At 46.8% G+C, this 72,089-nt stretch overlaps 1 protein-coding gene across 1 annotated transcript; it reads left to right on the plus strand.

The window, feature by feature from the left end:
• Window positions 1-13,883: 13,883 nt before the first annotated feature.
• LOC119461366 (POU domain, class 3, transcription factor 4) lies at window positions 13,884-25,217 on the plus strand. Its single transcript, XM_049672532.1, has one exon. The coding sequence runs from the start codon at window positions 14,382-14,384 to the stop codon at window positions 15,621-15,623; it is 1,242 nt and encodes a 413-aa protein (XP_049528489.1). The 5' UTR covers window positions 13,884-14,381; the 3' UTR covers window positions 15,624-25,217.
• Window positions 25,218-72,089: the final 46,872 nt, after the last annotated feature.

Raw genomic sequence — 72,089 nt, forward strand, 5'->3', positions numbered from 1 at the left:
GTGTTTGTTTTTCTTTTCGGAAAAAGGTGTGTGGGAAAAGTGAAATCTTCAAATAAAATCAGAAGTGATCTTTCATTCTTCTTTCGAGTCATTTATACCGACAAAAAATGAAGATAAAGAGATAACATTGTGAACAATTAAGGTCTATGCCTTTCAATGCAAATAGTTATTACTTTAATGCAGGAAGGAAGGAAGCAAGAGAAATGCAAGTACTCATTACATTAATGAGTTCGCAAGCAAACTCATCATACTGGACATACTGTAGAAGGGGCGAACTGTAAGCGTTCATCTTTGTATAAGCGATCGTGACAATGGCGAAAACACGAAAAAGAAGGGTTTCTCGGCAGCAGATGCCCGTAAAACAGTTCGACTGGCTGAATGCATCCTGAAATTCACCACTGGCAATGTCATCGTGCCATCGAGGAATTGGTAATTATATTTAATTACCAGTTCCACGCCCTATGTTATGCCGTCCAAAGAGGCAAAGGGGTGACATGAAGATGGAGATTTGAATTCCATCTAATGGGCCACGGGGGAATTCCGGGTGACTATGTTTTCAAATAAAATGATAATTGTAGTAATAAGAAAAGCCTAAGGGGCCACGGCAGGGAACTATAGGTGGTCTGATGAAATTAGGAAATATGCAGGCATAACATGGGGTCAGATGGCCCAAGACAGGGTTAATTGGAGATCGCTGGGAGGTGTCTTTGTCCTGCAGTGTACTTAAAGACACGATGATGATGACGATGGAGCGGGCGCCAATATTCTGCAAGAGAAACCTAAACCAGGAGCCGGTGTTTCGACAATGGGGGCTTGTCCTCGTCATTGCCTCAACGAATGCAAGTCCCCCTGAGAAAATGGTGTCTCTGGGCGGAGGTCTCTCTTGATCGCCAACTGTAGATCCTCAACATGTCGGTGCTGACAAGGTGAGCTCCGTCATGAGTATCACTCGCGGTCGCACATCTCAAGATACACACGAACAACACGTCGTTCTTAGTCTGGTCACTTCGGGTTTTAGTGACAACAAATGAAGCGCCTAATACGTTCGCCTAGCAACAAAACAGTGCAGAGTTCACTGACAGGATACAAGAGAGATACGCAGGCGCATGTGCATACACACGCACAGCTGTTTATTATTCCGCCGTATAGGTTGGCCCTGTGTCTTCCCTTGGTCCTGTGTTTTAGTGCCAAGGTGCCCTGAGGTTGAAGGAGCACAACCCGACCATCTCTTCTTGCTCAGCACGTTCTATCCGATGTGCAGCAACCACACCTCTTGCGTGCGGTAAATAGCTTTTCAGACTATCGATTGGGTACGCTTCTGGCTTAAGGATGTACTAAAAGCAGCCACTTCAAGCGACTGGTACGGAGTCACTATAGACACGCATGGTTGGTTTCTCCGCCAAGCATATTCTTCACAATTCGAAGTATAGTAGACATATTCGACTTCAGAGGACCGAATATTCTGAGTAGGAAAGCACAAAATGTTCGAATATAATTGTTCGATTCTAAGCGGATCTGTTCAAAAACAAGCCAAATATGCGATCTGCGAGCGATTAGAGGTACACGCGGTGTTGTGCAAGCTTCGCGGTCTTGCTATATTGATGTGACTTAATCTTACGATACATAGAATCGTCTTATGCAGGCACATCAAGAATGCCCATCACGTCACTTTGGAAAAACGATGTTCACTGTCTCACAACAAGTTGTAACAATATTTATAGGCCCGGTATATTGTAACCGCAACTTTCGGCGGCGCAGGCATCACGCGGTGACGCGGAAGTGATACCAATGTTCACTTTTCACGTATACAAGAAGACACGATACGTGTCCCTCGTCGCAACACCAAAGCGTTTAGCTATAATGCTGGAATTCGACAATCCACGTATATCTAACGCGTATATCGCATTCTGGCTGCAACTTGCAAAATGCTTGTATCGTGAACGTTTCCTCGTAAAAAAAATGAACAAAAAAGAAAGCTCTATACTAGTTTCCGTAAACGTAGAAGGCTGAGATGTCGCATCGAATTTTCGTTCAAAGGGAAACAGAAGCAACGCTTCTTTGAGAAAGAACATAGATTGAAAGAAGTGTAAAGTTCACGTATAGGAACAGGAAACCCTCGATGACGTCACCGAATGTCAAGGTCACGCGGGCAACTACGTGTTTCCGGTTGGTACTACAGGGAAGAGGAGAAACCTCTCGTCTATGAGCAGCTCTCGAGTTCGGTGGGTTGCTTTTGGCGTGGTATGTATAGTGCCAGTACGTGGGGTTGTCCCGTATACGCACTATTCGCACATACACAGGGCACGCACGCGCTTGTAGGCAACTGTAGAACACGGCAAGAAGGGCAAGTGGAACGCCAGCAACCGGTGAATATCTGATGAGCTCGCGTCGCGGCTGTATTACGAGCCGATGCCATGCAGCTCCTCTCGCGGTCTAGCTCGCCGGCTATCGAGTATAAGCGAGTGGTACGGCCCGCGAATACTGATGAGCGCCGGAGTTCATTCAGACCGTTCTTATATAGAGCGCATACATGCCTTCTGTCCCACACTCACACACACCCCAAGACCATCGTGATCTATATACGCTGAGCATCCGTATAGAAAGAGAACGAGATGTGACGGACATTTCGAAACATATACAAAACGCGTACTTGTGAACTTCTGACGTACGCGTATACGCGTGATCAGTTACAAAAGCTTTTATTTGCCCCTCAATAAGCACAGTCGCTATGTATTTCAATGGACAGACGCCTCGTGCGAGGCCTTTCAAATGCATAGCACAAATGTCCGTTCGCGAACCCTTGCATACGTGAATGCGTGGACCCAAGAGGCTGCCTATGTATGCTATATACGTCATATTGTTACGTGTGGCAGTGGTCCTTTGTGACAGCGTTTTTGCAGCTACGTACGAGGCTCACCGATATTGTTTTTGCTAACTCGTCGCAGCCTCCTGCCATAGTAAATGTGTTGACGTCAGGGTGACATTGGCGTTGTAAATAGAGGCTCAGCCATGCCCTCGCGCGGCTAAGGGAAGGCCCCAGACTCATTGGTCGAACAGCCTTTGTGACAGATGCAAAACAGGCACTTTCTCAATAGAAACACTGTGTGTACAGTTCTACAAGCATTCGAACCCTGCCCCGTCCTATTGTTTAGTTTCGGATTGTTGTTTTCAGAGGACAAATGCAACCATGCATATTGTTTCCGGAAATGGCGCCTTCAATATATATATACAGGGTGTTTCAGCGAACACTTTCAAAATTTATTTAAGTTGCCTGTGGCAGATAGTCTAGTTAATGAGCTGGTCTACTCGAAGAGGCGGACATTACTTTCAGAAAAAATTGAAATGCATAATCGACTAATTAACACAAATTCACTAATTAAGTTTTTAACTAATTACATGATGGCCCATATTGCAATTTACAAATTGTAGCCGTGGAGTTTGCAAGGCGGATCCACTTGGAAAGAATCCTCGGGATGACACCAGTTTCGAGATATTAATTCCCGAACTTTGCCGAGAAATGCATTGGCGTTCCAGTTAATTTTGTGCTTCAATGCATAAAGCGACGTTTTGTTAAAAACCTAACTGGAATGCCAATGCATTTCTCCGCAAGCCATAAATACTGAAGCTGGTCTCGTAGTCAAAAGATTAAAGTTAACTTCTCGGGCTTTACGCGCCAAAAGTGAGCTCTGATTATGAGGCACGCCACAGTATAGGTGACTGCGCATTAATTTTGACCGCCTAGGATTCTTTAGCATGCGCCTAAATGTATAAACTATATAAGCACGCGAGCTTAATTGCACTTCGCCCTCATCGAAATGTGGCCGCCGTGGCACAATCGAACCGACGACTTCGAGCTGAGTAGCGATGGCCGCAAAGCTATACCGCGGCGGGTGGTCGAAAGAGTCTGAGACCTCATTCTGTATGCTTGTTCAAGCTCGTCAAGAAATCCTCGCGAAGCGATGCTATATTTATGACACGGTGCAACGATTCCCTTCGTTTTCGCAGCAGCTGCGCAGCGGAGAGCAGGTTGATAGCAGAAAGCTTACTCTAAGAAACAGAAGCAACAAAGAAATAAAGTAAGCAAGAAGAAAAGCAACACGCATAGCTCGTGTTGAAGACCATGCAAATGCGCTTTGTATTGCTGTTACAGGTCACCCTAGGTTTCTTCTTTTTATTCCATTCCTGACTCAGACTTGGCACAATCGACATTTCTTTATGACGATAGAGGCATCACCTTATAATGGTGCTGACATAATGCCAAGCGATCGTTTTCTCTGTATCAGAACAAAGTGCTCTATGGCGACGCTCCTTATAACGTGATTGTTAAAAAATGCTTTCTTTTTCTGGCAGCGTAAATGGGAATGTACGCGTCATATATACCACGGGTAAATGCCAAGCATTTTTCTGCGTTCCTCACCTCAAAATGTGGACAGTAAGCGTCAACGGGCTTCCTGACATCTTCCTCCGTGTATTGCATACAATTTTATGCTTTTATTTGCAAGCGCGTTCATCGATAAGTGAACCTATCTTGCTCACTTCCTCAAGCAAGGCATCCGGTATATCTGCAAAGTGTATATGCCAGCCTCCTTCGGACACGTCTACGTCTACTTGTTGTAACGCTTGCACCTTACTGGTGAACTGCAGATCGTTATCTCGCGGTTGTCTGCCCCATTGAAACTGGAAGCAGCTTAGAACGAACGATGTGTCACGTGTGGAATTTCCTACCACAGGTGCATATACCTTTGATGAAAACCTTCGCAAGATACGCGTTCTGACCTTCGCGTAAATTCTCAAGGTCATATATGGGGGCATACTTTTGAACCTCTTTTGTTCGATCGGAGTGGGAAACGCAGGATGTTGATCAAGCTCGCTACTTTAGCAGGGTGACAATTTTGTACCAGCAGATAGGGTGGACCGAAGATATTACGAACGTAACGTCTAGGTTGTTCGACGGTCTAGGATTTGCACAGGCCGCTTATATACTGATCCTACGTGTTCAGATAGTTTCCTGTATTGCGGCGGAGCTTATCCACATGTACGGGAACGGAGAAATGCAGAGGTTTACATAGAGAAGCCCACGTTCGAGCCTTCCTGCAAAACAAGCAGTCGAGTGATAAGACGTCTATGAGGATCTTCTTTCCTGGGCGACCCGGAGGCATGCGATGGTGTCGCACGGTGTGTTTTTGTTACTAGCTGAGCGTGCACGAGGTGTTCGATTGCTGCTTGCATTTCCTCTTATGCTGTAAGGCGCTATCATTCGCAATGTACGAGATGAGCTCGTCTCGCGTGTAGGGCGTCGCTGCTTCCTTAGCAATAACACGTTGCGATATGGAAGAAAATTTACAGTTGCGCTTAAGTTGCTTCTGGCTGAGACTTAAAAAAAAAAAGGAGATAAGTATGCACAGCTATACACATTATATGGACGAAGCAGTTAATTATGCGCAATTAGATTACGTACGCGTCACAAATGTCTCAGTTTATTGCTTAAAAGTTCCCACGAATCGATCATGACTGTGAGGTCTAACCTACATTTGCACTTACTAACCTATTGCAGTTTTAGTTCTTCCGCTATTTCCGAATGGGGTAATCTTCCTAGAAACACAGCCGAAGTAACTGACCATTATACATTCAAAAATGCACTTCATGAAAAGTTCAGAAATTAAGAAATCGAATACATTCATAATAGTGCACGTTTATTTTGTTACAACGCCTCAAAGTTATTGCAACCTTTATCTAATCTTTTGTGAACGTTCCTGTTGTAAATGAATGTCTCTAAAATTCAGTTCACTGTTGGCGTATATTTTGTTCAGTTTTATCATAAAGAATTGCAAATATAATGTGATTGTTAGGCTCATACATACATTTCTGTGTATCAATTATAGTCTCTCCCCGCCTATGTAGTGAACAAATGGACTTTTATGGTAAATGAATGAATGAAAAGTGATTGCGATATAATTCATTAGTGACGCACACTAACGTGAATGCTTCGGTGTATTTACGTGGTTTCAGTGTTGTGACCAGTCCGTCTCGGAAATCATGTTTCTGTCAGGGTTTCTGCATCGTGGTATTTGTGATATATGCTTAATTGAAATGATTCATGGGCTTTAACGTTCCAGTGCAACACTGGGGCTATAAAGGACGCCGTAGTCTGCGCAATAACGTTGCACACCTGGGGTTCTTTAGCGCTTGCCTAAATCTAAGTATGAGAGCGTTTTTTTGCATTTCACCTAAATCGAAATGTGGCTGGGCATCGAACCAGCGACCTAGTGCTCTGCAGCAGAATGCCATAACACCGAGCAAAAGCAGCGAGAGAGAGAGAGAAAGAGCAATGAAAGGCAAGGTCAACCCGACGGGCGTCCTGTTTGCTACCCTACACTGGAGTTAAGGGAAAGGGCAGCTTTTTGAAATGTACTATAAGGTTCATATGCGTGTGTTTGTTCATTTGATTGAGTGTGTGCGTATTCCCGGGGGGGGGGGGGGGCGGAAGAGTTACTAGCCCCCCTACCAACTCGAGGCAGCGAAATCTCAGTTCAAATTATGCTATTAAAAGTGGGTTCAGTGCAGTTTTAGCATCGAAAACGGTGCTTCAGAAATCCGCCGGAGCAGTTTAATCGGAGGAACTGCATTGTAATATGTGTGAGTTCATGCTGGCGCAAAATATATATATATGTATAAACAATAATTTAACAGAAAGTTATGTTCAGTATTCCATATACGGACATTTCTTTCAATTGTTTCATGGTCACTTTGATGCGGACGACCGTTCATACATAAAGGAAGTTTCGCCTTTTGTGAACTAGAGCACTCATTTTTGTACTTGCGTTGTCAAAATAAAGAAAAAACGTGACATAGGAAACAGCCAGCAGGAAAACGGTATGAAACGCACGTATCAGGGCATTACAAATCCATGAAATGTGCATCCTCGAGCAGACTCTAGAGATCATGTCAGCTTGCTCCCTCCTTATTTCCTTCGTGTCCTTGTGTGTATATGTGTGCAAACCAAATAATAATAATAATAATAATAATAATAATAATAATAATAATAATAATAATAATAATAATAATAATAATAATAATAATAATAATAATAATAATAAATATCCTCGAAGTGACCGCTGTGATGCAGCGCATATGCTCGTATGCCGCGAAGCGTGGTGACTATATATTCGCGGGAGTTTTCATCTCTGTAAACCGCTGTATACAATTCGTGCGGGTCGATTCTTTTAATGAATTGCGACTGTTTATTTAATGATATAACTGTTGCTGTAATATAATGATTCATAAACTTTAAAGGATGCTTATTATTCTACGAGGCCGGCAGGTTCAAAAGGTATGCATCGATAGAACACTATTTCAGGTCAGACGCCCATCTCGCGCACTGTGTTGGCGATCCTGCTTGCTCCTCCATGAGCTGTCCTCCTCTCCTTCATTATCTTCATTATAATTGCCCCCGCGGAAAAAGCAGGAGCCAACCTGGCTACCTAAGAGGTGGACTCAAGGGGTCTGAAGTTTGAGGTGGTCTATATGAACGATACCGCGTCCATGGCGGCCCAGATCGGCAGGCGGCGTAAGGGTCTCGATGACGTCATTAACAGTGGACGTGCGCTCCACTACACAGTATCGATCCGTCATAGTTTGGGAGCAGTTTGGAAGACGGACCAGGAACTTTGGCGGTACTGTTTCTGGCGCTACAGCTGGTATGTAGCCGAGGTGAAACGCCATGGCTATAGATAGCCGACGACATTCCTCGGCATATCGGGTGGCTACCGAAATGGGCGCGTACTCAGAGACATCGGCTTGGCATGGCAGTAAGGTACGCGTTGATGGTATGAGACGCTTGGTGACCGGATTCAGTGGGACAGTCTGTATGCAACCCTGTGTATTCTGAAGTTTCAGAGCGACTCGCGTAGAACTCTCTCCAAACGTCGATTCCAGCATGAGACATCCGTTGTTCTGCCGCTGTTGATACGTCAATAGTACTGTGAACCACTGTCTTTTTCTTGCATTTACACATGTATACAGGTCTCACAAGAAGCGTATAAGATCTCACTGAGGTTGCCTTTCTTTGCAAGGTCATCGACGTCGTGTCATTATCGTCACCAGAGTTATGTTCATAAGGGAACAAAGGAGTCCCTTATAGCGTGTTTCAAGCATGCTGCTGCAGCCGTGCGAAAAATACTCCTGCAAGTTTTCTAAATACCTTGTCAGCGTTGTAAAGGTTGCAGCCCAACGTCCAGTCAAACATTTTGCAGACGGTAAAAGAAGAATTTCTTCATGTGGTTTTTTGCACTCATTCTTTTACCTTCGCCGATGTCCGTATTTTTCTGATAATAACTTACGACTTTGTACCTACCAACGTTAAATCATATAGCACGCATCCGTAAACAAGACGCGAAGCTTCTCAGCTCCCAGTAAAGGTGGAGTTGTTTTGCCAACCACGTTCGTGAGAGCTGCGCCCGCATGGGAAGAGCTTCCATCTAGTCCCCGAAAAACCTCCGCACATAGACACGGTAAACCAAAACCGCTTCGTGCTTAAGCTAAACCGAAATCAACAATGGGCGTGGCTCTCGCTTCACGCCATCTCACATACCACGCACGCAGACATAACCATCGCGTTGACTGTTCATTGTGCGCATATGAACGCTAATGTGCGCCGACAATTCTTCTCCCACAGCCTGCTCAAAGCATACGTGTATAGTAGGCCGTATACCACAAGTTGCAGTAAACTATTGTGCAGACCGAACGTTTCCCATCGACATTGATGTTGTTGAGCGTATCCAAATACGACAGCTACGAGTGTATGGAGCCCCTAGCCCCCACTTTCTTTCCCTATTCGCAGCGCAAGCTTTCGGGCCTCAAGTCACGAAAGCGAAAGGTTTCGAACGCGCTATCAATAAAGCGTGGTTGTGTGCTCACTCTGTGCCGTGTGTTTTGCGAACTGCCGGCCGCAGTGTTTCGTTTTCGTTTTCGGCGACTGCGGTGCATGAGTCTATATAGGAAATGTTCGCCGTATACAACGCGTGTGGTTGAGTGTCGTGCACGACACATGACGCGTCGGCGTCCTCCGCACGTGTTTGATTGCGGCTTATTGAATATTATATGGCCCGAGGGTCTCTGAGACAGAGTGTGTGTATAGTATGTATATAGGAGCAGCTCGTTGTTGCTGGAAGTATACCGCGGAGGCCTCGCGTGATTGAAATCGCGAACCACGTAAGCGAGAGCGATGGCATCGAAGCAGCCGGCGTGCTGTATGACGTGCGCGGAGAGGCGATAGATATGAGAAAACAAATAAGTTGAGAAGAGCGTGAAAAGGAAAAGAAAAAAAAAGAAACAATCTATTGGCGCTGTTTGCGCATTTGGAAACCCGTGCGTGATTGGAGCTGGCACGCAGCGCATACTCCGCGATTGATCGGCTCCTGGGGTCCGTATGCACGCGCTCGTATATGGATGTGCGGACATGCGAAGGAGAGCTATAGGCGCCATGAGTGTGCAAGCAGCGTCGCGTTCCTGTCGCATTGGCGGTTCGGAGTTTCAGTGGACGGGCGAATTTCTTCCGCAAGGACTTTACGATTGTCGGCATTAAATAAGTTGATTTATAGCAAACGAGCTATTCGATATGGCACAGAATTCGTACTTATCCACGGCGCTACAGCTTTGAAAGCGAGCGTTGTCTTCATCCGGCGATTACAGCGAGTATTATGCGAAGCTAAATGCGCGTAGGAAGGAAACATGCAATCGGTTCGTTAGAGTAGAAGCATGCCTTGCGAATTCGATATCTTGTCCGTCCGCGTACGATACCGTGCATTAATGGCACTGCAACAGGGAGAACCAGTATATGCGAGAACTGTACGAGAGGATATAGTTCCAGAGTATTCATTGAAATGAGCAGTAAAGATGGCGTAAGGCTAGCTGGCCATATATATAACATTCCTTTTTGCAATTCTTACTTTTCTCTAGGAAGTGGTTCCCTTTATCACTTCGCCGGAAGAGCCGTAACATTTCGTATAGATCTACAGTAGCCAGAGGGCACATCCAATATTATTCAATGTAGCAACCTCAGCAGGCTGAAAAACCTGACTATAACGCCGTAGTGCATGTTTTTACTAAATTGATGAAATGCAACCTGCAAAGAGCTATTTGCCACTGAAGTTCAAATTCTCACCGTTTTTTCCTTTATTTCTGCAGTGCGATTGAACAGTTGGCTTACAGAATTTTATCGAGCACGAAAGCCACAGAATATTTTGATCGCCATAAGCATCTGACCAAAATTTCAATGGAACTCGTCAGTTTAAAGACTTTCTATTCTATCGATGGGGGCCCTTTTGCTTTGAAAATTCCTGCGGGCATCTGTGGCCGTCGTTTAGTAAACTGAAGGGCGTAAGAAACCAAGGTAACCATATTAAGCTCGCTAAGTCGGTACAGCTGAAAGCATAAAGAAAAATAATTCTCACCGTTCTATCACTTCTCAAACCTCCTCGAGGGCAATCCGGGTTATACGACAACTTGGAAGAAATGAGAAAACTAGAGAGTGGTCTATCATACACGACCAAGTCGGGTACACGGACGACCGTGTACACGTGCGTCCGTGTCACGGCCTACAGGGCACATCGGCGACTCGTGCCACAAGCATAATCCACGGCCTGCGGAGGACACCAGGCACGAAGCTGAAGCGGCCGTTCTTGCAGGGCGCCGCCAACTCTATATCGTCTCACCGCGAAACGATCCGGAAACCTTGTCAAGCGTCGAAGGTTTCACCCCGCACACAACGCTATAATGTGTCGTGCCCGCTCCTTAATAAACTGCGGCCTTCACAAAGATCACCGAGCACCACCAAAGTACAGACCTCGTTCAACGAGTCGTCTCCGCGGCATTCTCGTGTCCGCAGCAGCGTGGCAACACGCACAAACGAGCATCGGTAAAGCGTCGAACCTTGGGTCGGCCGCTGCCATGCAGTGACTGCGCCAAACACGGGAGCGTGCAAAGGAATGTCCTCCGGGGCATGTCTCCCCTGAACGTGTGCCGTGTGCCGCAGGACAGTTTGGGGACAGGAGCCAGAAAGGAAGGGGGGGGGGGGGGGGGTGCATTCGCCGGAGTCGCCACCGCGAGTGGGTGCTCCCTTGGCTTAACGTGGTGACTCCTATTTGCACTGATCGGAATCCAAAAACGCGCTGCCCAGTTGGGCGGCTGCGCAGCGCATAGCAGTCCTGCAACGGCGGCGTCGGAAGCCGGAGGAGACGCGAACATTAATAAAACATTTCCAACGGGCCTAAACAGCGGAGGATAATGCGTGCAGCTGATCTGCTCTTCACTATAATGCCGCCGCCACCGCTGCAGTTGCACGCTGTATGAGTGTGTGTGTGTGTGTGTATGTGTGTTCGTGTTGGCGGCTTGTGCCACGCGTCCACGATATACCTTTTTCGTGCTGTTTTGATACCGAGGACCACAAAAAATGCCTCTAGTACACGCGAAGTCTCGCCTTACAACGAGTGCGCGCAAGTGTTTACGTGAGCTGGGCTAACATCACAGCCTTCGGTTTCATTTGGCTACCTGCTTATGTGGTCAGAAGGTCGGCCGGTGTTCTATATACTGGTGTCTGTAGCACATCACAAGGTTCGCTTTCGATGTCAAAGAGTTCGAAGCTGTGATCGCTTCGCTTACCTTGAATTTCGGAACTGAACGAACTCTCGGAATAGGTCAAGAAAGGTGCACGGTAGATTCACACGTGCTATATTTATTGTTTGGAATATATCCTGTCGAGGATACCTCATCCAGCTTTTGTGGCGTCTGTACGCTGTATTGTTCGTGTTTTCCATAATGTATGGCCAGCCAAAATAGCCAGAAAAGAACTGCATTTGTCCCCATGGCAGAGTACGACCCGGAGTCTGAGACCTGCAAGCCATCGTGCCACTGTTGTGCTGTCGTCGTTCCGACGTCATGCCAACGCTTGTCGTTCTTCCCCGTCGCCGTTATCGGCGCCCGTGTCACCGTCGACCGGTCACATTCAGTGGCTTTCAGTGGCAGTTTTCCTTGGGCAGACCTCAGCATTCTCAATGCAGAAAGCTGGGATGGCTGGGGCGACAGCTGAGACACAGGGAAAACGAAAAACCCTTATTAGAACACAGAAAGGACAGCAGGACAGGAAATACCCTGATGTTGAACTGTTTTTGCTGCATTAATGCATGCACCCGGACAAGTCAAGCGGTAACACAATGAAAGGCCCAAAACATGGCCAATGCGTCAGATCACTTGTCACACTCCTGTAGCATACAACCGTTGTGTTCGATAATCGCACTTTTTTTTTTTTTTTGGAACAGTGTGATAGAGGCATGCAGGGATCAGACAACTGTCATACTCCTTCTTTATGCAACGAGCTTCGTGTATGTATCAGTCTGCATTTATCTTGTATCTTTATCATTTAACTTTATCTTGCATTTAGCTTCCTAAAACACGCGTGCTGTTAAAAATAAAGCTGTGCATTGGAATCACTTATACAGTGGTCTGCCAAATAACCGGACTGCGCTAATGCCCGTGCCTGCGCACAATACCCTCTCTCTCGTTTATGCATCCTGTGGCTCGTGCTACATTGACGATGCCCGAACGATAGACTGAGAGATCATCGTGCTCAGGTATACAGACATGGTCCGGGCGCCTGGCAGATCACCTTGAGTGATGCCAACGCACACTTTTAACATCACACGTGATTTATGAAACCGCAAGAGAATTGCAGACTGGTACATATATAGCGCATTGCATAAAAAAGGGAGTCTGAAGTTTGTGTGAGCACTGCCTGGAATCGTACAGCGTTAAAAAAAGAAAGCGATTTTCTATGCCATAAAGGTTGTATGCTATACTTGAGTGTGACAAAGGATCTGACGCAGGTGCATCATAATGAGCATTTCGTTACGATGCCGCCTGACATTTCAGGAGGTATTTTTTTCATGCAGTAGGAACAGCCACTTGCTTAGCCCATTTAGCGGCATGCATCAAATACAAAATTCTGTGAACACGTCGATGACATCGCCAGTAACTTGGGAAAGTCTCTATAATAGAGTATAATGCTAACATGGACGATCTCTGGTGGTTCTACCGTAGCAAATACGTCATTACAGTAATGCACTTAGTATGTAGTGAATTTTTCTCTAATATATGCGGTTATGAAATGTTTCTTGCTCAATTAACCCTGGAACTAAAGGAGCTTGAAAAGGATTACTTTATTCGTTGCAAATATATTACAGTAGGCAATTTGAATCTCGTCTGCTACTATAGCTTTGTTACTATAGCTTACTCTGCTACTATAGCTTACTAAAGCAAACGGATATTTCTTGTTTGCCTCCGCCTTTGCGACACCATCACAGAAAGAATCAGTGCGCGATGTCTCGCACTACTTGATAAAACCTCACTTATATCCAGGGCTCGAATCTTGTTTAACTGTGTCAGGCACACATTACGCCAACTGGTGCAAGCATCGTGGTAGTGATACGTCAGTGCAGGGTAGCAATCTATGTGCAGTGGCATACTTCTCCGCCTTTCCTTTGTTCACTCTCTATGCAGCATACGTTTTGGCGTTAAACATACAATGTGTATCTCAATATAGAGTTTAGCTAGAAAGGAACTCAAACAGATCACCATCGTATTGTTTATTTTTTCATGCACGCAGGGCTTCACATCTGTCTTGATACCAACATTTGCCTCCGGGATACAATAACAGCTGCGCCACAATAGAGAATAGCATGGCATACGAACGCGTGACATTAGTTAAACAACGCAGCCTGTAAGGACTTCCAGAGAAAAGATCGCGAAGAGATGCATCAGATATGTGACGCACGAGGAACTTGACAATAAGGACATGAGCCTCAAAAGGGTGTAAAAAAAGCTTTATTAGCTGCTATTCTCATGAGGGAAATAAACAGACAAGACCGGCTTTGAAAAACAGGTTTATTTGACGGATTCGGCGCAAGCTGCAAGTCGAACACGGCCCAGCGCCGTAACGCCAGCCTTGCGACCCAAAATCGAAGAGCGTCGGTAGTCGAGTGCCACCGCTGCTGGTCGGCCGGCGTTCCGTCGAGACCGCGGGGAGCTGCTCGCCCTCGCGACGCCGCCTCGTCGTCGTTGTTGTGCGGGACGTCCGCGCGTCGGCGCCACCGCCGCGTCGCTGGCGCGCTGCTCTCGGGCTCTTGCGTCCCGCCCGCGTGCCCGGTGCGCGCGTGCGCAGTCCGGCCCCCTCGGAAGGCGGCCCCACGAGAGGTGCCCTCCCGCAGGCCCCTCCCCTCCCGGCGAGCAGTGGGGGCGCCCCCGCGGCGGCGGCGTCGGCCCCTCGGGCCGCATAGCGAAGCCAGTGCTCGGCCGAGTCAGATGTGCGCGGCGCCCGTGCGGAGGGCGGCATGGCAGCAGCGTCGAACCCGTACATCGGCACGTCGGCAGTGTCCAGCCTGACGTCGGTGCACCTGCCGCCGAGCCAGGCCATGCAGGTGGCGGCATCGCAGCCGACGGCGGGCTACGGCCGCGAGCCGCCCGAGATGAAGTACATGCCGCCGCAGCCGCACCACCAGGGAGGACCCAACGGCTTATCGAGCCACCACCACCACCAGTGGGTGTCGCTGCAGACGGACGCCTCCATGTGGTCCATGGGGCCCGGCGGCATGGCCGACATCAAGCCCGCTCAGGCGGCCGAGCTGGGCCACCACCACCCGTTGAGCGGGGGCCACCACGCGCGCACGGCCACCGCGCAGCACATGGGCTCGTGGCACCCCGCGGTGTCGCCGCACATGGGAGCCATGGGCGGCATGCACCCGCAGCACCACCAACACCACCACCACCCGTACGGCGGCATGAACGGCATGCTGGGCGGCGCGGCCCATCCGGCCATGCGAGAAGTCCCTCACGCCGACCAGGTGCCCCCCCACCCGCACATGCACGGGCAGCACGACCCGCGCGCGCTGGACCACCACCACCACCGGCACCCCAGCGAAAGCGGAGAGGAGGAGGCGCCTAGTTCGGACGATCTGGAACAGTTCGCCAAGCAGTTCAAGCAGCGTCGCATCAAGCTCGGCTTCACGCAAGCCGACGTCGGGCTCGCGCTCGGCACGCTGTACGGGAACGTCTTCAGCCAGACTACCATCTGCCGGTTCGAGGCGCTGCAGCTGAGCTTCAAGAACATGTGCAAGCTCAAGCCGTTGCTAGCCAAGTGGCTCGAGGAGGCCGATTCCACCACAGGTTCGCCTACGTCCATCGACAAGATCGCCGCCCAGGGACGCAAGCGCAAGAAGCGCACCAGCATCGAGGTGTCGGTGAAAGGCGCCCTCGAGTCGCACTTCCACAAGCAGCCCAAGCCGTCCGCCCAGGAGATCGCCTCCCTGGCCGACAGCCTGCAGTTGGAGAAGGAAGTGGTCCGCGTCTGGTTCTGCAACCGGCGGCAGAAGGAGAAGCGGATGACGCCGCCCATCAACCAGCCGCAGGCTGGGGCACCCGGCGGACCCCCGACGCCGGACATGATGATGTGCCACGGTGGATCGCCAGGAGACATGCACCACCACTCGCCGCCGGCCATGATGCAGTCGCCGCCGCCGCCGCCCCCGCCTCCCCACTCGGCGCTTCACCCGGGTCAGTCGCTGGCGGCCCACTGACCCACGCTGTACCCCTGCCTATTCAGCTGCGACGACGCCTAGCCGTCGCCGGTCTGCAGGACAGGGGTGCGCGAGTGCGCCACACCCGCCGCGTACAAAAAAAAGTGCAATCCCTCCCCCCCCCCTCCCTCCTCATCACGTGCTCCGCGGCTGCTGCTGCTGCTGCTGTGGTGATGGTGGTGGTGGGTGCCGCCGCCGTGTTGTGTGGCCGGACGGGGTCGCCCCGCTGTTTTGTACATACAAGACACGCCGTGTGTGCGGACGATTCTGCCGGGAGCCTTCTCCCGCCACCGGACCCGATGCCTCCAGAGTAGTGCTGCTGGTGGTGGGTGCGCAGTGTACGATGATGCGTGCGCGGTCCCGTTTCTCGCCACCGTGTGAGCGAACCATTGATCCTTCTCCGCGGGGGGTGCGACAACACACAAGCAGCAAAGAAAACAAGGTGCCAACCAACGACTCTGCCGCGACGTCCTGCAGAAGCGGAGCTCCGCTTCGTTTCGCAGCAAAAAGTGACGCGACAGCCTGTATACACACAACACCGCGCGCACTTGGACGACACCACAACACTCACGACACGCCACTTCGACTCGCGTTTTCACACGTTACACTGTATACGCGTTTCTCCCCCCTCGACACCCACACTGAGACGGAGACAGGCATGCCCAACTAGTCCAGGTAGGCAGACATCACTTCTCTCGCTCACTTCGCCGGGTCCTTATTATTTCTGTTTGAATCTTTTTTTTTTCTTTTTTTTTTTTATAGCCGAGTGCGTTTTCCTGTACGAGCCTGGCATTCTTCTTTTTTTTTGATCTGGTCACTCTGCCGACGGAATTTTTTTTCTTTAGATACACGTTCCTCTTTGGCGTGCCCATTACTATATTAATTTTTTTTTTCCGCTAAGCTCTGTTGTGATTCTGTTGTCATTTATGTTTTCTGTCGATTTTCTTGCGGACTGTTCTGTCCAATGGATGCGTCTCTTCGCAGTTGCTCGACAGTTTGCTCGTGTAAACACAAGGGACTGAGTTCTATATGTGCATGCAAAGACACCATGTCGAAGAAAAAATTGTGCTCATATGTTCTCATAAATCCTATTCCTTTCTCATAACGAGAGAGAGAGAGAAAAAAAAAGAGGGGGGGGGGTGTAGACTGGGGTTTAAGTAACGGAAGTATCAATCTGAATAAGACCTCGAGACTTCATAGCAATAGCATAGCCAATCCGCCTAAGTTCGCACCCATTTAATAGCATATTGACGGACCGCTGCTGCCAGCGCAGCAGACCGGTATCGCATCAAACTTATTCGTGCCTTTTAAGACGAGCCAACGCGTTTGATTAAACCCATGTCATCAAGTGGCGTTCGCAACTGCTTAGAGGACGCTCCAGAAGGACTGGCTTGAGAACAGCCCGCTTCATTTTTTCATTGCCTGTGCCTCGCGGGCGACGCCCGAGCGAACAGTCCACATCGGTCGCCCCACACGTGCGAGGAACGATCGTATACTGTCTTTCACAAGCGAGACGTAATATACCTCAAAAAACCACTTCGCCTGCTGCTCCAGTCTATGTAAAACTTTTTTTTTTGTTTAAATTTTGTTCGTTTGGTCATTTTGTTCCGATTGTGTATGTGTGCGTCTGCGTATAGATTGCCGTTTCCTTATACATTGTGTTTCACGTGTTCGCTCTGTCTCTCTCTTATTCTTTTTCGCTTTACTTTTTTTCGGTGATTCGTTCTCAAATTGTATACCTAACGAATGGAGCATTGTGTGTCGGTCTATATCTATATATATAAAGTTCTTAGCGGCTTTGTGCCGATCTCCTAGAAGGCAAGCGGAGACAGCCGACATGTGAATTCCGACGCGAAAGAGTGTTCTCTTTTCTGAAGTAAGCACGTGGCTGCGTTTGGCGCCGTGCAAGAAAAAGAACAAGAACCTTTCGGTCAGGACGGCGGGAGCATCGTTGAACACGCTTATACGGCTAACGAAAATGAAGGCGTTATACGAGGACAGTATCTGATCCGCCTCGGGGGCCTACGACGACAGCAATAAACGCGCTATACTACGGGGGTGGTGTTCGTGCTTAATGAGGGACGTATTTCTCTGTCTTTAGAAACGCCCGCGGAGAAAACAGTGCGGGTCGCGCGTGTCAAAGAGAATTCCCGGTCGCGCTTTTTTCTCACACCTGCTTCTTCGAAGCCGAGCGAGTAATTGTACCGCGGCGATCGCTAAACGCTGGTGGCCTTTGCGAATATGGCACGCGTGTCGTCAGCTATGTGCTATTTTGTAGACGCGATAGATGGAGTACTGCAGCAGTTGCGATGCGAAGCGACAATGGCTTCGGGAGCCTCGAAAAGACGGCTGACCTTATGTCGGCGTCGCTTAGCGTTGAAGCTTTGATCCGCAGGTTTAAAGAAGAGCTAAAAAGAAAAAAAAAAAGTGGATCAAAATAAATGCGCGAGTCGTGCTTGCTCGCGCGCCAGCTCGTCTTTCGCTTTCTGACGCTTCGCTTCAGATGTGCTCGAAGATTTGTCCGCCTTCCGTGTGCACACTTTCGCTTTTCGCTGAACGTTAGCTAAAAGCTTTCGCGTCGAAGACGCGTCGTTAAGCCGATCCGCCGTGGTTGCGTATAGTAGCTTTGGCGTTGCGCTTCTGAATCCGAGGGGGCGGGATCGAATCCCGACCGCGGCGCGGCCGCATTTCGATATGGGGAAACACAAGAACACCCGTGTACCTCGCAACGGGTGCACTTTAACTTAACCCGGGTGGTCAAAATTAATACCGAGTCCCCCCACAACGGCGTGTCTCATAATCATACCGTGGTTGTGGCATGCAAAAACCCCAGAATTTTATTTAATTTAACGTCGTTAAGCTGTCGGTTGTTCGAAACATCGAGGACGGAAGGAGCTCCGGTAATACATTCGCAGCAGCGTGCTGTGTGCAGTATTGTGACGATAATTCGAGTTGGAGGAAAGAAAAGAAAATACAATATGCAGCAACGAAACATTAGATGACTATTTATAAGGCCGCGTTAAAATGTCACCGATCCAGTAGAGGCAGATAGAGGCAAGCACTCACCAGTATTGTATATACCAGTTTTTTTTTTCTTGTGATTTGCGCATTCCTCCCATGCGCAGAAACAGAACGGTGAAATGAGCGTGATTTATCACCAACCAGGGCGCTTTTGTATGCGTGTCCTTTGCTGAAAAACGACAGACACACAACTGAAAAAAAAAAAAAAGTTTTACAAAAGGTGTTTGGAAATCCGCGGATTCCTCCACTTCGGCAATGACGAACGTGCGCGATCACGTCGTGTAGCAACCGTATGCGACAGTGATGACGACCGAACAAGCGAAGCGGCAGCCTATAGGGGCTATAGAGGAGCCCCAGCCGATGTCGAAATTGCGGAACGCCGACGACGACTTTCCGTTTCGTCTGTTCTATTTAGGCGAAGTCCTCCCGGCTTTTCGCCTGAACTTTTTTCTTTTTTCTTCGCGTTCACCTCGGGCCCACTCTCTTGCGCGCCCTGTGAAACATTCTGCACCGATGTGCTGCTCCTGTTCTTTGTCCCCGTCGTTATAGCGGCAAGCAGCGCCGCGCAAGCATCAATCGTTTCGCAATCGACTCGAGTCTGCGGCACATCTGCACTGCCTAAGCAAGCTTGGCTGTCGTCAGGAGGGCCGCGTTGAAATGCTCGCTTGCAGGCACGGAGAGGCGAAAAAGACAAACAAAGCACAAAGAGAACTCGGCGACATGCTTGTGAACATGAGGGCGCTTCCAGGAAATCTTGAGAAGGCGCGGCTGTGACGTTAGGGCGCATTGTAGCAATACCAGAGCAAAAGGTCGCCCGGCCAATGCTTCCAGAAAGCCTCGGATGTGAATATACATAAACGATACGGAAAGCGGCAGATTATGTGCTAGGCAGCGGAGGCGCGATACATTAAACATGAAGTCAGAAGGAAAAGAACAACATACCGAGACCCGATTAATCATACATTGTTGCCGCGAAAAAAAAACTACCGGTGCTCGCTCGTTACTGACGCTCTAAATTACATAACGCTTCAGGCTCAGCCGAGGCACACCTCTGCCACTCTATCTAGCATTTCTTAATTTCCTTTTTGAAAATTGTACTTGTGTGCTTAAGAGAACGCGTTAGAACTTGCGCCGAAACTGAACATCCGCCGGCGCCCACCTTGCAGCCCCCCTCCATTCAAACTTTTCTTGCATATTCACTCGTGAGTCACCTCGAGATAGTATTTCTGGATGGCAGAGCATTGGATGACGTCATGAGATTACGAAATATGCAGTCATATAGTGAAGCGCTTGGCTCACGTAGGATGCGGACAGACGTTAGCTCGAGCCTTGCACGTTAGATCTACATCCACGAAGCGTCAGAAAGGAAAAGCATAAAAAAAGGCATCGGACACACTGTACGACCGTGTGAAGCCATATCGCACCGAACTTGAACCGAGCGTCGTACTAGGAAGCTTAAAAAGCGATCGCCGATGATCGAGCCGTTATATTTCATCAGCATCAGCAGACCGTTAATTGCTGTCTTGATCTTAAATGTCTAGGGCCGTAAAAGAAAAGAAAAATTTGCAGTGATCACCTTGCGCTTTTCTACTTTCTTTCTTTCATTTTTCTTTTTTTATAAGCTTTCCCTTCCCATTTATTTCGATCGCGAAGCGAACGTGATATCCAGTTTCGGCGATAAACTGGAGAACGTGCGGAGGCGATACCTGCGCGTACAGCATAAAAGCAATGCGCCGCTCCCTGTGTGACTATACTTGCGCAAGTTGTGATTTAAGTGGCCGCGAATTTGAAGGAAAAAGAACTCTCGATGACAAAGCGGCGTTGTCCGCGCACGACAGATGGCTCAACCCATTCAGCAGCGCTTCCGACGGCTTAATTAAAGCAGCGACTGGTCGTTATATATGTGTAGGCGGCGGGAGAGATGCTGCGACGCCGGCCTATTCGCAAATCATTTACGCCACCTCATTGTGAAGGCGCTTGTAGAATGGCCTAAATTATGGAAAACGATCATCCTTTTGTGGTTGTTGTCCCCAGAGTGTTTACGTCGCTTCCATTGACCTTAACGAGAGACGGAGTAAAAAAAAAAAAAAATGAAGTAAACTGATGCTTAAAAAGGAAGAAATAATGCGTGTTTCAAACATTGCGAAAGCTGAAATTTCGCTGAGAGATGCATAAATGAAAAGACAAGGAGATTCTAGCGTATATAGTGATGACGCTGTATAACGCGTTGCATCGTTTGTAGACATTTTTTTTTTTCTGTCTCCGCTATGCAGTTCTGCTTTTGGGCACGAGGTCGCGGGTACGATTCCCATCCGCCAAATCTGTATTCCATTGGGTGACTGAATTCGAAAAAAAAAAAAATTCTTGCGTGCCATGCTTTGAGCGCAAGTTAATAATGCAACTTGGTCGAAATTAAACCGGTGCCCCGCACGAAGCCTTCTTTATTAGCTCGTTAGTAACTTTTTTGGACATTCAAACTTACAATTTAGTTTAATTTTTTTTTCGCTCTATCTTCCCTGGCCGTTACGAAACGATTGGTCTGAGTCACCGTCCGCACCAATTCGTTGAGACATGTTTAGTACCGAAACCAGAGTCGGCTATCTCTATACGTCAGCTTAATATAGTCAGGCTTGGAGGAGTGTTACATGAACGTACCTGCGTTCGATGTGAAATTAAATGAAAGCAGTACTAACAGGAGATACTAGCGAACTGAGACGTGCACGACGATTGTTCCCGTCGCACCGGTCTTAAGAAATTTAATTGAGAATCGTAATAACTATTTGTTGCCTTCACCCTTTCTCTTGATTGCTGTTTGCTTTGCAGAGTTCGTAAAAGTACAGCTATACGAACTTTCGTAGGCAGTCGGACGCATCCTATCCTGGAAGTCCTTTTTCGGCAGTAAACATTTGCAGGATTTAGCCAAGCAGCAACGACTTTTCAAATTCGTATAATTCGCTGAAGAAGCGTCGCATAGATATAAGGCTGAAAATAGTTAAGGTGTAAGCTATTACTGCTACAGAATTTTAAAGACCTTTGTAGGCCTCATGGGACTGCAGTTCGCATAGCCAGAAGTATAGGTAGTTTCGTGGAAATCGCGCTTGTCGTAAAGCATCGTTCGCTGCCAATTCAGTTCGGCTGTGCTCCCCCATGTTCGGCGATATGGGCTAGCTTTTATACATTTTTGCAGGATCAGCATGGCTGCAATATTTTTTTTTCTTAGAGGATACTGTCACTTCTCGCCTCTGAAACTTCACAAGACACACAAAACAGAGTGAACATTCTCTTTGCCTCTCTTGTACAGGTGCGATTATGATATATGTGTGTGTGTGTACAGACTCACTTTGCATTCAGGGAATTATGCTCGCACAGAAATGGCAAGCCTGTTACTCCGTCGTGCTCGGACACGATTAACGACGCACTGGAACCGTCGCGATTAGGAAAGAAGCAGAAAAAGGAGTGAAAAAGTAGACGCGGTTTTCTCGCAACAAGTTGTTGTCGACGGCCGTTTTTTCCTGGTAGTCTTCGCATTAGGTGATGCATGTGCTCGCATTCTGTTTAAACATTCGCTTTCATTTATGTTGACCTGTCCAACACGTACTCCGTTTGATACGTGCTCGCAAAGCTTCAGTCGTCCACACTTTGTTGATGGAAGCTGTGTGCTTCACGTGTCTATAGTTCTCCAGAAGTGAGCTTCTGAAAGCGGTAACCACATGAAGCGTATTTCACGCGCCACTGCGTCTGTCTCCCGCCGCGCGAAAATCAAGTTGTATTCAGGGCTGATTTGTGTATTCGTAAGTTGATTCCAAGTTAAAGTGCCAGCAGCCACACGGGATGCGTTTCTGTCGTAATCGCAGCCTGGGCATAAGGGGCGGCGTGAAAGATGCGCGGGGAGGCAGCGCCTAAAATACGCGCGAAATACGCATCACGTGGTTCGCTGCTATCGGGCCGCGAGGTGTCGCAAAGTCGCTGCATGTAGCGCCGTCTAGTGGTTGTCGCTTTTATCACTCAAGGGATGTTCTCTTGCACATCTTAGGAAACTTCTGCGTTCGAGGTCATCAGATGCTGCAGCGAAAGAGATCTTTCTAAAAACTTCTTCTTTCGGCCTCTTTTCTTTTTTTTTTTAACTGCAATTGGCAAATGTAAGGAAGGTTAGGCAAAGGAAAGACTAACGCATTCCCTTTGGCATCTAGCGATGTGTTAAAGCTATAAGAATCTATTCTGGGATTAAGAGATGGCAACTTCGTATTTGCCTAACACTACGACGCTTATCTAACAGGTGCTCCGGCAGCCCCTTGTTGTATGTGCGTGCCTAAAGTGGCATTGTGACACGTCGCAAAGCGTAGCCGTCTTTGTTGTTCTGCGGGGCTTATTCTTCGTGTTCCGTTTAGAGAGACATAACAAAAAATTGTTGTGCTTCAGCCATCTGGTACCTCTTTTCTTTCTTTTTTCCTGAAAGAGGGGGCGCAGCCATATGTGCGGAGGTCTGAAAAATAATATAAACGTGTGAAGGTCAAATAATGACACTTTACGTGTAACACAGAAACATCATCCCTGCAGTAGCAATAGTACACATTTTTTTTACATTTTTTTTGCATCATCGACACTATAATATGTCTCGTGCAGTGCGCGCGCCTACTTGCCTACCTCACCATGTCCTAAATTTTCAGCAAGTATGCCATCACCGCATGCAGCTACCTAGCGAAAGAGCGTCAGTTGCGAGGCATGGCTTGTTCAGAGATATCGTGATGGATTGAACGCTTTTTCCGACAGTTGCACCTGGTAGCACATTTAGCAGGCCTTGGCGAGATTTAGGCGTTAAAAGAAACTACGCCGAATTAGCGGCGACTCGAAAACGGATAGAATTTACTCCACTCTCGGTTTCTTAGACGGCATCCGCGTGCATTACAAGGCATGCGGGATTTATTTGGGTCTAACGCTCTTTGGAGTTCATTATAGCCTAAATTTCTGACGGAATCGCATGTGTCGATGAATGTGCCTAAGCGTTTCGCCGTTATTTTCTTCGATTAAGCAGCTGGCAGAATACCCGGGCAGCGTCGTGCAGTGAGAAAATATCTTTCGTACGCGATGTACGAAAACTCTTTAGTGTTAAATTGACCCGCGCTGGTTAAACTGAGTTTTAGTAAAAGCAACTAGCAGTTACAGCACTGGGTGTACAAAAGACTTGTGTGTGCATTAAGACCGCAAGATTGCGTTGCGCACGTGAAAAAAACGTTGTTCGTATGCGAATTGGCGGGCCTTATTGCTACCGCGAGCCTTTTCTGCCTGTGCTATATATATTCTTCTTTATTGTGTGAGGTCTGCGTTAGTGACTGTCTTATTTGTGTCGCGCCGAACCTATTCCGGTTGTGGGACTGTCGTCACGATTCTTGCGAGCTACGGTACATGATTCTCGCCCCCTCTTTCTTTATAGAGCTGGTGTTTTTTGCTCCGGTGACTTTCCTTGAATGCGCAAATGACCACTCGTGTGCTGTTTTTCCAACTCAGCTTGCTTTATTTTTTTGTGTGTGCCTGCTTTTCGTATTTCTCATCCTAATTGATGCCTTATTTTTTTTAACATACCAAGTGAACGAGCCACTGGTGTGATCACGCTCGAATCATTGTATACGTTGTTGTCTCGTATAGTGTGTGATCGCGTTTGGTTTCTTGCTCCATGCTTATCACTACATTCCAGGAGAAGTGAACGTATGTTTGTAATATGATAGAGCGAGAAGTGGAAAAAATAACAGAGAAAAGAAACTATTTCCCCACTCGAGCACGGTGTTGTGTTCCGTGCCTCGATCGAGTCATTGAAATTTTCTTTTTTTTTTCGCTTGTGTACATAGAACCGCCTGAACGTGAGAGCGTGCGTGTGTGTAAGTGCGACGGGCGATTACATGTGTGTATGTGTGTGAAAAAGACAAGAAGACGAAGTGATGAGCTATAGTGCATATGTGTATGCGTGACGCGTGGTGCGCCTGGAACTATAGTGAAACGACGGTGGCGCCGTGTTTTTTTTTTTTTTTCCTCGACATACACACACTGACGATGGTGTACATAGAAACACAAGAGACTGCGAGAGAGAAAGACTGGTCTATATATGTATACTATATATATATAGTTGTCTATGACCATCCCTTTTCTTTTGCATTTTCGCCGCTGTGGATGGCCAATGATCGCGTTTGCTGTGTGACTGAGTGTGTACATCGCTTGCTCTTTCCGTCTGTGACGAATTCACTCCGCCTCTCTACCTCCCAGCCCCATTTCCCTCCGAACGTTCTTCTTTGGTATGTGTCCTATGTCGCAGCGCCATCTATTGGCGCGCGGCTGATGTGCGTGTCTGCACACCTCGACATGCACGTGACCGCCAGGCAAGTGTCGGCCTCCACAAACCACTTGTTTCTCTCCTTCTTCCTGTCTTACTTCTTTAGGTTTTCTTCCTATTTTTTTTCTTTCATTTCCAAATGAGCGAACGATGTAAGAAATGTGAACAGAAGAGTGGTGATTATATGCGGACATTTTTATGATGGACACAGTTCGTATACATAAATATATTTGTGCCTGTAAAAAGCAAAACACCTGACTCCCTTGTCTCATTTCTTTGGCGCTCTCCGTGAGCGCAGCAAACCTTGTGCTTCTATATGAAATTGCATTCCTGGACGCAGCGGTCTTCTCTATAGGTGGAGTTCAAGCAGCACAACATCTCGGCGATTAGAGTGCGACAAAATGTATACCTTTGCTTCTGTGTACTCAGAGCGAAGCTTACATGTGCTAAACACTACGTCGTTGGTGCGGGAGCCTTGAGCTCTTCGAATGGGCGTTATATGGCGTTTTAATTTGAAAGCCTTTCAGTGACGATACACTGCGTGGTGGAAGCAAGTAAAAGAAAAAGAAAGAAAGAAAGTAAGGAAATGCATTGAAGTGTGATAAAAGAAACGGACATTCTTTTAACGTCTTTTGACATGGTCAGACCTACAGGCTTGTTTAAGTACAGTTATGTGTAAATGAAGTTCACATTCTCTTTTCATAAATTAATGTGAGTCAATACCATATAGCACCGAGCTGCGAGGCAGTGACGCAGATTGACTTTCATGCGACGTTATAGATTGGTGCAACTGCGACGTAACCGATGCGCAATGTGGCTCGCACTTTCACTTAGATTTATGCAACGCGGTCAGTATACATAGTTTCTGCTTTTAGTGACGTTACGTAATGGTGCATGGTGGTGGTAAGGGGGCGGTTAAGCCATTTAGGTATAAGGTTTACATACGGTGTATTCTGAGTGAAAAAGAAGAAAAGAACAACACGATCCAACGCAATGGTGGAATCTAAATGTCGCCACAATTGTTTGGAACTTCGAAAGCAGTGGAAGATGTGAAGACATCTAGCTGTTGCGCAGCGCTGCGCGATAAGTCCATGTCGAGAACCGACATGAACGCAGTCATCCTGCAAGGAGACCACGTTCCTATTTAGAAGCATTCTATAGGTAGCATGCCGCCAACATATAGCAATCAATCAAACGACTACACAGTCGGCACATCCTTGTAATATATATATATATATATATATATATATATATATATATATAAAGCACTTCCTCGGGATGCATGTCGGTTCCGCGAAATCCGTCGCTCTCGACTCGTGATGAAGTGGAGGAGGACGCGCCAACGCCAGCGTCGCATTATTTCGTATACGCCGAACGTCCCTGCTGTTCTGATACAATGTCGTCATGTTATAGTGAGCTTGTCGCCGCGGTCGTTCGCCGGCTTCAGGGTGAAAACTAGCGCGAGATTCTATAATACTCGCGGTGTCTCGTAAACATTACATATGGACTATGCGCACGTGTTCTCGAAATTCGCAAAATTGTTTTATCCCACAAGACTGTTCCGCGTGAGTTGTGTACTATACTACGATCCATTCGTTAGGTGGCGAGTGAAGAAAAATGTTTTGATTTACCGCTCGCGCACCGCTTGGGAAATGACTACATCGTATACGTACTATAGCTCCCCTGGTGGTTCGAGTCTAGTGGGTGCGAACAGAGGGATCGCCTTACTCGAGAGCCCTGCAGGGCGTTCGATTTCATTTCGCGAGTGCTTCGCCTTGCTGCGTTCCGCGAGCCTCAATCGCAGATGTCTCTTACTCAACGCCGGTGCTGACATTTAGTGAAGACCTTTTACGAAGATGTATGCGAGCGACATAATGCCGGCCGCCGCTTCGTGGTCGCCACAGAGGGTATACGAGCTTTGTCTCTTCGAGCATACAATGAGGCATTTCTTTACCGCATTCTCCCCTGTCCCGGTCACGTCGGGCCGAGGGAAAAAAAATCGAAGAAAGAAAAAGAACAGGGAGATGGATAAACAGTAGCGCCAAAGAACGATGACAGGACGATGAACGCAGGACAGACGCTGTTCTCGTCTTGTACTCGTTCTATTGCGCTACAGTCGAGGACAAGACAGACTTCGTTTCTGTTTTTGCTATATTTACCGTTTATCCCTCTTCGTTATGAACCAACTCGCCCAAGAAAATGTAAAAAAAAAAAGTTTGTCCTAGAAGGCCTGTAACCCTACTGACAGGCTATTCCTACCTCGCCGATTAAAAATCTGCGAGTTTACTTTTACATTTGTTTGTATGCTTATTTGAATGCACTCGGAGACGACTGTGTGAGACATCGGGGAACGAGCGCGCAGACATACAGGAGTTTGCAGTAGAACGCAGAGGAAACAACAGTACAAAACTAACGCGCTGAGCTCGAGATGTAGTCGGTATAGGGCTTCCTTTGAAACACGTTGTGATTTCAGCGCAGGTAATGTATGTGGGGGATGGGGTGGGAAGCCTGTTTCACTCTGTGGACGTACTAGGCAAAAAAAAAAAAAAAAAAAAAGAACAAAATTAGGCTTGTCGTACGACCGTAGGATAGTAGCAACTTTGTATTGGTGTTTTGTACACGTCGACACATGGACCGGTGCTGAAATTACGGTTTCTGCAATTTGTGTCATAATAAACAAACATTTCTCGTGCAGCAAACAAATACCAGTTTCCTTCTATTATGGGGATAACTAAGGCTTATGTTTGAAGGAAACACTAGTGGTACATGAATAATTAAGAAGTACAGAAGGAGCTGATTAATTTTGAATTTGTTCTCGATTGTCTGCTTATACACATTGACCAGCATCGCATACTGGTGACGCGTATTAAAGCTTTGTTCTGATTGGCACTTTAACTATAGTTGGTCAGCACAGGAGCTTATACCAGCGCTTTTAAATCAAGGTCTCACGGCTAATATATCAAACTCAGACATGCTATGATAGTGGTGTGGTGATAGTGTTAAATGCATTCCTTTTCCGAACTTTCTTCTGAACTTTTCCTGGGGAGTCGAACTTTTCCGCGAACAATTCTCGACCTTGTCATAGTCACAATCCCACAGCAACGCAATCTCAGCGATCGCGCTGAGCTGAGCGTCAACAATAAGGTACAGAAAGGCGAGAGAAAAAAAAAATCCTTTGTTGTGAAATGCATGCACACACACGTGCAATGCTCAAAGGGATTTGCTACACCAACTGATATTCATGAATACACTCCTCTGTAACTCATGTAACACCGTATAGCTCTGCCGAGCCAAAGGATACATGAAGCTCAGAGATTTGCAGGGATAGATAAGTGTTGTTGCACTCTGCATTGCGCTGCTAGAGACACAGCTGCGTATTCATAATACAGCCACCGTGTGGGGTTCAGCATGCTTGTACGTGTGTACGGGTATTCACAAACCTTCCCATGCGTAGTTTCACAGTTCGCTAGTGGCCACGGCAATTTTCTCGGTATCGGTCCGGATCTCTGTCACGAGTGGCAGAGGCACCAGGAAGCCGACCAATGAGAAACAGGCTTTGCCTGCATTAGAGACGTGTTGAAGCTAGGGGGGGGGGGGGGGGCTAAGGTGGCCCCCGAACTTCATTTCCTAGGCCATTTTGATACAAACACATTCTTGAGAATCATCGTTGACGAGACTACACACTACTGGTTATCTGGTAGTAACTGAATATTCACATCTTGGCTTCCCTCGAATAAAGTCTAAGGGGCTAGTTCGGAATTGTTCATGTGCTGTGCAGCGCAGCGAGAAAGATTAAACGCAAGACGTGGTGCTATTATAAGGGGTGAGCATTTTTAAGCCTTATGTAATTTTTAGAACTAGCCTGTCGCGGATAACATAATTGTAGCGCTTGAGCTGGATTATTCAGGGAGGCGGACATTCCTTGCACGAGAAATCGAAACACATATTTAACTAGCAAACAAAACTAATTATCTTTCCAGCTAATTACTTTACGGCACATAATGCAATGTACGAATTGTAGCCGCTGCGTTTGCAAGGCGTATCCACCTGGAATGAATTTACATAATGTCGCCAGTTTGGGTATATGCGCCATAAAACTTGCCCTAAAAAGGCACTGCTCCACTTACTTTTTTAAGAAAACGCAATTTTATACATTGAAACACAAAAGTAACTGGAACGCCCATGTATTTCGTCCCACACGTTGGGAAATGATATCTCGAAACTGGTGTTATCCTCGGAGTTCATTTCAAGTGGGTACGTCTTGCAAGCTCACTGGCTACAATTCCGTAAAGTGTAATACGTGCAGTAAAGCCATTTATTAAGAATATAATCAGTTCATTTTTGTTAATGAGCTGAATATGTGTTTCTATTTCTCGTGCTAGTAATGTCCGCCTCTTCGAATAATCCAGCTCAAGGACAAGAATCATGCTATCTGCCACAGATGATTTTTTCTTAAATTCCACAAAACTTGTACGATCAGAAAACTCGCACGAAATTCCATGATCACCCCTATATAGGCGACATAAGGCTTATGCATTTGACAGGATTGTTCTTGAAGCTTTGCTCGCATATGCGCCGCTGAAACACGTCGTACGCAATATCTCGCACTCTGACGGCCGGAACGCTTGTATTCCATGGATGCAGAGCTCGGGCTGCAAAAAGGTACGTCACCCGCTAACACGGAGTCACCGCTTAGTAGATTGATACGCGCAAACAAGGTCACAGCTCGTGCACGGGATGTGCCTCTCTCCCTCTCTTTTGTTTTTGCCGCTTCTCTTTGATCTGTCTTCATTCCAGCCACTGATAGTTGAGGCACGCGTGCACTCACAGCGGGAGCCGCGCGGTTGAGTGAACTGATTCGCTCGCTATAAGCGGATGCAGCGTTAAGCGCGTGTGCATGTAGCTCTGGTTCTAACATGCAGACGACTTGGGTTCTCATGCTGTGCAAGGTGCACGGATGTCCACTGTACGCACACGAAAAAAAAAAAAAAAAAAAAAAAACGAAGCAGCTGCCGCTTCAACTACTGCTGCTGTTGCTGATGGGCGAACGCGGGGTGAATGCATCGCTCGTGCACACGGCTCTATAGCACGCGCATATGCAAGGCAGGCAACGCTCTAGACGGCCGGCCAGACAGACGTTTTGCGACTCGCCGCGGCAGCAGCTGTGCAGTGTTACCGCCCAGCTGACACGGGGAATGTGAGAGCTAGAGGAAATGCGCAAAAAATGACAAGAGAAAAGAAATAGTTTGATTGCGCAACGTATATTTCGAAATAGTTGGTCCGTGCAGAAAAATGAATAAGACACAGACGGCGAAGCATGAGGGAAGCTGGGGGGCGGTTGAGGTGGGGTAGCGTTGGCGTGCCTGTACACGATGCAAACTATAGTGGAGGGGACAGTTGGTATATTAGCACGGAATCGCGTATGCGATGCTTATGGGTGGCTTGAGTAACGTTATGGGTATGAGTGGTTTGAATAAGGGTTTGGGTTGATGCCGTATGGCGTGGTTTGAGTAACGATGCGTGCTCGCACTTTAGTTTCGCTCGCATCACCCTGCCGTCTCGCTTTGCGAGTGATTCGAAAATGTTTTCAATGAGTATAACGGCATCATAGTTCTGTTCGAGGTTGCAGAAAGAAACTTTGGGCTTTAACGTTTTAGCCTTCGAAATGACTATTCTAAAAGGAAGACGTTCGTCATGACAGTTGAGTGAAGGATTATGACGTTGTTGCCTTCGCTCTCTCTCACGCACCCCCCTTCGTATGTTTGCTTCATGGAAATTTGCTGCACATTTAGGTGTCGATTAGACAGCGGCGTGATTATTTATTACACTTGCAACGCGGGATTCTCAGAATGGGAACCAGCGGTCTTTGCCATATAAGTAAACGTTGTGTGCGCACGCATGCGTAAATGTGCGTCCAAGTATTCAATTAATCGTGTTGGCGACTAATTGAGGGACGCCATCGCAGAACGCAATAGTTCGGAAATGTGATGTATGTACAGTCGCAGTTTTAGCCGAATTCGCACGTTAGGATTACACCTTTAGTCAAGACAAAGCAAAAAAAAAAATGATTTACGTAGCAGATTTCCAAAAGCAGGTATGCAGAGTCCGGGCTCTCATCAGCCCCACTTCTTCAGAAGGCAAAGGCGATAATTTTATGTTCGCATGCTGCCGACTTCGGACAGCCATCATTAAGTCCGTGCATAGGCGGCTGAAGTGCATCGAAAATACCACAGAGAGGTCAGACGAAGTGTCGACAGTTTTGCCCTTTCAGGGTCATCAAGCGCTGCCCGACGTTGCCCAACCCGCGTACTAATGGCATCATGTAAACGTATACGCTGAGTAAAATTTATGTAAGGTTGCAACGACAATGGTTTATTTAGGAGCGCAACAAAACGAGAAGCTACGAGCGGCTAACACTCGTCGACAAAACGACAAAGTGGACCTGTCGACTCGTCACGAAAACATTAATATTCATGAAGCAGTGACTTATTCGGAGCGTGACAGAATAATGAAGCACTTCAGCTTGGACGGCGCTTCGTGTGACCGCTTGTATTGCTCTTGTCTAAGTTGATGCCGATGGATGCACGGGATATAGTGCAAAATAGTGTGCGGTTCGCTCTTGAAAATGTGTTCAACAATGCATCATAGGACGAAACATACAACATTTATTTCCCTGTCTCGTTAAGGCTAATATAGTTACAATATATACACGTTCAATGTGGTCGGGATAGTACTCGATGTTTGGTATTGTAAAATAAGCTCCCGTTGAATACCTCGAAACGCAAAGCTGCTCTGCTGCAAGACTTCGCCGAAACAAGACAGATCAGGAGAATCAGAATGCACAATAGAACGATGCATCATTACACAAGAAAAGAAGAAAAAAAAATTTAACCCGACACTTACTTTATCCTTTGCTCGCTGACGTCGCATAATTTCACAACCCAAGTTCAGTTGTGCAAAACGATGTCCTAACTAAGGATAATGGGGGATCTGGAGGGCCCGAATTCCTTGAAATCACCGCAGAATTGTTAGCGATAACGCACCCTTGTTACTTGCTTGTGGGCTGCATACTACGTAACTTGCTGAAAGTGCAGTGATTCGTAGCTGTAATATATACCAGATGTTCCTTTTTATGAGAAACGCAATTAAAAAAAAAATAAGAACTATCATACCTAGGCCCTGCTGTGTTTGCAGATATAGGCTACGTGTCTAGGTGGACATTAGCAGCAAGAATATTTTCAACGAGAATCGGGTAATTAACTAAACCTAGCTAATTGACTTTTAAATAATAACTTAGAAGCAAATGTCATTTATAAGTTAGAGCCGAGGGGTCTGTCTGTTTAGCATACATCGTAATACTAGTACCAGTTTTAAGATATCCGTCGCCAAAATCTGGTAAAAGATGCCTCAGCGCTCCAGTTAAGATCATCCATAACTGTTAGGATAGGAATAAACTTTAATTGTCCAACGGTTATGGCTGTTGGTTAGAGGCAGGCTTTTGTGAAACTGTTAACTGGAACGCCCATATATTTTGCAGCACATTTTAAGATCCCATCTTTCGAAAGGGGTGATAGTGATAGGATTGCTGCTAAGCTGACATGGCTTCACTACGCCTCGGCTTTAATTTCGCAATTACGACATAAGCCCTCAAGTTAGTAATTAAAAATAACTAGCCTATGCTAATTATTTAGCAAAATGATCATTGAAATTGTTCTTGCTGCCAATGTCAGCCCAGTGACGTAGCCCATCATCAACATCGACGGGGGCCTAGGTATGATAGTCTATTAAAAAAAAGTGTGCCGCTCACAAAGAAACACTGGGACAACAAATAGTCGTACGCAACATGAGAAGCAACACCACATTAGTTTTTAAGCAACGACTATACGTGGTTCGTGGGTTCGAATCTGACGTAATAATACGTAATAAGTATCGTTGCCTGTTTACCACTTAGTCTCGTTGAATACTTTTGTTCGGGGTGTGATTGTTTGGCCACTGGATACGGCTTCTTGAAATCAGTTTTAGTATTCTCTTTAATATTGTTCGAGGGGTCACGTGTTGTTAGAACTCCGCTGATGCTGCCTCGTTTCCACTCACCATTGCGCGCTCTGTTTCATCGTGGAGCGAACTGTAGCCACGTGAAGGCCAGCGACAAAGCTTTTCACCGTATAGCCAGTATATCATCGAAATGAGCCAATCAATCAACCTTCGCTACCTACTCACGACGTCGTCACGCGGGTTTTGGCAAGTGCAGGTGCTTGCGATGCGAGATAAAACTTCTGGGCCCCCTTCAAACTTTTGACCTTTCGGTTTCCAGAAATAACTGACAGTGCTACGTTGTCGAACAGCGTGTCACGTGTTTTCTATGCCTCGAATTCTTCCGGTGCTTAGGAAAGATGTAATCGCGGAGCTTCGCAAGGCGCCGTCATTTGCTGTTCAGATTGTTTTTGGGCTTGGGCGCTAACTTCTGAATCGTGCATTCGTTAAGCTTCCTTAAAAGAAGAGAGAAGATTCAATAATGAAGGCAAGCAAAATGATTAATCACCTTTGATGTCAATTGATGATTAAGAACCTTGAAAATTGAATGCTCTCTACATTGACATATCGATCCCCGTTTGCTTGGGAGTGAGACTGAAGCGTGATGATCTGCAAGGAACAGCGACCGTATTTCAGGTCACTAAGGTTATCTCAATACGCAAAAGCTATAAAATATAAAAACGCTTCAAACCGATCAGCGTAACATTATAAGATTGCAAATATGATTCAGCGCAAGAAAAAAAAAAGAAGTTATGCTTGCGGTTTAAGATATATGGTATGTAGAATGATGCAAAATTCAGATGCTCGCAGTACAAGTATGATTAACATTGCTGATCGACACTTGTTACTGCCTTTCGCTTTGTGCTATAACTATCAGTCACTATAGGAGGGGGTACCTATAGACCAAGTTACCGTCCACGTGGTACATTTAGAATTTGCAAATGCCTTAAAGATAAACGAATATAGTTCGATTTCGCACACACTGTAAGCACGAATCTTCTCGCGCACATCAATGCCCATGTATGTTCACATACAATTTGCAAGCACCCTTCTACAATCGTGCGCAGTTCATACAGAATTTGCAAGCACTTTTATACAATCGCGTCCGGTTCACACAAGCCGTACAAGATATACCGATATCAAAGTGTCATTATCACACGCAGTGTCTGAAAGATAGAAACGTCACCGAGAGATTTCGGAGATTCTTTCGGACGCTTCTTTAGTGTCCCTTGATACACATGTGTATATACAGACATTGCTACAGGATTTGCTGCTCGTGACAAGGGTTTTCTGTCGGGAAAGGTATGGGCTTCTCGTTCGTATTTCATTAAGAGACATGGTTTCAAGGATATATTCTGGATTACTTACACGTTTTACAATGTCCTTCACCTCGTTTCCTTTCAAATAACGATCTCGAACGCACACCCTTCTGACACCCAATTTCACAAAGCTAAGCGCATGACGGCATGCACAGGTTACATTTTAAATTACCTTAAGCAAGATCTTGGGACCATGGCCTCGAATATCACAGCAGCAAAAGGCCACAAAAGCGCTGCTGCGATTTTTGAAAACTACAGGACTGAGTGACCGTCTATGATCCGAACTGATTGATCATCAGTGATAGAACAGAGATCTGTTGCTAAGTCGGCGATATCAACAGCGGACTTTCTATTCTTCTCTTAATCTCTCTTTCCCCTTTTCCCTTCCCCCAGTGTAGGGTAGCCAACCGGACTCAGTCCTGGTTAACCTCCCTGCCTTTCATTAAATCATGTTCTCTCTCTTCTACATTGGAAATTAGAACATCAGAATAGTAATGACAACATATATATATATATATATATATATATATATAGTGGGCCCCTTTTCGTGTGAACTGGCTTTTTACAGGTCTATTTTCCTGTGCATTTATAGTAGCGATGCATATTAAAGATTAGCAGCTCCTAATGCGTATTCAGCTCTATGTTGTCTGTGATTACCGGAACGAGATAGCTTGAAGTTTAGTTAAAGATGGGTGCTCCAACGGGCGAGCATATCCTTAGCCACGTAAACTCTGTACGCTTCGCAGAATGCGTTGCGCAACAGAAGTGGAGAATAATGCTAGCGGCACTGACGCGGCGATACAATGAGCTGTAAATACAACGAGCTGAACTCCATATGCATATGCACGCGCCGCCCAATACACAATACATGCGGAAAGATAGCACACCTGCCGAGAAATATGCACGCGCGGAACACATTCGCAGATCTCGCTTCTATTCTTGTTTACTTGCTTCCTCAACAATACATTTTTGCATGCGAAGAATGTTACAACAGTGATATTATTTCCGACGTGCAGAACAACACTTGCAGAACAAGGTCTCGGGAAGCCACGGTCTGCATGAAAAAACACGGCAGTGAACTTTTTTTCCCATGCGACATAAAGAATGTTTTCGCCTGAATTTTTGCCCAACGTGTAACAGACAAGAGAGTTGCCTTATGTGTGCTAGAATCTCTGCGCAAATTTCTGGAAGCACAACTGCGAAATGGTGCTGCCTGAATTAGCGGTCAAACTGGGCATTCCGCCATGCTCTCCGGATCCATCCGAACATGCCTGACGATGCAAATAACAATGAGAGTCCTCTCTGCTATCATACTGAGAGAGAGGCTGTACGGTTGTGGCATATGTTCTCATATCTCTGCGCGCTAGTCCAACGCAACTGCAGCTGGCAACGTCTACATCCACAGCTCTCTCACTCTCAGTCTCTTCTTTGCTTCTAAGTATTCACCAGGTGTGCAGTGCCCCAGTGCCCCCCCCCCCCCCCCCCCCCTTGTTAATACAGGGCCGGGATATTTGTGTGGTTTTCAAGGTGATGGCGCACCTAGGTTGATTGGTTGGTAACAACTTTATTGATAGTCCTGCAGAGCTTTTGCCGACGTCACCTGGGAAATTAAACGCAAAATCACTCAACGCCTAGGTCACCATGCTAATCCGTAGCGTGCCGATAGAGCACGAGGTACTGTTTTCTATTACTCTTACGAAAAGTTTGAATTGCCTAAAAAGCCGATCTCCATAGAAGATCCAGTGTGATCAGAGCACAAGACAACAGAGAGAGAGAGAGAGAGAGAGAGAATCGAAAAAAATGAGGAAGTTGGGGAAGGTCAACCGAAACGGAAAGTATGGTTTCCTACCCTAGGCTGGGTTACGGGGAGCTGGAAGGCAGGAGGAGGAGGAGGAGGAGGAGGAGGAGGAGGAGAGAAAGAAAAGGCAGCGATGAAAGACAAAAAGGAAATACAGGACAAAGACACTCGCGTGAAGGCGTTAGTACCATCTTCCTCGGACCCATCAAAATCCTAGTGACACAGCACCTCTTAAGGGCAGTTCCTTTTGTCAGTCGGTCTGTTCAGATTCTGAGAAAAAAAAAGTATTGCTTGATCAGATTGCACAGGCACGTGCTCACATCAATACCTTCATAAATGAGAATAGAGAGCCCATTTCTCCACGTCGTTCACATTACACCGTCTTTTGGTTTACTAAACACATAGATACCGGTTTAATATTACATGGTGGGTACTCACCTTCATTTTTCATCCGCGATTTCCGCGTCACCTGGTGGCATTTGAAATGTACTGTACAACCCATTCATATTTAGTGGGTCACAATGCAGCAGTGCGTGTCTCACTATGTATAATTTTTTTCTTAGAAAACCAGAAGTAACAAAATTATTACACGCTTTACGAATAGTGTCGCCTACACCTAGCTTTATGTTACACCTGCTTTTCTTTTAGCTTGCAATTCCTGGTTTAACTTTGGAAATGAAAGCGGTTGTCCATGGGTGTGAACTCGTGGTCTGGAGGGGCTATAGCAGGGTTGAACGCAAGGGTGCTTGAAAATGAAGTTTACACAGCACTCGACCTGCACTGAGTTCTATCTGGATGAACTCATCCACGCTCGAGTTTGATTGCATACTGACCCGCGTGCACAGCATGTAATCACGCTGTACATGGTTGAAAACGGTGATTTGGGAGAGGCTAAGGACCAGTGAGAGCACACAGGGAGCGTTAAAATCTCGGTGCATGTTTCAGCGTTCTGCGTACTCCAATAAATTTCAGTGCTGTACCCTACGGTATTTATAGATCACGCTGATTCTACGCTGGCTCCACGCAAATGATGTCAACAAAGTTTCAGAGCATTTTATGATATTTTGCAACTTGCATTACAATGTAAACCTTGCTTTTCTTTCGGGAGAAAGTCGTCAGTGTTTTATTTTAGCGCGGAGCCGAGTTTACAGCCGAGTTAGGCAACTGAATGGGTGTCCCGCGTTCCTTCTAATATAACAAGCAAGCCAACGCTATAGAAGGCTGCGTGGTTCGAAAAAAATGTCGCAGTTTCGCCCGAAAGGCGGAGCATCGATTGCGATAGCAAATTAGTAGAGAGCTATTCGGAGTAGGGATAGTAGTTTTATCGGCTGCATAAACTTATACACGTTGGCTTACTAACTGAATTAACAATCGTGGAGTCAGCGCGCACAAGCAATCATGAATAGATCACACTGAATGACCGCAGCCAACGACTATCAAAACGCTGGCAGCAAGCGCAGGTTCGCGCGGTCTATCGCTTCAACGGAAACTGAGCGGCGAATGCACAGCGCATACAAAGGTCAGAGCCGTGTGGTGATAAGAGACGGTGCGGGCGACCGGCACCGCCGGGCAAAGGAGAAGTTGTTGGCAGAGGAGAAGCTGCCCCCCCCCTCCCCCCTCTTCCCGTTTCTTGCTTTCGCGTGGGAGATTGAGTGGCAAGATACGCCTTTGGTGCCGGACCACAGCGCCGCTCCGCCTCCCTCCCTCCCATACCCCCACAGCTTTTCGGGCGACGGTCGCGTTTGCTTTCCACCGTGCGTTCGCTCTCCGTGATAGCGCGCGCTCGCACATACGGCGCGCTGCGACGATTTTATCGCCCTTGGAATCTATACGGAACCTCACGGCGACGCCGATGGCAGAAATCCGGTTGAAGTGTCCATATAATTGCTATCGCAATAAAATAAGTACTCCTTCTCGGATATCTCCTAGTGTCAGAGTATTTTCGGTAAATTGCTACGACCGGATGAATGGCTAAAAGGTAAGTTCGCTTTTCATCATTTACGAAAGGACCGTCTTTATCGTGAATATCGGGACATTGTGAAGCCCGATTAGTTATTTGTAAAGCACGATTTCTTCAGACTGTAGATCTAAACTGTGTAAAGATGCTTGAGTTAACCTTCGAGGTCACCGACGGTCGGAGCGGTCTTCTCAACGAGAAGAAAAATATACGACATTTATCTTATGCTGGCTGAACTTGACATGAATTATTTACTTTTCCAGGTCTTCTCAGGACCTAGTTAACAAAGTTCTTTGTCTGTCTGTCTGTCGGTCGCCTTTACACCGACGTGATCGACTTTGTTAATATTATTGCAGCTTCGCTGCAATTCACGGTATCATGGCTTAGCCTGCAATTTATACATTCCGTATGACTACAACGCGCTCTTCACAACGAGCATTCGATAACATCGCCGTTTGGTCTTTTTAACCCATTTGTTCATTTCTATATATATGCGTGAATGATAACCATGAGTTGTAGATATAACACAAGTTCGACGTTTCAATTGTAGAGCGGTACAAACACTCATATGATTGTGGATTCTAGTTTTAACGCCCATAATATTTCTCTGTCCCGCGTCTCAGTCGTTTCTACATTGTATTTGGTGGAAAAAAGCAGGCATTGAGGAGAAAACAGAGGTGTTAGAGGGACTCAAAGTTCGACGTGTTACTTAAGGTATTGGAATACATATTAGATCACACATACCGTGTAAGTACACTTTTTTCTACGCAGCGTGCAGAAAAAGGCACTTACAGATTGTGGCTATTCACAGCGTTTCGCCAAGTTCCACAGGACCCAGAAAGGCCAGAAGTGCCATGAAGGTCCGCAACGCGCAGTCAGTTTTTCTTCACAAGCCGAGAACGTGCAGTAGCTCAAGTCGCAAGTTGCAATGAAAATGTAGCACGACTTTCACTGACTGTTTTCGAGATACTGAACGGCTGGGGACATACTAGAACAAGTTGCAAGAAAAGATGGGCTTGTAACAGCCGGCAAGCACGAGAGGAAAAATAAAAGAAATGCTGATGGGTAGAAAGGGCGAGGTGTGTTGCTCAGATACGCCTGATTCGCGTGTTTCAAATGCTTCCATCTCATCCCAGGGGCAAGCAAGGGGGGGGGGGGGGGGGGGGGGTAACGCATGTTTCACAAGTGCATGGTAGCATCTCAGGTTTCGGGAACGACGTGGCGTATACACGTGACTCATGACACGCTCCATGTACATGGCCCAGCCGTAACTTTCTTTTGTTTTTCGGGCGGGAGCGAAGGGAGGAAGGAAGCGAATCTCGGCTTCCTCTACACTTCCATCGTACATTTCGCATCCCAGTGCGCACCCACATTTGCACCCAGCAAAATTTTTGAAGAAACCAGTGAGCGCCCCGGAGAACAACCGCTGTTCCCTCTTCGACGTGCCCATGCAAGCCTTTGTGCATTCCCACGAGTCACGTGTTCGCAACACTTGACACACTTGTGCGCGGCTCCTTAGAGTGGATCTATATATGTGAGCAGAGAATGTCCCAGGATGATATTGAAGAAACCACCAGCTGTGTTTTTTTCCTCTCTGAGACGACCTCCGGCACAGCGACATACGAGCTGCGTTGAACTTGCTGGACTCAATACAAGCGATTTTGAGAGGTTTTAGGACGATGGCAGCGTGTATAGTTCGTCGGCTCACGTAGCAACGTGGGTATTGCTGCAGTTCCTGGAGCCGAATCATCTCAGTAACCCGTTTGTAAATATAATGGGATGCACTTTGCTTTGCGTGCGCAGCTAGTGTTCTCTCTATCTCGTCTTTTGCAGCAAAGCTATTACTACGAATATAGACAATGTCCGCTCCAACGCGCCAGCGCCAAATGTCTATGCAAGAATTGGACAGCACCATTGAGGCTAGCGCGCTGAAATTTGGAGAAAATGTTGAGTATGACAAGCGTCGAAGAACGTTGGATAATTAGGGGCGTGTTAGTTATCTGAACTCTTTATTTAAATAATTGCACCGCTCCTTTCGTTATGTAATAGGACCGCCAACTGGACACACAAAAATAGAAAAATGATGATACTGAGCACCGAACAAAGTATGAAGTACAAATAAGACAGCATTGCCATCCTTTCAACTGTGTTAGTCCAATTTACGCTTAAGATACCCGTCGTTCCAAAAAGGCTTTGTTCTCTAAGGCAAGTTGGTGTTTAGGTTTGCTATATATCATTGTACTTGGCGCACCGTAAGCAACGTAATAATGTATATCAAGGGCCTGTCGTTCTAGACTAACACCAACTAACCTAACCTGGCGTTCTTTTTGTTTGTTTTTTTTTTTTTTTTTTTTTGGGGGGGGGGGGGGGGGCTGAAGTAGGGTTATAAGCTCCCTTGCTTGTCCGTTCTACTGCGACATCATTTAAGTGCTCGTAACTGGGTTTGCCTTGTCCGCACGTTCCGCCCCTTTTTTTAACGCTGACGGCGATGGTTGGCGTCATCGGCGACACACAACGGTGCCTTTTTTTTTAATCGTCAGCTTCCCCGTTGCCACGGCGTAAAGAATAATAACACTTCTCCACAACCACCTTCACTGGAATTTGAGCACATGTCAGTGATCCCTGTGTGTACTTGTGAGTTGAGCGCGCTAATCACTGAGCTAATGCGCAACAGCAGTGCTGCGCATTTAGTGGAAAGCTTTGTGCTACATATAGACTCAGAGAGCAGCGGCTTTTTGCATGTATTTCGGAGGCCAGGACGACCAATAGATTAGTGGGCGAAGATTACATTGTGGGCATCGCATAGGAATTGTGCTTGGCAAGATGGCGGTGTGTTTACGTGCAATTCTTCGCTGTCATGCAGTGCTTGTGAAAACAGCGTCGATGGCACTAAGACGGCGTACATGACAATGATGATGATGTGCCTCAAACATGGCACACAGCCGCATTACAAAACCATATACAAACGCTGATGACTGCATTTTGTATCGTGTCATTAGGTCTTCGAAAGACTGCGTTGCACTGCAAAATGATATCAACCGGGTGTCTGATTGGTGTGATACTTGGGGAATGACCATTCATTTGACAAAAGCTGTTCATGTATGCTTTACAAGACAAAGGGCCCCCACAGTTACGCTTACGGTATTAAAGGATCAACTCTATCATCGGTGACAGACTATAAATACCTTGGGGCATACTTGATTTCTAAACTTCCCTGGCGCCGTCACATTGATTACATAACACGTAAGGCTTCTCGCACACAGGATCTATGCGTAGAAATGCAGAAATATTTCCTTTGAATACTAAAAAAACTCCTGTACGAGTCAAACGTAAGACTTATACTTGAGTACGCTGGCTGGCTCTGGGATCCCTGGTTGAAAATTGAAGTAGATAAGTTGGAAAGACTACAAAATCAGGCTCTGAAGTTTATATTTGCGAACTACTCTACATATTTTTGCGTGTCCAGTACTAGGCAAAGCATCGGCTTGGAGGCACTGCGTGAACGCCGGAAAAAAAAAGAACAAAAAAAAAACTTCGAATAAAATTTTTGTATAAAATATTTTATTCCAAGACTGGTAGTAATCGCGAAAAGTACTTACTCACGCCTGATTACGTCTCCTCGCGTATGAATCACACATTAAAAGGTAAAGAGAGAAGATGCAAAACAAATAATTTTCAAATGTCATTTTTTGCGCAGAATAATTCATGATTGGAATCGTTCGCCGCAGGATGTCCTGGTTATCACCTCGATCGAAGTGTTTTCTTAATTCTTGTAATTATCGGTAGATGTGTACATAGCGATTTTTGTTCTTTGTAATGCATTTGCTTCCTTCTTTTCGCCTTACGTATGCTGTGCAAAGCATTGTGTATTCATCTGTTTGTTGAATTTCTTGGTTGCGAGTATGATTTTATTTCGTACTACTAATGCTAGTTTTGTTTTGTCTATGGATTCACCTGCTTGTCTTCTTACTTTTCGTTACCCCCCCCCCCTGCTCCACTGTAATGCTGTAAAGGCACTGCGGGTACTCTGATAAATAAATTAATAATATTGTACTGTAAAATAAGGAGCAGTGGGGCTGTGGCTATAAGAGGGAGAACGACGACGAGGAAGATAAACCTTGATTCGGTGCTCGATCGGCTGTGTTACCTCTCGCTGCTCTATCGTGCTAGTCGCGAACGCTTACTTCCAAAGTGCTTCGCGACAATATAAATAAACTATAGGATGCTCCAAGAATAAGGTTGCTGGTGGAAAACAATGCCGAAAGCACCGACAACGTCAATGCCAACAGCGACGTCACAACGCTCACGCCACGTAGCTCACACAGTAGCACACAATATTCAAAGGCGCCACGTGCCTTATGCCTTATGTAGTACTACTGCAAATGTAGAGAGAAAAACGGAGACGCCCAAATTTCGTAGTTGGCACTGTGACATCAGTTGTAGTTGAAATTGTTGTAGGAGTTGTAGAAGTCGTAGTATAGGAGTTCTGACCTCAAAGTCTATTTGGAGGTCCCCAGCTGAACTTTCATAACGAGTCATCGAGCCGTGAAAGCATGAAGCCCTTAACCCCAGCAACTGCGGCCTGAATATTGATTTACACAAAAAACTGAATAGTTTTTCAAAATAGTGCGCGAGGATTTCAAATTTGAAGGTCATCTCAAATGCCACGCTGCAGTCACGTCGGGCAGGTTAGTGCTTGGACATTGTCCTACTGAACGATATAAAGAATAAACGGATCAGTTTTACGCAAAACGAACTAAATGTCAATGTATTTGACCTAGAGCATCTGAATGAAATACATTTACATGGTAAAATGTTGAAACGCTGCGAAAAAAAATATTAGCATGAGCTTTCTTGCCGAAAAACCGCGAATAAAAGCTGCTATGAAGCTACGCATTTTAACTGAATAAGTATGCCTACTTAGACAGGGGGAGCATGAGGGTGCTACTGTGTCAGTTACTTAGTTTCGAATTCCACAATATCTTTTTTTTATGATACCCTCAGTGTCAACAGACATTACAGAGGGGAGTGGTAAAATACAGAAAAGCAACCAAGTATTAAATACAAAAGCAATACAATGTTTCTAATTATGCAATAATAGCTATGAAGAGGCAGAATTAAAATACATTACGGGGCATTTTCAACGTGGAAAGCACATCTGCTGGGCCACGTGGCACGTTTAATTGACCGGGACCAGTGTATAATGAGCGCTATATACCAGGAGCAGTATACAGTGACTCCAGTTTGCGCATCTATGTAGTTTATGCGCGCGTTAATTCTTACGCTTGAGCGCCTCATTCTTGGTTGCACGGAATAGCATTTTACTCTGACGGTTAAGGCTCGCCTGGCCAATTGTGCTGGAAAAGGTTCTCACAGCCTTCAACGCCTTACTCAGTGATACAGATTAGGAGAAAGTTAGTTATGCAAATGAGAAATAATTCACGTTCATTATTGATAGCGAGCTCGTGGCTGGAACAGCGGCTGCTTCGGTATCAGCCCTCCCCATGCGTAAAACAATAAATGCTGCCAAAGCAACGACGGTGTTATATCACTGTCAGAAAATGTACAATACATGATGAAGCGTTCCTGTCCTTAACATTTTTTTAATAAGCTGTTTTGAAGGCGTAACGGACGAAAATGTCAGGTCAATGTGGCTTGCGCCACTGGTTCTTTGGCGCCAATAATAAACTACGAAGGGGGACGCCAAAAACATGTAGTCATATACGAGCACATAAACAGTACATTCTGGGCCTTTGGTGTGTCCAAAGGTGATATCTGATGCACGAAGACCTTTTTATTAATTCTATTAGCATCTCGCTTGCACGACGCTAATCTTGTCAGTGTTGCAAGTACTTCTCACGTCCGGTTTGTAAAGCAGTAACCATGTATACGTTTACAAATGCACGACATTCACCGCTCCTTATAGACCTCAACAATCACTCGTTGTGTACTGTGTTTTACTCATTGCTTTCTTGGGGCATGATTCATTTTACCACGTATTTATTTCTCTTGTCATTGCCGTAAGCAACATTATCATTCTTTTTTTTACTTTACGACCAGTTGCCTCCCGGTGATGTTAAAGCACGATTTTTTGTTTTGGAAATTGCATTTTGGCACTTTAAAATGTCACATTACAATACACTGTAAAAATATTGTTGTGTAAACACACAAAAAAAGGATGGCAATTTTATTACCACACGTTTTTTGTTTCCTCCTGTTTTCTGTTTCCCACTTTTTCTGCAGTTTCAGTAACGCTTTCTGTTGATGGATTTTTTCCGTTGCTTTACAGAAACAATGGGTTACATAACTCTTCTGTGGCAATAACCTTTACTTACCTCCTGACTTCCGCTTTGGCGGAGTACGGACAAGTTAAATGCTGGGATGGCAGCAGTAACAGATCAATACAAGTGCAAATAATCATGCTACAATGAGCATGTGAGATGTGAAAAAACAACCGGTGACAAGACATCCGGTCCCACACGACACATCCAAGCATCGGCTATACCAGAATTTATAGCCATGCTGGCATGCTCTGAATGACAAGACTCGACCGGAGACCGGCTGTCTCTTTTTCAGAAATTAAGACCAATTGGCTTACGCATACGAGATCTGCCTGTCTCTATTTACGTGACTGGTGAAACTGCACACAAATGTGTTTCCGGGAATTACGAAAAAAAAAAAAGTGTCCCTGGAAGAATCAGCCCCGCGCGTAAAATAGGAAAGTAACAGTCCCAAAGGTCAGATGACAGCGGGGAAAACTGCTGTAATTAAATGTCACGTGACAATGATATAATCAAGGGCATCGTCACCCGAAAGTTTTTGGCATACTAAAGATATTTGCGTACGGAACACGGGACAAGACGTTGGATTTCGAATGAAGATGATGACTTGTAACTCACTGGACGCGAACGGGCATGTGGGCAGAGTGATGCAAGAGTTCGAATGCTGTCACAATAAATAAGTTCACAGCCGAAAGAATTGCTACTGTACGAGGAAATTTCTTGTTTGTTATTGTCAAGGGACTTTCTGAAAACAACGCCTCTTTAGAATTCCCCAGTAAAACAATATATGAGAAGAGATTGCTTAAGCCTCTTGTTTATAGGCAGCGTGTATACTTCTTATAGTCAAAAAGACACGATAATAAGATGACAAAACAGCCTATTTGATATCTGCAAATAATCTACAGATTGTTTAAATTCATTTTTTTAAGGGACGCTGTTTACCCTTGCGATCGGCATATACCAGACCTTAGCGCAACCAGCACCCTGCTGGTATTCCGCGCCTTTCGTGCAAACAGGCTAAATCCCGCCTGCGCGCGGGATTTGTTCAAACATGGCCGATGGGCATGGAAACTGCGGCCGTGAGACTGTCTGTGCCTTTTGAACGCAGAAAATGACTTTGCGCAACGCAAATATGCGCAGAGCACGTGGAAACAATTCCCCCGCGGTCAACGCACAGAATGCGCCGCAGAACAATCGCCAAGAAGCAGGCTCTTGTGCTTCGTATTTCAGTTAGCGCGTGAAGCGCCGTTACGAGGCCATGGATCTTTCTTTCTTTCTCTTTCTCTCTCTCTTTCTCGTTCTTTCCTGCGCAGGTTCATGGCAGAAAAAAGCAGCTGAGCTGGGATCCAGAAAAAGATACTAAGATGAGCGAAGACGTCAACTGCTTCTGGCAAATAACGATGGTATTTCGTGCGCGATCCGTTGGGAGCGGCTGTCTGCAGTTTCTTTTTTTTTTTTTTTTTGCAATTTAGCAACATTCATTTCCCTCCATCTGTTCACTTATGTACTTCAGCGAGCGCGCGACATTTCTTTTCGAGGCACAAAATGTCAACGCACCTCGCAGAGGCGTGCAGCTCTTTGTCCTTGAAAGAAGGAATTGTGTTTAAGACTTGAGAAACGACGTCGCGGTGACCGCGACATCAGTGATCACGAGCTGTTAGTCCTAAGAGATTCTTCAGAAACTGAATTCGCGTATGTCGTTATTTCTATTTCGAGCCTAAATGCCCACAATACGTATTCATTCACGTTTTAATAAAGGGACATACTGAATTAGTTTAACGGCAGACATAATCGCTCGTCGCGGAAATTTTTTTTAGCAACCTCTAATTTCAATTTGAAAGACGATGCATGCGGCGTGCTACTACATAAATTTTCCTTTCTCCTGAAACGTGTTAGAATACAATGGTCCTTAGTGTAGCATGTAGGCTAGGCCGATATAGCGTCTGGTGAAACTTTGTATATAAATATACGCTATTCCGTACCGCGTCAGTTTCTGTTATCGTAAAACATAAATCCAGGTATAGAGGGAGAAAGAAAAATATAACGAAAGCCACTTACGAGCGCTTATTAGAATACAATGCAACCACACCACACACACACACACAAAAAAAAAAAAGAACGTCCCGAGCACAAAGAGCGTAGAAAGTGAGAAGGAGATGAAAAAGCTGAAGTGTGTGTTTGCTTCGCTCATGTTTGCACAGGTGAGTACGTATACCGCTCAAGTAAAGTTGACGGCAGTAGGTGACGTAGTATAGTTTGCGGTATTGTTAGACTCAGTTCTGTTGCGTTATAGCACTCTTCGCTGAATCGAAGCGATTGGCTAAGAGCATCGCATTGTCCAGCGCCCATTCTACAACCACCGATGACACCTATGGCGTTGTAGGCCGTTGCTCCATACGGGTAATAGTAATACATTCATTGTAGTAAACGTCTCCCCTCGCTCTTGTAGCACTTGCTGTACACGGTGGAACGAGGGAAATATATCGAGATATCCGTTATGGACACCGGAGAAGCTTGCCTGGCATTCATGAGCAGGGTTAATGTTAAACGACACACATGACGAAAACGCACACTACTCATTACCGATTCTTGAAAGTTTTCTTTTGGTTTGTTTATCTTATCGAGTAATTCAGCGTATCACCTTGCAGAACTGAAAGCTATTAGTCGAGGTGCGCAAATGAAGACACACACAGACGAAGTGGACAAGACGAGCGGCACTACACCAACTGCCTCGTCTAATAGCTACGTGTCACCAACTAGACCAACAGGAAGTATACGCCTGGAACTTGAAAGGTTTTCACATCTGCTTAAAGCGAGGCGTTGCACTATACATGTATGCATGCAAGCATAAATCTGGAGTTAAAGGTTTGTTTTGCCGAAGAACGTGGCGCCTTCAGCACCTCTAAATCGCATTTACCCGGAAGCACGTACATCACTCCTGTAGTTCTCGACAGCTCATTTTGGTCAACCATGTCAGAGGGGAAGATATACGTAAGTCACTCGTTATACCAATGGCCACTTCGCGACATGAATAGACCGCAGTTCAAGAGTTCGTTTAGCTCGTTATTCCTGCTCCCTGCCATACCTCCCAACCTCCACTTTTGCCCTGCCACGAGACCCGCCGTGGTTGCTCAGTGGTTATGGTGTTGGGCTGCTGAGCACGAGGTCGCGGGATCGAATCCCGGCCACGGCGGCCGCATTTCGGTGGGGGCGAAATCCGAAAACACCCGTGTACTTTGATTTAGGTGCACGAACCCCAGGTGGTCCAAATTTCCGGAGTGCCCCACTACGGCGCCTGCCTCATAATCATATCGTGGTTTTGGCACGTAAAACCCCATAATTTAATTTTTTTAAGCTAATGAGACCGCGCATTTCCCGAACAAAAATCTCGCGCGAGACGAAAGGCATTGGGCAGCTGTCCGATACTATCAAAGCCCTGTACCGGACGCCGGAGCTGTGCGCCCAAACAAAGAAAGTTGCGAGGCAGGAGACAGCTGCGCAGCATGCATTGCCCAAGACGCGATGAAGGCTGCGAGAGGGGCATCTGTGGCTCGTGCTGCTTTTGGATCCGACAGCTCCGAAAGCGATATAATTTTCTTTTCGGCCGTCCTCTCTCTCTCTCTCTCTTTCTATTTTCCAACGAGCGGAGCAGCTTCCTGGACCATTTAACGTGCGGCGTCGGCGGCGGCGGCGGTGGTTCTTCTTCTTCCTCCACTGCTGCGCATGGCCCGGTTTTCCTGCGGAGAGCCTACGCGGCTCCTTTGAGGTTGCAGGAGCAGCTCGCCGCAGGAGTTGAAAGAAAAGATTAATAAGAAGAGTGGATCTGGGCAGCTCGAGGCCACCGTATGCGCCCGCCACAGCCTGCCGATAACCGTCTCCGTGCTGCTGTGTTATATACCTTGTGGTGATATATAGCGAGAGTCTGTGCGCTATGCGGCGAAGGGGGAAAAAAAAAAGAGGGATGTCTCCGTACGTCTTCCTTTCTTGCACACGCCCATTATCGGTGATGTAGTTTACTAGGTTCATCAGTAAGGACTGCCCATAATACTATTTAGGGATTCGAGAAAAAAAAATGAAAATTTTGTCGGTGAAGACTCATAGCTACAAGTGCGGGCACTAGAATTTGACGCGATAACTATCAATTTAAGCGCTTTAGTTAAGAAAGTTTCGGTGTACTTTCTAATTGGCGCAAATATTGAGACTGCGGAATAGAAGCTAATTGGGTTTGGATACAGGAGAGTTGATGTGAGGACATTGAGGTAGGAGATACGGCGGCTGCTCCGTTTGTCTCTGTTCTACAGGAATAAATAGAAATAAAGCGAGGACAAAGAAAAAGAAGGTAAATGAAGAAAGAAAGAAAGAAAGAAAGAAAGAAAGAAAGAAAGAAAGAAAGAAAGAAAGAAAGAAAGAAAGAAAGAAAGAAAGAAAAGTGATAATAAAGATAATGATAACGATAAGTCTACCAAGAGGGAGCACTCGAACAGCATTTCAAAAGAAACTTGAGACTATAATTCAGTGTTATCACTTTCTCTCGGATGACCTATATTTATTGAATGAGTACCGACAGCGGTGAAATGAACAACCGGTGTACATGTCGCACCATCTGCAGCCGACTCTCCTGAACGTTGTACACTGAGTATTCGTATACACGACGTTTCGTTACTCAGACCCTGCACGAATTTCGGATACTCTGGTTTCGAGTAGGGAGCGATACCATTACAAAACGGGCTACTTTGGTCATCCACGTTGAAGCGACTACCACGCAGAAATGAACGAAGGACGAATAACAGTGAGAGTCGCTTCAATAGAATGTTTGTCGAGATCCAATAGAATGGGGATGTGCGAATAGTGATTTTTGAGACCAAATCGAATAGTGTCAAAAGTGACTCGAATCGAATATCAAATACTTCTCGAATAGTTCTCGAATAATGAATAGGCGTTATTACGCTCAATATACAGCGATGTTCACATTCCAGTATTCCTAAAGTTAACAAGTTTCTGTCATTACATAGCACTTTGTCAAGCGTTGTTTATGAAAAGCACAAATTAAGCATTAGGAGAAAATAAGTAGTTTGTATGCACAGGGCTCTTCAGAGAGTGCGAATGATCGCTTTACGGACTGTAAAGTATGGCTACCTTCGAAATCTTCGAATATTCGCACGCCCCTGCAATATAATAGGGTGCATTGTTTTTTTGCAATGGTGAACGGCACTCTATCTTGACCACAGAGAGAAATATCGGCGTCAGTTGAAAGCTTGTACCACGTATCTTCCACATTAAGCGCACAGCAGCTCGATCGCACCTACACACGCGGTAAATGGCAGGAGCAGATGCCAATCAGGTGATCTACTATTGACGACGTCAGGCAGCTAATGACGTATCTGCTCCTTAGCCCGCGATGCCATGACGCGAGCAAAATGAAACCAACTGACGTAAGCGAACTTTTAGGATATCTACAAGACGTCACTGTTACGTGGGGTCTGAGGCGCTTTCTTTCCCAGCGAAAGGTCGCGCGACCATAACTCGGTGAAAGCTTTGCTTTTCTGAAGCGCACCAACTCGCCCAAGAAGTAATCGCGGAAATTGTATCGTTTTTAACGCGGTGAGCACTCGCGGTCCAACCAACTGTGCGATTTCTTTCTTTCTTTCTTTCTTCCTTCATTTATTTATTTACTTCTCTATCCTTCTTTCTTTGTTTATTTTATTTTCGTACTTTCTTCTTGGGGATAAGCAAAATGAGTTGCGCTAGGGACCGAGGCACCTGAGTTAGGTGCGTTAACTCTTAATTTCGTAATTTCTCGCGCTGCCGTGGGGCACGAAATGAAACTTGACTGCTGTTCGTGTTGAGAGAGCTAGTTTGGCGACGTCATTTCATTGATGACGGGGAAACATCTAGCACAGTGTGAATGATTAATAGTATACAGTAGGCTTACAAAGCGTCTTCCTCGCTGCAGTGAGTAAACCGCATGTGAGCCGGGTGCGGAGAAACAATAACTACCTAGTCACTTCCTTTATGCTCATTTCTCTTAACGATTTAGTGCTCAGGTGTGCGCATACATTTTCTAAGACCTCGTTCCATTCATCCATTATTCTTTCTTTCTCTCGCTCTCTCTATGTGTGGGTGTGTTTTCTTCGTATAATTTTGTTCGGTGTGCTCCTAAACTCCTTTTCCCGACCAAGGTGTGGTGCCTGTTTCATTTTAGCAAGCCTAGATCATCTACAATTTCCTATTACTTCTTCAGAAACCGCAAACTGTGGGCACTCATTTCGACGACTGTGATACATTGTAGCACGTGGACTTTTGCTGAAATGTAAATGTTTCATAGTTTGCGCGTACAACGTAGTGCCGAAGTACGGCAATTTAGGGTGGGTTCACTTACTATAATTTTTTCTTCTTCTTCAGTCTCTCCATTGGTCTTGCTCTCACACAAGAGCTCCGACAATGCTGCGCCTTTCGAAACTCCTTACTTTCGCGTTTTAGTCAAGCAATATAGCCTCAGACTCCTACCGTGCCGGTTCAAGGAACTAAACTACGTCTACTTAAAAGTATGCACTGCTGTAAAAACTGTACAGTTCGTCTTGGCGAAGAGCTCGCTGTACGCATACAACGCGAAAAGAAGCAGTGAAGCCTCGGCAGTGCGTAGTGAACCTGTATTACTGCGCTCTTCAAACTTCAGTGCTACACTATGTGACCGCGTGAGTCGTCCGCATACTGTTCTTAAGATTGGATGACGTCGTATCGAACGTGTATTCGCACGGGCTCCAGATTAACACTGCAGTATAGTGGGCTCGCCATCCCCAGAGGCTAACGCGGGCCGTATCGTTCACAGCACTGCACAGTTCTAGGCCGACAACCGCATAGTTGCTTAATAGAGACGCTCCCAGCCAGACCGGCTCGACGCTTTCGCTCCTCTCTCTCCGCGCCTTTTACTAACTGGAGCGGTTTCGTAAACGAACCATTGTAACAGCTCTTTCGCACTGCAAAGGATACAGCTTCCTTACAGGCTATCTATCTTTAGACACCATGATATACAACTTTTTTTTTTGTCGCAGCCAAAACGTCTTAAAAAGAGAGAAACAACATAGACAACAAAATACAATGGAAAAAAAAAGTGAGACCGAAAACGAGATTGAAACTGCCCGCGCACTTTCGAGAGCGCTGTACTGCTTGCACGTGTTCGCACCTGTTCTCAACGCACAGTACAAAGGAAGAAAAAGAAATGCTTTGCTATCGAAGCAGTAAACAACAAGAGGTATAAAGCGAAAGGGTAACTATACAACGCAACGAAGGTATGAATACCACGTGTCCGTGAAAAGCTCTCGTTGTGTAGGAAACAAAGGGAGACGCCGCGGCTATAGAAGACGGCCGAGCAACAGGCGTGTTCGTGAGGAAGTGTTTCTTGTTCTAGTCCGCGAGCAGCGGCGGCGGCGGCGGCGGTGCAGTTTGTTTCGATTAACCGCGGTGCTGGCTGTACATACGCACGCTGCGCGTGGCTTGGCGCCCCGTGCGGGAGGCAAGAACGCACACCGGTGTAGAGCTTAGCCAGCACGCCGGCTTCGTCAGGTACTCCCCCCTCATCCAACCCCCCTCCTCCCCCCCCCCCCCCCCCCCCCCCGAGCCCCCCCCTCAAGATGAATGCTCGTCGGGCTTGGCTGCTCCCGTGCCGACCATGGACCGCTCGGGGCCGAAGTGGAATAATTGTTTCTGCACTGAAACCGAAACGTGACCCGTCCGCCGCGGGACCGTCTGAGCTGGCGCCATTACGTGTGTACAGTCGGTACACACGACAGCGGTTTCGCGCCGGATCCACGACTTTTTTTTTTTTTTTCCGCTGCTGCATCACGTTGGTTTGTCGATTACTGACGTTTCACTCCGTTGTTCACCCGATGGATAATATTCAGTTTCCGTGTAGCATTCTTCGCCAAGATACAGGGCTAATTAAAGAGGAATGCTGGGTTTGTTGAACAATACAGAGATGTTCAAACTTGTCAAAGGGACACCAAAGAGAAGCACTAAGTCAGTTTAAACTGATAAATTTTTCTTTTTATTGCGATAGCAATTATATGGACACTCCAGGCGGATTTCTGCCGTCGGCGTTGCCGTCACCGTGAGGTCCAACGTATGACGTCATACGTCATACGTTGGACGTCATACGTATGACGTCCAACGGTGATGAAATCGCCGCCGCGCGCAGTATGCTGTATGTGCGAGTGAAAGTGCGCGAGGGACAGCGCGCTTTCACGGGGAGCGAACGCACGGCGGAGAGCAAACGCGCGGTGGGCGCCGTGCTCCTTGATGGGCTGCAGAATTAAGCGTCTCATTCCTCCTTTACAATCACCATATATATATATATATATATATATATATATATATATATATATAGAGCGAGAGAGAGAGAGAGAGAGAGCAAATGCGACTTCTTTCGTCACGCGACAGGCCCTGGGGGGATGGGACGGAGGGAGGGAGGGGAGGTGATGTTTAGCTGCGGCACCAAATGCGTATTTATATGAAAACGCTGCTCGACGAGTGGCCCGTTATGATCTCGTCACGAAAACCAACGAGCTGCCCCCAGAGGCATCAGCAACAGTCACCAATGCCGCGCGCGTTCGGTGCGAACGCGGGCAAAACGCCGACGGCGTCGACAACAGTTCTGCGCATTGCTGGTGCTTCTGCATGTCCAAGTTTATACAGCTGATAAAACTACTATCATTACTCCGTATAGCTCTCTACTAATTTGCTATCGTAATTGATGCTTCGCCTTTCGGGTGAAACTGCGACATTTTTTTTTATTTGGACGTATTAGGTTGGTTGCTATAAAACAAAACGAAGGTCGAAGCTTCGTTTTTTGAATTCCGCGCCCTTATCCCAGGGCCATTACGTCAGTGTGTCAAAAATTTCTCGCGTTATTTCCTATTTTTTTTTTCTTTTTGGCTTGTACATTTATGTTGTTGAGGCTCAGTGCTTGTTTCTGAAACTTGCTAAGTTATTTCTTTGGCTCCTTTAGAATACAATGTTCTCTATTGTTACCTATAAAATTTTAACTAGGCTCGAGCAGATGCCCTTCAGATCTATGACGTCACGGCGAGCTGTAGTGCGGAAACTTCAACGTGGCGGCGCTCTTGCGTTCTTGCGTCCTTTCTGGCTTACTAACCGTCCTCCCAAAGTAGCCGCGCTTTTTTTGTCTTAGAAGGATAATTTACTGATAAAGCTCAAATTATTTTTCTCGTATGTATCACTCCAAATCAGTAACGCCGGTCGGCTGTGATTCTTCCATTCTCCATGTCAAAGTCACATAGGTTGGGGCAAATGTCTTTTAAAACATTTCGCAGCCCACACAAAATATATTTTAAACTTTTAGCTCACTGAATGAATGAATGAACAACTTTATTTGTCAGGATTAAAACCCTGCAGGATCTGCGGGGGTGGGCGGCGACAGAGACATCTACTCGTGGTAGAGCCCCATCACCTCCACGGCCCAGCGCAGGACGTCGTCCTGCAGACCAGGCTCGGAGCTGCCTAGGGCAGCCCCCCACAGCTCCACACTCTTAAGGCGGGGGGGAGGGTGGTGGTCGGGGCATTCTAGAAGTATGTGGTTATAGTTAGCATAAGGGGCTGTGCAACGAGAGCAGCCGGGATCGAGAAATTGATCGGGGTATAGTTTATTCAGGAGTGACGGAGTAGTGATGGCGTGTGTCTGCAGTTGTCTCCATAAGATTTCCAATTCCCTCGAGTGGGGACGAGTGAGAGGGGGTAAAGTGCGTCGAGATGACATGTAGTGTTGGCAGATGTCGTGATATGTCATGAGTCTTTCACGCAAGGCGCCGGCCTCAGCCTCCCTTTGTGTTGTCTGTGTCCGGTTCGTGAAACCTCGGGCACAGGCATGGGCGGCTTCGTTGCCTGGCAGGCCCTCGTGTGCAGGAGCCCAAACGAGTGTAACTTCTGATTGAACTACTGATTTGCATGCGATGATTCCAGCCAGTCTGCCGATACACCCGGCTCCATAGTCGTACACGGCTGATTTAGAATCGCTGATGATAGTGGCGGCTGAGGGGATAGTGAGAGCCAGCGCTATGGCTGCCTCTTCTGCCTCCTCTGAGAAAGAGGTGCATACAGAGGCCGCTGCCACCAGCTGGCCTTGTGGAGTGACTGCCGTGATAGCGAACTTATGGGGGTTTGAGGGGTATTCTGCGGCGTCTACGTATAGTGTGCCGGGTAGTTTATCGTAGTGGCGGTGCAACGCTCGCACACGAGCCACTCTCCGCATGTGGTTATATTGTGGATGCATGTTCCGAGGAAGCGGTGGTACATACAATTTGGCTCGGAGCTCACTCCGCAGAGGAATTTTGCGTGTAGATTGGAAGGGAGGGTTAATATCAAGGCTGTGAAGTATGCATCTTCCGGTAGTGGATTTTGAGAGTCTGTAATACTGTGCATTGAGGTGGGCTTTAGCTCACTGAGATCCACCAAAATTAGTGTCTGCCAAGCACACTCGGACACACCAAGATGAGACTCCACCTGGTTTATTTGGGCTCGATCTCTCAAAAATCACACCTGAGTAGCAGGCTCACTCGGCAGGGGCTCTCACACTCCTGTGCTTTCGGGCTCACTTAGATTCACGGAATCACCGACTCACTCCACCGTGAGTTCATGATTCCGTGAGTTCATGATTCCACATGAGTCTGAACCAGGGGTTCACACTCCTGTGCTTTCGGGCTCACTTAGATTCACGGAATCACCGACTCACTCCACCGTGAGTTCATGATTCCGGGAGTTCATGATTCCACATGAGTCTGAACCAGGGGTTCAGACTCATGTGGAATCATGAACTCACGGTCTCTTTAAGAGTCGCTGGATCAGACTAACCTGACTCGGATTTTCTGGGTCACATGTAACAACGTCAGCTGGCGGTAACTGGTTACAACCATATACAGCCACCAGACAATGAAACCAATGAAGGTATGGGGAAATTCAACTGTTATTTTTAAGCTTACTCTTAATTTTCTTACACTTTCAATAAACGAAGTGTACAAAGATATGTCCGACGTATCCCGTTGATCAAGTTTTAAAAATACAGCGGTACCATCAGGGGACACTTCCGCAAAGTATAGTGGCATCCCGCCAGGCTTCAAACTGCCCTCAGAGTACAATGGGTTGACTAAGTACAGGGCTGTCCATCACACAGGTATACCTTGCGTCATCATATGATGTGCAAGGTGTGACTCTACGCAAACAAGTGAGAATCTACGTTCAGTATAGCTCACTTAGATGACAATCAATGCCGGAGTGGCTGTGGGGTCACTTTTTTAACGAAACAGACGTTGTGTTCAATACGTTATAGATAAGAGGTTATAGTTGAATGTACATAAGGCGGATAAGAATTGCTTTTCGAAAATGTCAGTCAACAATGATCCTGCCGCAGAAACCCTTAAAGTTTGCAGTCAGCTGTTAATACTGCAAATACAGAAGAGCTTGAGGGTAGTTTGCTGGTGGCGTTGCCTTACCCCCGTATTCAGAAATGCAACTTCACTTCAAGTCCGTGCTTGACTTGAGTTAAGTGACGCCTATTGTGAACGTGCCGAAGCAAACGCAATCAGTGTCCATGGCATGTTCACGCCAGGCGTCCTTTAAATCAAGTCAAGCTTGGGCTTCAAGCCAAGTTGCATTTCTGAATACGGCGGTTAGTATCTAGGATTCGGTTGCAACGCTATGGTACCGGGTTCGGTGCTACTTTTTTCCTTTCATTTTTTTTCAATCATTTTCTCCTTTTTTTTCTTTTTTTTTCTACTGCGGCACTTTGTATGACCTGGTTAAAACATGATCGCCACTTACATTTGACAATGGCAAGTTGACAGTAAGCAGTGCGTCCTCATTAGCACTCGACAGCCACATGTATGGGACCATCGGGTCATGCGTTTAAGCATGTTTATTGTGCTGTGTGTACATTATGTTTATTCCGCTATTTTTACATGAGCTCTCTAGCACATGTAAAAACTGCGCAACGAACTGAACGCAAACGCATGACCCAACGGTTGTTGCTGTCGGGCAGTAGGGAGGAAGCACAACTTGCTTTCATGTTTCGAACGAACGAACGAACGAACGAACGAACGAACGAACGAACGAACGAACGAACGAACGAACGCACGAACGCACGAACGCACGAACGCACGAACGCACGAACGCACGAACGAACGAACGAACGAACGAACGAACGAACGAACGAACGAAAGTTTTTTTTTTTTTTTTTTTTTTTGCCGAGCGCTCCCCTACCTCATACCGGATATTTTTAAAATTCAAAATAACTAAAAAGAAAAAAAAGAAGCGTTTTTAATTAACTGGTATGGGGACTCCTACTAAACTATTCATACCTACACATGCGAGGGCTCGGACAAGGAAGAACATTCCGGGAAAACTGTTATTTCTGGTTTTGCTCTGCGCATAAAGAGCCGGAGAAATACAAATGGCAAATTTATCCAGTAAAGCGAGGCACGCTGAGGTGCAACCTGTGAAACTGAGGTTGGGGTTTGTTCGTGACTAGAAGCATTCATGCGGCACATCATTTAATTAGGATTGGGCAATACATTTATGCCAGGTCATGTGCTTTATCCCGATTGTTTGTTTAATTCCCTGAGCAGCAATTTCGACATAAATAATAATATGTGTCGGGAGCAGGCTACAACCTTTTATGTGTTCAAGCCATCTGCGCGACTCTTCGGGCTTGTCCGTGAACGGCGTGTGTAGGCGAGGACCGTTGCCTTTCGAGTAATGATAATGTAATGAAATGTTTTTTTTTTGTTTTTTTTTTCCACTGGAACCCCCCGTAACGTCTGGAAAAACATGCACCTGTCCCCTAATTTCCCAGCCCCTGGCCTTTCTCCGGTACTCTTGGAGAACACTGTGAAAATTGCAGTGTTACTGGAATACCTCCTGAATACTCCTGGACAACGTTGAGAGGCTTCTCCGAAACCTAACGCGGTAACAACCGGTACCTTGGATGCGGTAACAGACGTGTATTATGCCCGAGATGAGCCCCACAGAAAACCGTCTGAACACTGCCAACCGTGATACAAAAGCAAGCACCTAGCCGCATATAAACACTGTATGTGGATTGCAAGTTAAGCGGCATCTTCTGCTGTCAACAAGAAGCATCTGAGCTTTGGAGCCATGGGAACTTTTGTCCCAGTGTCAACCTGAACAATCGCTTCATGGAACAATACTCTATTGATGAACACATGTTAACTCAAAAGACCTGGAATGAAAGCTGCATTTCAAGTCCCCCTGCATATATACGCCGAACACAAACCCTGACCCCGTCCATTCTGAACCAATTTTCTTTTCAATTGGATCTGAGGGTACAGCGTCGTCTTCCTACGACCACGGGTAAGCAGCAACTGACCCATACTTACTCAATTATTTTGCTTCGTTTCCCTTACAGGGCAATGCGGAAACGTCGGGTCTCCAGCCTCGCGAGTCGATCTAGCTAGATGAACGCCAGCGGAGCACGCCACGTTGGAACCGTCCTTACCCTTTCCTCTTCCTTCCAAACGCGCCTTGTACCGACGGCCTGCGATCCAACACGTTCGAGTGCGAACCCGCGAAAGCTCGCGTCCCACTTCGTCTACGCACATCGCACCACACACAAGTGCGCGCGGTTCGCCCCTTCGCGTGATCAGGAGAGGCGGACGTGTAGCGCTTGAAATTAGGCTAAAGAGAGCGCCAGCGAGGGGGTGGTGGTGGTGGTGGTCATGGTGAGGCAGGACAAGGGGGAGGGCGGGAGGGGTTGGTGTAAGGAAGCGAAGCCCAGCTCGTGATGACTGTACGTGCCCGACCACGCTAACCACGCGGCGACCGCGCCAAGTCAGCGCTAACTGCATATCGATGACCTTTTCGCCGTAATTCCCAACCTGGCCGAGCGGAAAAGCGAGTCAGCGGGCGCTTGGCTTGGCGCGCTGGCTAGACACGTTGCTGCTCTTGCTGCTGTTGTATAGCCGTTGCTGCTTTCTTCGAAGCCAACGTACTCTAATTTTGTGCTGCTTGCATTTTTTTTTCTCGAGCCCGGTGGGAGCGCTCGTTCATGCGGCCGAATCAAGTGGTGCGATAAGTGCCCCATGCCGCTTAGGCTGCAACACCTGAATCGGCGTGTACAGTTTATAGCGTGTAATATATAGCGGATGCGTCTAGGCCTCTGTACGGCTATACATATATGTATGGTACACGCAGTTAAGTGCAGCTCTAACTTAATCGTTCTTAACTCCTCACATTTACTATGACTCTATATAAACTGACTGAGGCACGCTTATACGGGGCAGCACATGCGGTCTACAGCGCGATATGCCACAGACCATTATGGGTGTTTCTCGTTATATTGAACATGCTGGGCTATAAATATACGTATGTATGCCCGGTTACATGTATCAAGTACACAGTCGCGTGCATTTATTCCCCTTCACCGGCAATGCCACAAGCCTGCAGAGTGTGACAATATCAGGCCTGGCCATGCTTCGTACATGTATATCAGTTTCTGCGACAAATAGGGCGCGGTAGGAACGTTTAAGATTCGGTGCGCGTGTTCATCGCATCGGAGACGCTGAGCTATGGATGTGATTACTTTCTCATTCTGACCCACAGCGACACTGCGGCCTAACAAAATCGTTCTGCATATTTACGACCTCTATGCGTTCTGGAAAACCTCACGTATTTTTGGCGCAGTCATTGCTACTAAATCACCGTCATTAATTATGAGGGGCAATGTTATGTTAGAAACGTCGTGTGGGTAGACAAGACTAGCGTTCTTGACAGAAAAGCACCGGGCACCGGCTTCTAACGTAAAGGACAGCGCCTGTCGCCTGAGGGAGCCATCCCCTGCAGGTATACACAAGGTACCTGCAGTCACTGGCCTTCGTCAACAAAGCTATTAGATCCCAGCCTCGCCGCCAGCGAAGTTCAGAGAACGCAGCGTTAAGGTGACGGAAGCAGCGACCCATTTGGGACACACTGCACACTTGGAAATATGGTAAATATCTAAAGGTGCACTTGTTTTGCGTCTGCCATACCCAGCTGGGGCGTTTCGCAGTGAATTTACGAAGTTTTAACAACGACATATTGGGATAACATTGTACGAAATTGATACAGGCTGCAGCAGTTCCACCGCGCGCTCAGTTTTCCACACTGACAGCAGTGCCAGACAGAATAGCCTAGCGAGCGAATGAAGCATATCTTTCAGTGGACCACGACCTCTGAGATCGTATGGCTCGCTGGATCTCGGAAGACATGAGTAGACGTTACGCGTTCACTGAGCCCTCTAGCCATCCTTTATATCTCTGCAAGGGCTCTTAGGTTCTGTGAAAGGTTGTACAAACGAGCATGGCCGCGTAGGGCCGTACGACATATTTGCGAACAACCATGAATTGTACGTTCTAAGTGGCCGTGGTTTGGGCGACTTCTCGCTTATTTCCCAGATATAACAGTAAATGTTTTTAGATTCTAATAACGATGTCATTTCTGTCTTAAAATTCAAGCGGCTGGCGTCGGGATCCCTTGTAGGAAACCGGAAGAGCTGAGGCACCATCTGGGCCAGTGCAGCCGAATCGTATCCGAGAACAACTTATATGCCTTCCATAGGAGCTGCATGGGAGAATATACCGATTCGGGAGATTGGTAGCAGCTTAATAGGAATCGAGGGTGAAGCTGTTTCAAGAATTCGTTACACAAGTATACACATGTGACACGTGGCTCGTAGATTGGCGCCACGCCACACCACGGCGTCCTAGACAGATCTTCGCGTTATTGGTTCACTGTACGGGGGCACACAGTTTTCCATCTGCTGCGCGCGAGGAGCTGGAGAGAAACATTGAAGGGGGGGAGGGGGTGAAAGTGGGTTGTGTGGCATGGCGACGGCCCGACGTGTACGTACCCCGTCATTACTAAAAGGCGCCCGTTTCTACCCCGTTACGGTGCGTGTACCGGGTCGAGTCGATCCATCATCATCAACGCGGCGGCAGCCTCGTTCGAAGACGCATCGAGGTTCTGCTCTGGAGCAGATACTGCGCGAACGCTTTTTTCTTGTTTCTACTATGCCTCTTCGCCGTAGCAGACTCTATCTCGCGTGTATTGGTGCGGAAAATGTATACATTGCATGCCCGAGATGGAGTGAACGCGAGTGAAAAATGTGTTTGTGTGTGTGTTTGTATCTGTGTAACGAGTCGTCATGATGGGCTAATTAGTAAGCAGTCGTCTTTTTTGGGGAGCGATGAAACTAAACTTGAAAGCAGTGAGAGCAAACTGAGGCGCTGTCTGAGTGAATGCCTTGTTGGCGTTTCAATGAATGTATCCTGTTACCCTGCTATACATTTACCTACCCGAAATAGTACGTTTGAAAGTGCCGCTTGCCACCTGGTTCGTGACAGTAAACCTGTGAGAATGGACAGGGTGCGCTCAAGTTTTTGGATATGTAATATATAGCTCTGTATCCGTCTCCGAGCAGTGTTGTTGTCTAATGTGGTGTTTGTAGCATCAGGATATGCTGTTCTATCTATATAAGCAGCTCACTTTGCAATCGCACAGAAAGCGGAAGGAATTCATCGCACCTCTATATGCTTCAACCAAAAATGACAACCTCAGAAGTAACACTTGTAGTCCCAACTGCACTACATGTACTCTAACAAACGTTCAGTGGCTCCGGAGAGAGAGAGAGAGATACAAGCTTTAATGATGTGCTGGAGATGTTAGCCTGGCTGTTCGCCCGACATGCTACTCTAAGTGCTGGGAATGTGACTCCGGAATTCGTTAGACAGTATTAGGCTTAAAACGCGGTAACAGCTGTATGAGACGGCTTAGCCAACGGGATTCGAAATCTGTTATAAGCGGAAAGGGCTCAGATGCTCATTTCCTATTGCAGATGCATAATTTAGTGGAGCAGTTACATTTTATATTCTTGCTTAGTATATTTTAATGCGTTAGCACTAAGAGTGTCTAAGTGAAAAAAAAAAGTGTATGTGCGTGAAGTGTGGAAAGTCGGTCACGTGGTAGAGGTGGAGAGGGGATGGGAGAACTTAGAAGAGCGTGTATATGTAGATATAGTGCAACTGTCAGTGGTCTGTTCCGGATATCAGTTGCACTTCGCTCCTCGAAGAGACGGGACGTGTGTCCATTGAGCACCTGAACAGCACTTTGCAATGTGGTGAACGTGGTTTAAATCATAGATCCGGGACCTCAGTGAGATGTGACGTAATGCTAACGCATTTATCTCGTACTTACCGCTTAATCGCCACTGAATTTTTCAGCACACCATCGCAGAAAGGAACGATTTCGCTTGGGCTGAGCACCGATTTTTCTGTTCAAACAATAATCTAGTAATTTAGTAAATACTGTATCACACTGTTGAAATTTGCTGTATTAATGTTTTTTTTTAATCCTAGCGACCCGTACAATAAATGTCGTATTCATTGATTCATTCATTCCTGATTTCAAACATTCGTTAATATTGACGAAATACGCAATATCTAAAGAAAATTGAAGCACAAAATATTTAACTCTGTACCTTTGTTACAGAACAGATATTAAAACTCCATAAAGTTCAACTGATACAATGTCTAAAACCGGCGAAGTTCCGATGTGGTGCTTGGCTTAAGATGTGGTGGCATTTTGCGGACAAGGCTCTTGAAAAACTAAAAGTATCAACTCCACCTGAACTGTAGCTCGAGATGTCTATTTAACCACTTAAATCGTACCGCCAGGTGCCGTTCGCGCAATTTCGATGTCTAATTATGTTGTAGGTTTGCATTTGTAAACGCGCTCCTCAGAAATATAGGTTCTAGTGACCTGGGTGAACTTCTGAACTGCTGAACTTTCTGATACAGTAGAGGGGTCTGCGAATGAAAGTTCAGCAGCGATGGCTGCAGCCCTCGAAAACCGTACAAATGTATAGACACACGTATATATTAGACACACGTATAGACACACGTATATATTATACACGTATAATTTCAGTGAACAGTTTAAAAAATATTAAAGGTTGCCTGTGGCAGTTAGCACAATTCTTGTTCATGAGCTGGTCTACTCGAAGAGGCGGACATTACTTGCACGAGAAATTGAAATGCATATACGAATAATTAACACCAATTCACTAATTGGGCTTTTAACTAATTACCTCATGGCCCATATTGCAATTTACAAATTGTAGCCGTGGAGTTCGCAAGGCGGATCCACTTGGAATTAATTCTCCGGATGACACCAGTTTCGAGATATTAATTACCGAACTTTGCGGAGAAATGAATTGGCGTTGCAGTTAGTTTCTTAACAAAACGTCGCTTTATGCATTGAAACAGAAAATTAACTGGAACGCCAATGCATTTCTCCGCAAAGTTCGGGAATTAATATCTCGAAACTGGTGTCATCCTGAGAACTAATTCCAAGTGGATCCGCCTTGCGAACGCCACAGCTGCAATTTGTAAATTGCAATATGGGCCATCAGGTAATTAGTTAAAAACTTAATTAGTCAATTTTTGTTGACTAATTGGCCTCTTCGAGTAGACCAGCTCATTAACTAGAATTGGGCTATCTGCCACAGGCAACCTCAAATAAATTTTGAAAGTGTTCGCTGAAACACCCTGTATATACACGGTGCTGTGTCTGACGGGTATAGCTAGGGTGCTGCGGGTTACAGAAAACGGTCATAGAGAAATATGAATTATATCTCTATGAGGCAGTCCCAGCAACATCGGGGCGAGGGGAAGTGGACGAGGAGAGCCTTAGCCGGTACTTGGGCCTGCTATAGGCCACGATGTGCCTACATACTGGCGCTCAACGTGGGGCCTCAGCCTCGCTCCGGGACCGGCCCCTGTGCGGGATTGTAGGCATGGCGCCCAGTGCCCAGATCGCGGCAGAAATCAGTGAGAAGCTGATAAACATCCAGAGGCGTACGAGCGGTGGCTAGTAAGGCTGCAGGCTGACGCGCAAGTATTGTGTGTTCGATGTCTAAACGGATGGGCTCGCAACTCAAACTGATCTCTCATAGGACTCTCTTGGAAGTAGATTTGCGCTATAGTCAAGAATAGAGCGCTTTCACGATGTACCAAGAATATGTAAGGATGATGGTCGACGAGAAGGTGGCAGGGAGGACTAAGCTAGGGCTACTGTAGAGTGTATCGGCGTGTGTTTTGGCTATATATATACAGTTGACCCGGAGGACAGCCAGGGGACACTGAGTGAACTCTCAGTACGCATTCCAGGTGTCTACTTTCTTGAGGTTGCACTTCACCGTGAAGTCGGGTAAAATCAGTTTCTTCCCTTTAAAGACAGTGGCGACTGCATGCCCGCGGGGAGAGGGTGGCAGAGCCACTAGAGCACTGCACGGGCCGATTTTCGCGGCCCGGGCCCGGCCCGGGCCCGTTTTTTACATTGAGCGGCCCGCCCGAGCCCGATCAAAACCTTTATGGCTAGACCCGGGCCCGGCCCGGGCCCGGAAATAATCTACCTTACCCGCCCGGCCCGGCCCGCCACCCCTTTACCTTAAGCCCGAGCCCGGCCCGAGCCCGACTCGAACCCGGCCCGAACCCGGCTCCAGACCGAAAAATACATGTTTTTCAGAGTTGAGAAGCCCGAGAATAACTCGCAGAAAGCCCGAGCCCGGCCGTGGCCCGCGTCAAAAAACCCGAGCCCGGCCCGGGCCCGGGTCAAAAAGCACACGCCGTGCCCGAGCCCGGCCCGAGCCCGTGAAAAAAGTCCTCTACCCGGCCCGGCCCGGCCCGCGGGCCGGGCCGGGCCCGGGCTTTCGGGTAAGCCCGAGCCCGTGCAGTGCTCTAAGAGCCACTACGTCAACGGTGAACCGACATTGACTTCTCTCTGTCCTGTTATTTGCCTCCACCTCGTCTGTTTGACTATGCGCTTTGCGGTGAGACCGTCGCACAGATAAGAAAGATGATCTGTGACATGCAATCACAGATCATCGCAGTGGTCTGTGACAACCCCTCAGTTTTACAAATATAAATATAAAATAGAGAATGCCGACACTTCTGGTAACTTTCGCAGGCTAATATACAGCTCCACGATCCTGGCCTGCAAAGAAGCTCATACAGGAAGCTTCAAAATGCCCCAGCTGTACAGTGTGCTTTACCTATGGCAGGCGTATTGGGGGAGAATGTCAACGCATGGTGGTGGGACTTTCCTCTTACCTTCTTTCTTCATCTTTTCATCTACATATTCTCTTTCCTTTTCCGCCTTTAGCAGCAGACCAATAGGGTGTCTCTGGTTAACCTCCCTGCTGGTCCTTTTGTTCTTTCCTTTCCCTTCCCCCGGCGTAGGGCAGCCAACCAGTCACTTTTATGGTTAACACCCCTGCCTTCCCACTTTCTTTTTCTCTCTCCTTTTCCTTCTTGTATCACACTTTATTTACACCCTGTCTGCCAGTTTTTCAACATTATGTCGCTCGACGTTCCCTTTGAATGTGAGCATGCGTTTATCTCGGCACCGTCAGACGGCGTCCGCGTCAGCACCACAAAGTGACGTCGTCATCGTCGTTGCTTCTGTTAAACATCTACTGCAGCCGCCGAAGTGGTGGCGCGGTGGCAAGCAATCTTGAAAGCCGCGGCATTCGCCGCAGCCATTAGCTCATTACGGCAGCGCGCGAGGGAGCACGGCCTCGTGCGTCTCGTGCATGCCTGCGCTGCGCAGTCTATACGGAAGGATCACGCGCGCTGAATCAAGGAACGCGCGCAGGCATGCCGGCGAAACGCTGCGTTGTTACCGGGCGCGCTACGGGAGACAGTGAGGTGACTGATAGTCGTCGCGTTACCCCCGCGCGCTTCAACAGGAGCACTTGCTGGACCCCTCCGCTGGCTGCTGCCGCTAATGCGACTGGGGCATGCGCCCGCCTCGGCTGTGGGAGGTTGTGGGTTCGATTCCCACCGCCGCCGCCGCGCACCCACTGGGTCAAATGGGTACAAGTGTACTCCGGCCTGGCGATCGGCTTTCTTCAGGGGTGATACGCTTGGGAAAGGAGCCTGCGCCCTAAATTCCCGTCGAAACCGTCGTGAGCACAAGAAAAGGAGGCCTTCAACGAAATAAGGGATTCCAGGAAGAATCTGTTACTTAGAGCGCATATCTGCACGTCAGGTTGGAATCTACACGTCACGAGTAGAAGATGTGAAGGGGAAAAAATACCATTCAGTACGCCTTCTCGCAATCCTCGGGGTACACCCATGAGAAAATCTTTACGGACCAACCGTTCAGGGAAAAAGCTCAATTTCTACGCAGCTTAGTCACGCAGCCTGTAATTGACTATTGTAGTCCACGTATCACTACGCGAACACCGCAACCCACGTGTCAGTTTTCAAAATTGCGTCTGAGGAGTACAAAGATTGTTCTTTAGAAAGATGGGATCCTAACACTTTGATTTGCGGATGTATATTTAGACGTGCATGTGTGCTTCTTTGGGGCATTTTGTCCTTGCATGTGCACAGAGACACGAAACAAAGCACATGTGAAAGATTCACGCAAGGGAGTGCACACACACACAAAAAAGATATAGTTAGAAAGAAAGCTAAGCTATCCGGCTTTCAGTCCGTTTAATGCTGACGCCTTCAAACTCGAAACGTCTATTATACATAAGTCAGTGCCGAATATCTGGAAACTTTCCATTTGTGTGAGGAGCCACAGAGAGAGAGAGAGAGAAAGAGAGAGAGAGAGATAAATAAAATTATAAATGAAATGCGGGTAGGTTCGCCAGGACTCAGTCCGATTGGCTACACTGCACTGGGGGAATAAGAACCGGGAGGGAAAGATTAACAGTATGAGAGAAAGTCCATTGTTGATGTGGCCGTCGTATAGTGAAAGTTATCTGCTCTGTATCACAGACGGTGAGACAGAGCAGAGAACCGTGCTCAATCTGGTAGCCTTCAGGAATTGCAGCAGCGCTTTTGCCTTCCGCAGCTTCGATATGCGAGACCAAGGTTCCAAGATCTTGTCCAACGAGAAAGGTCTTCTGTCTGGCTGGTTTAGAGCTATGCAGAGGTCAACCCTTTCATTTTCCAAGAAGGGGCAGTAGCACAGAAGGTGTTCTATTGTTTCTTTGATACCGCAGGCATTGCATTTGACGTTATCAGTAATTTCAGTCAAGAATGAGTATGCATTTGTGAATGCCACGCTCAGGCGTTAGCGACAAAGTAATGTTTCTTCACTTCAGGAAACGCCAGGTAACAGGCGCAGTTGCATAGAATGGTCGAGTGAATGCAACCAATGGTGCGTGAAGTCAGGTGTGTGCCGCCTCTGCAATGTCAAATCGCAATGTCTTGCAATAGCTTGCTTAGTTGCTGGGCTGCGTCAGTCCTCGGTAATGGTATAGACCATTTTACGGAAGTGTTTAGGTACCGCCATCTTGGGCTGATAACGCTGCTGTTTTCTGTCTTTAACAACGAAATGTACGTTACTGCAGTCGATTCGAAAGCACGAAAATAGATGTATAAATGCGTTCCGCGTTTCATGACCAAGTCACGAGACTTCACTTCTCATAAAACTTCGAATTCTTTTGTGTAATAGCGCGAGATGGCGGCGCCCATGAATCGAATATAATATCGTCTAAAGAAACAAGGTTTATTCCTTCGCGTGCTTTTGCAGCAGATTCGTCGGCGAGGTCGTTGCCGGGGATCCCCAATGACCCGGAAGCCACTGAAAGACGAGGTTGCGTCCTTACGCGACCACGTGGTGGGGCCTTTCTCGGGTCTCCGACACGAGTTCGCAGGACCTGCGATAAATAGCTGACAAAAAAAAATAGACAAACAAACAAACGAAAAACACTGTAGGGTCGCCTTTGAGTGGCAAATTATTTCTCACCTATTAGCCGGTGGTTGGTTAATATAATCAATGGTGCATCGGAGGCCAATCAGCTGCGAACCCGTCAATTAATAACATGAGAAATGTTGTATCTGATGCTGATGATTGATCATGATAGGATAACTACTGCGCTGGACTGACTGGAAGAACCATCAGCGTATATGTGGGCTACTTTGACATATATGTCAAAATTACCATTTTACAAAAGCGTTTAGGTGCCGCCATCTTGGGCTGATAACGCTGCTGTTTTCTGTCTTTAAAACGAAGTGTACGTTACTGCAGTCAATTCGAAAGCGCGAAAATAGACGTATAAATGCGTTCCGCGTTTCATGACCATGTTACGTGACTTCAATGCAAACAATCCACAGGGTCTTGATTCAAGGCAAGGTTAGGCAGTTCAGTCAGTTCAGTCAGTTCAGTCCTCTTTCGTATCCTTTGGACGGAAAGGCGCACTTCAGGTTGTGTTTACTTACCGCAAGACTGAAGGTGAACGTGCCGCGATTGTGAAGCCCAACGGCAGTGAGGCACGATGACTGTTCACTACGGGGGCGAATGACGGTTGTGGTCGTCATTCTGGCAGACAAGAAAGGCGGCTCGATTGGATCCGTGAAATGTGGCGAATACGTACCCTCGGCGTGTCGGTGGGAATGTAATCGTGATCGGATATTTTCGAGCCAACATTTGCGGCTGTTAACGCGCTCCGCGGAAGGCCAAGGTTGAGGTGTGAAGTTTTGAACGCACTAGGCACTTTGCAGAAGGTCGCTCGTTTAGAGAACTCAAGTAGGCCTTCGCTCCGCTGTCAACTCACTCGCCATGGAAGAAGTTGCCTTCAGCGCTGTTCCATGGATGTCAGTGTCAACTGAGTAGGAGATATTCACACGGGCAGTAATAGTAATGTGATCAAAAATATTAGTTACAAGTGACTGCAGTGATGAGGACGCAGCATGGCCTTTTCGTACAGTGAACTGATGACGCTGAAACAGATAGAATAGAAGCCGGCTTCTTCTAGAATTAGAGGTGTGATACGGGGGGATGCAGCCTAGCTTACTTATCTCAACCTGCATTTTCTTTTCTTTTTTTTAAACACGTTGTCATGCGGCATACGAGAATGTGAAATGATACCATACAGGCTTTCATGGCGTAAACGTTGTAACAGTTGCTTACAGAAGTTTGATCAGTCCGAAATTAGGCAGCACATTTATTTATTTATTTTTTTTAATCGTGTAGGCCTCGTTCCTGGGGCGGAGCCACAGCGGTAGGCCAACATCCGCTGTAGATATGGGGCAGCGCATCTTACAAGGTCATCAGGTTAATTGGGCCCCAGGTCCAGACGAACTACAATAGGCATTTTGCGCATAACGTGTACTAATGGCATAACATTCACAATACATATTACATGTTCTTGACGTTCAGTAGCTTTACGTTTATTCTTGAGGTCTCCCGCTGACTTACGTTTTACGAAAACTAATCTTCACTACTACTGCACATGTGCTGGTGGCCGGCTATGTTCTTAACGAAATTACGCAGCAAAACAACAAACGCTGCCTAAATATGCTCCCTGCAACAAATATACTCCTTCAAGCGTGTCATTTCTTAAGTAAACCGAATTCATTTATTTGGCTCTTTCTTCCGTTTTCAGGCGAATGGCTTTCTTTAGAAGACTTGCTGGGGGCCTATAGTTGGTGTAAACTTGACATGAATAATGAGCACTAAAGAGAAACACAGCACAAAGAAAAGGGGTTCCAGCGGCTTTTCTTTGTGATGTGCTTCTTTTTAGCGTTCATTAATCATCTCAGACATTTCTATGGTTCTTCCGCCCGTTTTCGTACTCGAACGGGCACCATCCTCGCTGAACGCCTACCAGCTCTTTGAGACACAAGTGTTGTTGCGCGATAGCTTTGTGGCTTCTGAAGGTTGAGAAGCTGCATGTGGTCGGCGGTGGCGCTCTGTCATGTTTCTTCGTCGCTAAGCTTTTTTTTTTTTTTTGCGTTCCATTCCGCCCTGTCGAAATATACTCTGCTTCCAAAGACAACGCATATTTCAGTGCCATATTCTTGAACAGCTGTATTAGTGACTTACTTTCATTGTCCCTATTTAACTCGATCGGCGGCCGCAGCTTACCTAGCTTAATACAGAAATTAAATACGTAGCCATAAAGTTCTGTTCCTATTTCTTTTTTTCTTCCTTTTTTTTGTAAATGAGAGTCACATCTTTCTGAACCTTCTCCCAATTTACCGTAAAAATGTGCGATTGAACTCCCGTCAGAGGTGACGCCGGCATGGTTCATTAACATTTAATGAAAGCAGGAGTAACACAGGCTACTCGAATGATTAAGGACTGAGATGACTACCCCAGCAGCGTGCAAATTTCTGCGAGTTCGCCGCGGTGCTGCTAAATCAAGCAAATTTAACAGTGCGACACATAATACTCAAACTACAATGTCATGTGTCCCCGTACTAAGTATGTTTGTAAGCGAGCACATCATTATCAGTTAATCAAAATTTTGCCACTTCAGCGTTCTTCCTTTTGACGTACCCCTTCTTGGTGCTCGGTAGCTTCGTTGTTCTGTTTTCTTCACATACTGTCTCGTTCTTGTATCCGCAATTTTCTTCTGCACTGCGTGAGGTGATGGAGGTGGTGGGTGGCAAGCGCTGGTAGAACTGAAAAATTCAGTGGACAGGCACCGACATGCTCTGATACAGTTAAAACCATGCACTTCTTAGTTTAAAGACAAAAGCATTTTAGATGCGAAGAAGCTTATGGCGGGGGCTTTGTCCGTCCCTCCGTCCCGCGGCGTCCCACACCCCCACAGGGCATGTGCGTCCCCTCCCCCCCTCTCTTTTCTCTCCTACGCTCCCCCTTTCTCTCCTCTAGGAATCGGGAGCGGCGCGCACGACAGGTGGTGCGACAGCTGCATACTCCGCTAGGGGCGCCACGGTAGTTCCGCGGTATGAAAATGACGGAGCGCGCGCGCCTCATTCTGTCTCCTGTGCAGCGCCGCGATGAGCGCTCGGGCCGCTTCCGCGATACCATCTCCCGCTCAAGCTAACCATCTCCCCGCTGCTTCGCATCCACACATGGTTCCCTTTAGCGGGAGATGGAGTAATTATTTTTTGTTAGTATTACTTTCTTTTTTAATTGGCTGCTTATTTAACAACGTGCGTCATAATCCAGGCTGAGCAATCCTCAAGATAAATAAAGGAACAACGTCCCTATAGTAACACAGCTGCTCGCATGCACATTGTATCGACAATCTGGATTGTCCTGCATATTGCAATGCAAACTATCTGAGGTCTGCAAATTACAGCGTTCATCCGGTTGAGTTGGTTGATGCTTTAAGAAGCTCGAGGAGACTACGCATGCACAGTGACAGTGTGCGCGTCCTAATTCTTGCCCGCGGTGATTACAGTCTTATACGTTGACTGCTAAGAAGAGAGCTTCGAGGCCCAAGTAACGGAAAGCATCTTTAAGACGTCTCTGGGACACTGACGCCACTTTCCGTCGACAGGAAAAAGCTAAGAACGCCACGTAATACACCTGCATTTGAACACTGTACCTGCGCTAACCTTCGAAAAACACAGCGTAGCTTAACCCGCCGCTGTAGCCCAATTGTCTATGGCGCTGCGCTGCTGAGCTCGAGGTCACGGGTTCGAACCCAGCCGCGGCGGCCGCATACTGATGAGGATGAAATGCAGTTACACTCGTACACATTTATATTTGTGCTGCGCGTTACATAACCCCCGCCAGTAAAAATTAAATCCTGAGTCCTCCACTACGGCGTGCCTCATAATCAGATAGCGATTTTGGCTCTTAAGATCCCGGAATTTGCTTAGTTAACAACGCAGCCTACGTTAAACACATAAGAAAGCGTGACTACGTTTTCTTATGAACAGACGACCTTCCCGTCGAGTTTCCAAGCATCCTGCTCAGCCGCTATCTTGTTTGGACACCAAAGTAGCCTGCATCGTTTTTTGACTTCGATGCTGCGTTCGCGAAGCTGTCTTTCTTGCCGGCTTTGTCAGGATTGGAACGAGACTTAAGAGGGCAGCTGTCCGCTTAGCTGTCTATTTAGCCGTCTACGGCGGACATTGAAAAACAGCCAGCGACGGGCAAATTCCGAGACGCGTTTCGATTCCGATGCGAAGGATCGCGGACGTCGATCACAAGAGGGGTGCCTTTGTTGTTTTCCCATATGCCTCATATGATAAATGAGGTTAGTATCTTACCAACTTCAGTTGAGGCAATAGGTCACTGCCCGGCACAATGCGGTGGACAGCGGGCGTCTTTGTGAACTAAAAATTGTCGACAGCCGCTGTGATCGCGCCGTCGCGCGCCCGGAGGTCGAAGGAGAAATCGCCTAGCTGTCCGTCAATCCGATAAGAAAAGAATAACGGGCCGCCCGCGTGAAGGCCAATACACAACACTCACGAAATGCCAGCAATCTTGCGTGAAAGAGCACATAGCGGGCGAGCTCTGCATGGTAACAATGTCAGTTCATTGTGATGCCTTCATCGCAGAGGACGTTCACATTTGACTCTTCGGAAAGAGCTAGGCAGAAGACCGAACTGCAGAGCTGGCAGAAAGCTCAAGGCAGAAAGTGTAGCGCCATCTGCAGACGTATGTGGGAGGATATTCAATATTTCTGATTCAGGTGCGGAGAATAGAAATGACGCAATGTTTATGTAAGGTGTAATATTGATAGGTGTTTACACCATGAGGAAATTCTGTAGTCTCTGAGTCTCGAGTTGTGTATGCCATATGTAACTTTATTTTTACCGAGACAATGAATGTCTCAAATCCTCAAATAAATTAATTAACACCAATGTAAATCCAGACGATTACACTGAGCACCAGGTCAAACCACTGTTATATTTCATCATCGTGACTGTTGATGTAGCTACGAAGAATGG

The sequence above is a fragment of the Dermacentor silvarum genome, chromosome 8 (assembly GCF_013339745.2).
Source record: "Dermacentor silvarum isolate Dsil-2018 chromosome 8, BIME_Dsil_1.4, whole genome shotgun sequence".
In the NCBI taxonomy this organism is placed as follows: Eukaryota; Metazoa; Arthropoda; class Arachnida; order Ixodida; family Ixodidae; genus Dermacentor; species Dermacentor silvarum.

Excerpts from the sequence above, each read along its gene's own strand:
- LOC119461366 (XM_049672532.1), top strand. The coding sequence starts at position 14,382 with ATGGCAGCAGCGTCGAACCCGTACATCGGCACGTCGGCAGTGTCCAGC.